Source organism: Peromyscus eremicus, chromosome 5, assembly GCF_949786415.1.
Source record: "Peromyscus eremicus chromosome 5, PerEre_H2_v1, whole genome shotgun sequence".
NCBI lineage: Eukaryota > Metazoa > Chordata > Mammalia > Rodentia > Cricetidae > Peromyscus > Peromyscus eremicus.
The window spans coordinates 87,212,258-87,283,570 of NC_081420.1; the positions used below are offsets into that span (position 1 = coordinate 87,212,258).

A 71,313-nucleotide genomic window follows, 5' to 3' on the forward strand; every position below is an offset into this window, starting at 1 on the left:
GCCTCCCGAGTACTGGGATTAAAGGCGTGTGCCGCCACCGCCCAGCGTGTTGGTGATTTCTTAAGGAGAGAGGAAATAACCGCAAGCTGTCCCCAGGCCAGCCGTCCAAGGTCTCTGCTCTCACTGTGGTAGGCTTCCTCTCCTCCTAGACTCTAACTGGCCACCAGCCCCACCCACCCCCTCCCTGTTGAAGGCCACAGCTGGAAGTGCCCACAGAGAGAAACAAGGTTTTGACGTGCCCCGGTGCGAAAGGCCTCAAGCAAGGATCTAGCCCTTAGGCAAGCACGCGGCACATCTACCATCCTGTTCCAGGCACTGCGTTCTAGGCTTCACCTGTATGGCTCCGACTATGACCTTCCCTGTGAGGCAGCCCTGTGTTTCCTGCAGGTCCCCCACCTGGAGCTTTTCCCTGCAGGCTGGTGGCTTTCAACCTCACTGCACATTGTAATCACTGACGGACCCATCCGCTCCCCTCTTGAATCCAAGAATAGACAGCTGCATTTTTTCAGAAGCCCCTGGGGGCGCCTACGAGTGGCGGAGCTGACTGTAAATATAGCTCACTCCAGACCCACTTAGCAGCTCCTGCACCCATTGTGGAGGTCACACCAAGCAGCCAGGCAAGCCCTTCGCCAGGCAGCCTGCGCTGAAGCTCCTCTGCTCCACTCAGGCCCGAAGCATGGCCAGTGTAGTTCCCGCCCGCCCGCCTCCCTCCCGCTGCAGTAGGCACAACTTTGCAGTAGACCCTGAGCTCAGTAGTCACAGCTCTGCCTGAAACCCACTGTGAGCCTCGACCCAGAGGAAGCACGAGCCCCTGCAGACCAGCACTTCTTCCCAACCTCACCTGACCCCACTGTATCCAGCTGGCCATTGCCTCTGACTTGTCCACTCCAGCTGGGACCTTTGACCCTTCAGCCGAGTCCTCCTAGAGCCTCAGCATTCAAGCCTGAGCTACGGTCAGTGTGACTCAAGCCCTGCCGAACCAGTGGGGTCACCTTGGGTACCCACTGTGACTGCTGTCCTTGGCGTCCCCTCCACCATCCACAGTGACCTGGGTCATCCGCGTCACTTCTATCACCCACTTCGACCTCAGTTGTCGTCAATGTCACCTCCAAAACCCAAGGTGACCTAAGTTGTCAGGGTCACCTCAGGCACTTGTTGTGACCTTGGTCCTCTGTGGCCCCTCCATCACCCACAGCAACCTCATTTGCAGGGGTCATCTGTGTCCCCTGCTCTGACCTTGCTTTCCCACTGCCCTGTTCCTCAAGTCTTTTATCCCCACCACATGTACCAGTTAACAGAGGTGTGAGTCTTTCTTGCCAGCTGCAGCTAATCTACTAACCCGGGTATTTATTTTATTCTTAGCCATCCCACAGCCTCCCCATTTGTGAGTAGGTGCAGCTGTTCCTGGTGTTCAGAACCTGCCTTCTGCTGTCTGAGCTTCCTTTTCCCAAACTCCTCTTCACTTCCTCTCCACTGGCCAGCTCTGGCTTGTGGTGACCTCTCCCGCACAGACTATCCTCTAGCCAGTATGGAGCCAGGATTTCCCCAACCCCTCACTGCCGTAGCTGTATCTGAACTAGAGCCCATAATTAAGATTGCAAGTGCTCATTGATGGACATGAATAAAGATGGGTTGGATGGGATGGGTTGATGGATGGATGGTAGACGAATGAGGTAATGGATGGATGGAAAGATGGTTAGAAGAACAGAAAGATGATAGTTAGATAGATAGATAAATAGATAGACAGACAGACAGACAGGCAATCAGTTGACTCACATAATTCTCAAATCCCACACACCTGAGTAGAAGTTATTGGCTCAGCCCAGTGGTATCCACAAAGCTTGTCATGCCTAGAACTGTGGCCTGTGGAGATGTTTAACAACATCTCAGTTCATGACTCTTGGGTGCCAGTGGGCTGTGGAAGGATGGGCAAAAACTGACCAGCCTCTGATCAGATCCAATGCTTCCCTCACAGATCAAGTTCACTGCTGAGATGTCCCATTGGTCAACTGGAAGCTGCTGGTCTGTGGTGAGGATCCTGAGGGTCCTGCACTGAGGTCCCCTGACCTGAAGAGCTGTAAGAGCCAATGGGAGCACATGGCTGCATCTGTCAGAAAAGGTGAGGGGGAGCCATGGTTTGAATCTGGCTTATCAATCAAGGGTCTATGTCCTGGAAGCTTGGTCCTCAGAGTGTCACTGTGGAAGGTGGCAGGGCCTTTAAGAGGCAGTGTCTTGTTGGAAGTCCTGGGATCATTGGCAGTGCTAACCCAGGAGGAAATGAGATGTTTTATTTGGCATTCTGGCTTCTTCTTGCTATGGTGACTTCGTGTGTGTGTGTGTGTGTGTGTGTGTGTGTGTGTGTGTGTGTGTGCACATGTACATACCACTGAGCCCTCATTATGGCCCATACTGGAGCCAGCACAAGTCCCATGTTCCATGGGTTTTTAGTCTCCAAAAACACAAGCTAAATAACCTCTTTTCCTTTTAAAGCTTTGGGTATTCTGTTGTAGCAACAACCCGGGGATGATACAAGGCAATGCAAATCCCCTTCAAGGGGAGGAAATACAAACCCTCCATGAGATTCTCTAGCTTCTCTCCTTCTTGCCACTTTCTCTGGGGAGGCTGTGATGTGCAGATATTGGGAGAGAACCTGCAGACAGTGGAGAGAACCTGTGGGCAGGAGAGAGAACCTGTGGGCAGTGGAGAGAACCTGTGGGCAGTGGAGAGAACCTGCAGACAGTGGAGAGAACCTTCAGACAGTGGAGAGAACCTGTGGGCAGTGGAGAGAACCTGCAGACAGTGGAGAGAACCTTCAGACAGTGGAGAGAACCTGTGAGCAGTGGAGAGAACCTGCAGACAGTGGAGAGAACCTGTAGACAGTGGAGAGAACCTGCAGACAGTGGAGAGAACCTGCAGACAGTGGAGAGAACCTGCAGACAGTGGAGAGAACCTGCAGACAGTGGAGAGAACCTGCAGACAGTGGAGAGAACCTGCAGACAGTGGAGAGAACCTGCAGACAGTGGAGAGAACCTGTGGCAGTGGAGAGAACCTGCAGACAGTGGAGAGAAACTATGGGCAGTGGAGAGAACCTTCAGACAGTGGAGAGAACCTGTGGCAGTGGAGAGAACCTGCAGACAATGGAGAGAACCTGTGGCAGTGTAGAGAACCTTCAGACAGTGGAGAGAACATGTGGCAGTGGAGAGAACCTGCCGGCCCATTCTTGCCATGGGGATGGAGTTCACCCAGTACGTAAACTCCTGTTGTATTAAACCTTTGAGATCTGTTACTGTGGTGTAGCTTACCCCAAGCTAAGGAACACAAACAACAGCAGCAACAGTTCCATTGCTAGACTCCCTGCCTTGCTCTGGATGCTTTCCATGGATGGCCCCACTCTACTGAGTGAGGAACTCATCAATCAGCCATCTTTTGTTGATTTAGAAAGCAGTTAAAACTATTCTTGCATTGTCTCCTCCTTGCCTCTCTAAGGGGCTCCTTTCTTTCTCCCTCACATACACAGAGCTAGACCTAGAGCTCTTATTTTCAGGCAATCCACTCCTAAGGTGAGAAGGATCTAGCCAATAGGCGGATCTACTGGAGGTCATTTGCATATGTTTGCATTGCAGCTCATCGCCAATCTCCAGTCTCCGCTCCATACTTCCAAAATTCCAAACTCCCAAACTCAAGCCCAACAACAATGCTGAGGAAGACATATCTGAGGCAGAAACATGAAACACAATGACACAGGGACATCAGCAGGCCCTGCCACTAACTGCCAAGGCTAGACTCCTGGGCCTCGGTTTTTCTGTGTGTAAAATGGGGATGATGTGTGTCATGCCCTCCATGTGGCTACCATAAAAATCACCACACACTCTTAGCAATATACAACAGGGATCTAGCTTTTGTGAGTTCCAGAATCTAGAAGTCTGAAGTCAGCTTCCATCCAGCCTGGGCAACTTAGTGAGACCCTGTCTCAAAAGTAAAAGTCACAGAGGGCTGAGCAATGTGCGCCTCTGGGCAGATCTGTGAGGGAGTTTCTAGATTAGCTTTAATTGAGGAGGGATGCCCCACCCTAAATATAGATGACACCCTTCTCTAAGCTGGGGTCTTGGACTGGCCAAAAGGAGACCGTGAGCTGGGCACCAGCATTCATCTCTGCTTCCCGGCTGTGTGTACAGTGTGAGCAGCTGCCTTCTGCTGCTCGGACTCCCCTGCCCTGACCCCCCGCAAGTTTGAGAGACTGCATCCTCAAACTGTGAGCCAAATGTTGGGTATTTCATTGCAGCAAACGTGCCCAATACAGAAGTTAATTCTATTGGATCAAAATCAAGGTGTCAACAAGGTTGGGCTTCCTCTGCAGGCCTGGGGTGAGTCCCTCTTCAGGCTTCTGGTGGCCACTGGCTTGGCTTGGCTGGTGGCCTCTGTGGTCATCATCACCCCTCCTCTCTGTGTGGAGCCTTCTCTCACTAAGCACTTGGCTGGCATCTGGCCCACCCTGGATCACCCCCCACACCCATGTCCTTACTTCAGCAGTACTTGCAAAGATGTTGTCCTGTGTTTGTCTCTGTAAGATGATGCTCCCAGGCTCTGAGGTTAGGGTGAGCTCTCTGAGGGGTCATTGTTGGATCTGGAATATCACTACAGACAGATTGCATTGGGCCTTACACGGGGCACATGATACCCAATTCTAACTGTTTTCATAATGGTATGCTTCTACAGCTTCTACATGGTACCCAAAGTTCTAGACCACAGGGGAGGAAGAAGCCAGGGCCGCCATTGTTGCTATTGCCGTTAGTTCCAAGAGTACAGAAAGCTGAATAATAACTTTCACAGATACTTTGAAATAAATGCACCCCACTGTTTGTCTGCATGGACGTTTCCTCTGCCATGTGGTCACAGACCCCACTTTGGCCACTTCCCTGAAAGGTGTCATCATGGGCCAGAGGAAGTGTGCTTTAGCACGGCCAGGACATGGTCAGTGGGTGTTAAGAGGGGTCAGGAGCCAGGGCTGAGGAGGAGGCACGGAGCCCCTGCTCCTGATGCTTCAGGCCACCTCGAGATACATTACCTCTGGCCAAGGACCTGAACCTTCTGGAGACAGTGTTTGAACTGCAGACAGTGGAATCTGATGTCTGTCCTGTGTGTGACTTCCAGAGAAGCGCCTGGACATGGGAAAGAGGAGGAGGACCTTTGCCTGGGAGCGCTGCAGCTGTTCCACTAGGTCAGGTCAATTTAGAGAGATCTTACTAACACCTCGGAGGCTGGAAGAGGTTAACAATCTCAATAAAATCCCAAGGACAGAGTCAGCACAGGGTCAATAGTAAAAACTGATACCAAGACCTGGGGGATGGCCCACACAGGCATGAGGACTTGAGTTCAAACCCCCAGAACCCACTTAATGCTTGGCAGACGCTGTCGTGTGTGTGTGTGTGTGTGTGTGTGTGTGTGTGTGTGTGTGTGTGTGTGTGTGAAATTCCAGCACTCTTACAGTGACATGGGAAGCTGAGGCAGGGGACTTCCCAGGAGCTCAAGGGCCAGCTAGCCCAGCATACTCCACCTCCAAAGAAAGAGACTCTGACTGACACCTGAGGTTGTCCTCTGACCTCCATCTGTGCACCATGGCAGGTGAGCCCCTTGCGTGCACACACAAATGCACATGAACACACATGCATACCTGCACACACACATATACGCATATCATACACAGAAAATTTTAAAACTTGACGCTGAATCTCTGTGCACTGCCAGCTATGGGATTGTGGAGGATGGACTCTCTGTTCTTCATAGATGCTCCCAGCATCTTCATGGGTGACTGAACCACCTGCCTGAAACTCACCTTCAAATGGGTCAATAAATTCAGCACCGAAAATATAGAAAGCAGACACAGTCCAGGGTCCCAGCAGCTGAAGGTTGGGAGAAGACCGTCTTGGTGTCAGTCTCTGTAAGTGTGAAGTGTCCTTAATAAAAGTCACGAGGCTCAGGAGCAAAGAAAGACAGTGATACACACCAGGAAGTTTGACTGACCCTTACCCAACTCAGTTTGGTGATGTTGGGGAGCATCCTTGGATGAGAGGATCATTCAAGCAAGGGGACCATACCTGGGCATCCAGGCCAGGGGTAGGGCAGGGAGATGGAACAGGAGGGAGAACTGTGTAGAGGAGCCTTCCCAGAGCCACAGCCTGACAAAACGGGACAACAAAGAGGTGGCAACTGTCAGTCACCTGAGGATGAGCCTCAGCTAAGCTAGTGTTGATTGCAGAGGCTATGGATGGCCGGTGAGAACTCAGGTGCAGAGGCGCATAACTGGGTTCTGGAGACCCCAAAGAGTCTCCTCTGTGTTTGGAGGTCTATGATGCGATACTGAAGGATCCGGAGACCTGGACTTAGGAAGGAAAAGAGCAAAGGACACCTGTCCTGCAAGCTCAGGTCACCCCTCAGCTCCCAGTCTCAGTCAGTTAATCACAACCCCTACAAAGTTATTGGCTCAAAAATGGCCATGTGACCCAGTGCTGGCCAGTGAAATACAAGACAGCATCAGCCAGAGGGCTTCTGGGAGGATACCCAGAAGAACTGGTGTCCTCTCTCTGTAGACCATGTCACAGGAGTAGGACACTAGGAACTTCTGCCACCATCCTAGGGCAAGCCAGAAGACACAGGCTATGTCAAAGCTCCAAAGCAGGGATACGGGAAGGACCTGGGACCCAGAGGATGCTCCTGACCATGGAAGTGGCTAGCCTGCAGCCACATTGCTACCTACCCTGTCCACACTCTGCTGGGCTTGTCTTCTGTGACTGGTAGAAGCCCAGAAGATGAGGCCATACAATATCTTTGCCTCACCTAAGCAAGGAGTCCCTTCCCCTAGACAGTGATTCTCAACCTTCCTAACGTTGCAATATTTCCTCATGTTGTGGTGACCACCAACCATAAAATTATTTTGTTGCTACTTCATAACTCTAATCTTGTTACTATTATGAATTGTATGCAGGATATCTGATATGCGACCCTGCGACCCACAGGTGAACACAGCTGTCCTAGAATGATAGCCAGCGTGGGCACAAAGCACAGATTCCCCAACACCAGGAACCTGTCCAGGAAACGCCTCACACAGAGCTGTCACCGGGGACCATCTGCAAACCCTGTGCCGTCTGCCAGCACAACGCACCTGGCAAGACGAGGAACTCATCCCACCCCTTCAAGGTGATTCTAGCCTTTGAGAAGTGCACAGTGGTACCCAGGGCTGGGCACAGCCCCCATCCTCCAATCCAAGCATCTTTCCATGAAAGTCACGGGTTCTTGTTCAAATGTAGTTTCAAGCCCCACTCCTTCCTTTCCAACTAAGGAGACCCCATGTACCCCATGATGCAATCCTGGACACAGGCCTGCCTGTGGGACCCCCCTGACAACACACAGAGGAAAATCAGGTCACAAAGAAAGCCGCCCTCTGCTGGACCAGCTGAGGATCTGAACCACACAGGTCAGTGACAGATGCAAGTTTCCTGTGAAATGGCCTCGGGAGACAGATGCTTTCCAAGTGGTTCAGAACCTCTGCTCTATTGGCCTCCAAAGGCCAGCTGGGACCCAATGGCTTGGGAAGTGAGGGGGTGTCCACAGGGCCTAGAGGACCCAGGACAGGATGAGATTTATGAGCTAGGCACATCATTTGGTCTTGAACCCTGGAGCTCTGAGCAGGAGGCAGCTGGGCACTTGGCTTCTGTTTTCCGCGGACAGGGAGATAGCACTGTTTCCTTTTCCTTGTTTGCTGGAGTACACTGCCAGAGCACAGGGGTCATAGGGAGCCCTGCAGAACCTTCAAAGACCCGGAAGTAGAAGGCCAGCTGCCCTGAGTGTGTTGACTCGCTGCCTTTCCTAGCCCCACACCTCTACTGAGCTTCCCCAGCTCACAGCCAGAAGCCACAAAGGAACAGCTCAGTGTGATGATTAAAGACTTGAATTGCCGGTCAGTGGACTCCAGGCTTCAGAATTGCTTCTGTGCCGGAGTGTCTGCTTCTTTCCAGCTGGGTGACCTTCAGCAAGCGACTTCACCTCTCTGGTCCTTTGTCTTGCCACAAAAATGTGAATGACAACAGAAGGTCCCTTTCGGGACATCTGGTGGGGCTAAGACGATGTGTGCCAAGGACACGGGACCCACCCTGACACACAGACAGTATCCACAAATATGTGTCCATTGCCACTTGGCAGTTTGGAGAGCACTTCCCTGAAGACAAAAGCCTTTGCTCTGGCTAAAAGACAGAATGGACCCACCCTGGAACAGCTCAGCTCACACTGCCCCAGGGGCTGCAGAACCTGAACTCCTTGAGCCAACCTGTGGCCCCAGGCTGGGTTTCGACATTGGTACTCTCTGGCTTGGATCAGTTACTTCATCTCTCTGTTCCCATCTCTCAGTTTCCTCATTTAAGAAGTAAAACCACGCACAGTGTCCAGATCTCCAGGGTCTCCAAGGCCTCGTTGTCAACCTGATGAAACTTTTTGTTCCAGTGACGTCTCTGGTCCTGATAATATTCTGAATGTTTGCTTAAGCCTGTCTAGCACCAGTTCTCAAAGCAGCCTGGGCAGATAAACCACGGAATACCCATTGTACAGATGGGGAAACTGAGGTACGGAGATGGGCATTCCACAAGACAACTCACAATACAAGCGGCACCAATGGCATAGGATTCTAACTCATGTTGGTCAAATTCAACCTTGTACCCTGACCCTCAAAGGTCTGAACCAGCTGAGCCAGCTCAGCTCCTTCGTAAATCACTAGATGTCACCATGGGTCACCTTGGAACATTCGTGATGATGGTGATATAGCAAGACCAGACCCCAGAGTGGATGAGCCCATGTAATCCTGTCCTCACTGGTGTCCTTGTAAGGAGAAGACCAGCTCAACCCTGCTTGAGCATCCATATTCAGCACCGTGTACCTGTGCTGCAGAGGCATCCCAGCTCAGGCTGGGAATGAGCCATCCGGCTTGGAAGACCCACAGAAAAGTCCAGAGAGCACCATCGGATCTGGGTTTGCACATTGCTCCTTCCTCATTCCCCTTTTGAAGCCACACACACACATACACACACACACACACCTGAGTCCCACTGAGTCCCACTGGGGACTCAGGTAACGGTGCTACAATTTGGGTGGCCCAGAGCTGAACAGACTCTCTGGCATGGAGCTGAAACTGTCCTTACCTGGCCCATAAATAGGAGAATAAGGGGTCTGATGACCAGGGGTCATCACTTCAAAATCCCTTCCTGCTGCTCTGCATTGATAACAGTGCCCTGTATTGATAACAATGGCTGTTTATCCTATGAATGGGAATTGGACCTTTCTTTAACAATCCACATAGACTGCCTGCAGCTTGGCACTCTGACTCTAACTCATCTTAACTCCCGGATGACTTGTGGCCACTGCTCCTTTCTCTGGCCTGTCTATCCAAACCTGAACTTGTCATGTTCTGCAGAAAACCTGGGTTCACTGTCCCTGGCTGACACCCATGCTATTCCTGGGTTGACCACCTCATGAGAACCAGCTCTGCCATCAGCTCCAAGCCCTCAGCCACATCATTCCAGAAGTTTAAGATCACCTGGGTGGTGAATTACACCACAGAAACTGGAGCTCCCCTTCCATCTCCCCCTCCCCAGCCCAGGGGCCCTAGCTGCTAAATTCCTCTCAGCGTTAAACTTTAAATGGTCCAGATTTCCGTGTGTTTTCCAGTCATCCACAAAATGTTTGATAGTTTCTTAGGGGATTTTGGGCTCACATATGGGCTGACCTCAGACTCAAGATCCTCCTGCCTCAGCCTTCTGAGTGCTGGGATTATAAGCATGCACCACCACACCTGATTAAAATTATTCTTTACTTCCATAGGATATTTTTAAATGGCCAGCCACCTTGTTAGTGGGGGCAGCAGACAGCCCAATGTTGCTACCACAGCCTTGAGGAGTTCCCTCCCCTCTCAGGAACCTCCACCCAGAGAAAGCTAGAGCTTCAATTTTGCCACAGAAAGAATTTCAGGACGAGCCAGAGAAGCAAAGGCAGTGGGTTTATTGGATGTTTTGCTTTTGTTTTTGTTTTGTTTGTTTTTTTTTGGGGGGGGGTTGTTTTTGGTTTGTTTTTTTTTTTTTTGCTTTTTTTTTGTTTTTTTGGTTTTTTTGTTTTGTTTTGTTTTGTTTTGTTTTTTTGAGACAGGGTTTCTCTGTGTAGCTTTGTGCCTTTCCTGGATCTCACTCTATAGATCAGGTTGGCCTCAAACTCACAGAGATCTGCCTGCCTCTGCCTCCCGAGTGCTGGGATTAAAGGCGTGTGCCACCACCACCACCACCACCACCACCACCACCACCACCACCACCACCACCCTTGGATGTTTTGAAGGAGTCACAGAGAGGGACACCACACTCAATCCGGGTGCAGACTCCTCAAGCAAGAGCAACACTGGGGTGTCTGGACAATGGCTGCACACAGGACCCTGGGGCTTCCTCACTGTGTTCTCCAGGGACTTAATTTACGCTAAGGCATAAAGATTGGGCAAAGCTTAAATAAAGCTGGTTTAATTATCTTTCTTAAAGCATTTCCCTCTTGTGAATGAAGGTGTCTGGTGGTTTTATGAAGTTTGCTATGTCGCCTTAGGGGTGAGAGAACCATGCTGATTCACCAGAACTCAAGGCCCACACATCCTGGCCCTACTAAGTGTAGTTTATCCCTTGCCCTGAACATCTTCGCTGTGTTGACGTTTCTTGACTCACGGCCACCAGCAAAGGCAGATGAGATCCCAGGGTGAGGGGCTTCTTTGCCTTCCCTGGTTTTTCTCCTTTGTTTTCTAGTCTGCCTCAACATCATCGGCCCTGCTCAGGCAGTCTTTCATGCACTAGGCTGGCCGGCAGCCATGCGTCACTGAGGCTAGATGCCTCTGACTGCAGGAATCCGTACCCTGAGCGTGGAGGCTACACAGGCAGAGCTGAGGGCCACGAGGACCATGGGAGTGTCCTGCATGGCAGGGAGCAGTAGTAAATGACATCTGCATTTGTTCAACCCCATGGGATGGTCCACCACCAACACTGCCTGGGTGACAAGGACATGTCCACACGGACTGGGGACCCTAAAGAGTGGAGTGCTCCAAGAAGGATCTGTTCGTGGAGATGCAGTGGGGTCCAGAGTGTACGAGAGCCCTTGTGTCTCTCACTGTCTTACTGTGGTCCCAAACACAGTTTATTTTTAAATTTTCAAAAGAAGACGCAGAACATCATCGCCCAGGTCCCAGGTGTCCCTCCAGGCCCCAGATCCTATCCCTCCGCCTCCTGGCTTTAATTAGCACTAGTGAAAGTGGCCGGTCCCGGGACTGGTTCCTCCTTGGGTAGGGAAGAAGCTAGCAGGTGCCGCACCCTCGCAGACAGATGTGCTCACCATGCGGTCAGGTTTGGGGAAGAAGTGCCTGGAAGCTTGGGTGGTGGTTCCTCCAGGTGTCTTCAGGCACCTGGGAGGTGTCAAGACCCAGCGCTGCGTCCTGCCTGGGACCGACTGAGCTGGAGTGCGAGGGCCAAGCCCGAGTCTCTGCTCTCTGCAGTCCAGCTGCTCATGGCGAGTGGGGCTGTCTCCAGAGGGTCAGGAGAGTGTGGGGTGCCTGACTGTCCTCCCAGCCAACTGTCCCTTGGGTCCCTCCCCACAGTTACTACTTGCTGTGTAATGGTGGGCAAGGCCCCAGCCTCTTGAGCCTCGTTTCTCCAGCTGTGACATGGGAGACAATGCCTTTGACCTTGTGTTACTAATGTTGTGAGGGTCTGAGCCTGGGGTCCAGCAGCCCTAACAACACAGAATCTGAGGGTGGCCCAGACACCCATCTTTAATAGACCCATTAAACAGAGAAAGGAGAAGAGCACGCGGGCAGAGAAAGATTCATTCAGCGTGTCCATAGTGGGAGGAGGTTCAGTGACCCCCACCCCCATAAAGTGTGTATTCAGGATTCTGATGAGTTTCATGTTTCAACAGAGGGCAGAGGTGTGCAGAGATCAGCTGTCCTGGTCCAGGTGTGGCCCTGACCATCGCTGTCTCGGCTCCAGTCTCCCCGACAAGGTGGTCTGACAAGGTCAGAACTGTGTAAAATCTCTTCCTATGAGACAAGCTCCCCCTCTGGCTGGCACCAGGCTTCATTCAGCCTTTTCCTTCCTACGGCATGAGACTTTCCCAGCAAAGGTCTGTGGTCTCCAGAGTCTGATAGACAAAGGGATGGCTCATGCCTGCCAGGATCCCTCTTTACACCCGAAGGGCAGTTATGTTAAATTAAAAGACACACCTAGGCTGGAAAGCATGCAGCATGATAAGCTGTGAGCCTCCAAACATGGCAGCCAACTGTGGGAGCCTTCTACTTGGCAGCCCCTAGCTTGAGTGTTGTGGGATATTTGATCACATTGTGAAACTACAAGACTGTGTTAATAAAATTAGCCTTGGATCAGGGGCCAGAGCCAGTGACTAGTTGACAAGAATTAGCCATAGAGAGTATGGAGGACCTAGGAATACAGATAGAGAAACACACTGGAAGGAATAGATAGGGACTTAGAGATTTGTAGTCTCCTTTGGTTTGGGACAAGTAGAGAGACACTTCTCTTGCTGGGTCTCTAGCCAAAATGGAAGGTCAGCTGGTTGCTTCTCAGCTTCTCTGAACTAGCAGGTTTTCACCCTAACATCTGACTCCTGAGTCTTTATTGGTAAATAGAATGATAGAGACTTAGTTAAAACCTACTTTTGGCAACCTGGTGCGGGTGGGGTGCTGACTGCTGACTTTGGGGGCTGTGGGGTACAGATAGTAGTTAAAATATCAGTAAATTCAGGTGCAGCTGCTAAGCCAACAGAAAAACTACACTTGAGTCCCATAAGTTCTATCCTAGTCACCTAAACAAAGAACACTGCTAACCTCTCCCACCCCCATTACCTCGTGAGAACAGTGACTCCCCCGCTCCTCAGTCCTTGGGAATGAGAGGCATGAAACTGAGTACCAATGCTGTAGAGTCCAGGCTTCAAGCACCAAGAAGAGTACTGATCAGCCAGCACTAAGTGAATACCGAGTATCCAGCACTGAGGGATGTAGCAGTCTAAGCACAGGGACTGAATAGGAGAGGGGCTGCCCACCGCCTTTTTAAATGGCTTCCAGGAGGTGTATTCCCTCCAAGCAAGTCTTCCAGGTTTATAACTGCCTGCTGTTTGTCCTAAGTGGCCTCGGAGACGTTTTTTGTTTATCTGCAACCATCCAGTGAGACAGGAGCCTCTGTTGTCCCACCGTCAGGTTGAGAATTATTAAATGGATGCTTAAGCCACACGGCCCGGGCCAGTGGCTTTAGTAAGAGACTGCCAGTTCAGACCTGAACCACTAAGAACAGGTTTGCCTCCAGGTGCTAGGATCTGAGTCTTTCTAGGTGCTGGAATCTGAGTCCCTCTGGGTGTTAGGGTCTGTGTCATACATAGCAAATGAATCCCAAGAATCTGGGTCACAGGAGAAGTGACAGAGAGCTGGTAGACACCAAGAGTTAGTCCTGTGTGCTAAACAGGCCACCGTCCATCATGATAAGTTCAGTGGTCAGACGAGACAAGCGTTTTCACCAAAGACAAAGATGGACAGTGGCTGAGGAGGGGACGGCTTTCTCTGGAGATGTGACGTTGGAGAAGAGCTTGGCGGAAGTGAAGAGAAAGCTACTTAATGCAGTTAGAGGGACAATAGTGTGAAGGGCCTGAGCCCCGTGTGGTTGCCCGGGGTGAGCAGGTGGGGCTGGAAGTGGACAAGGACCAGGCCACACTGGCCACCCGGCAACTCCAGTCCCTAAGAGAAGAAAAGACCCGCATGTCTGTTCATTCAAAGCGCTGAGAGCCAGCAATGTGCACACAGCCCGAGTGATTCAGTGACTCTCGCTTGCCACTCGCCTAGTGAGTTTGAAGGTGTGCGGCTCTGAGGGCAGTGTGCATGATATACTCCATTAAAAAAGGATCACAGTGTGTGGCTCTGAGGGCAGTGTGCATGATATACTCCATTAAAAAAGGGTCACAGTTCAGATCACAGCCTGGCCCCAGGATGAAGGCGATACAGCTTCTGGGTGGTGGGCAGGCGGGCAGGGAATACTTCTTTGTCTCCCTTTCAGATTTTATATAATGTGTTTCCTTGGCACTGTTTTACAATTTATTTTAAAAAAAAAAACCCGAGGGAAGATGTGTTCCAACCAAGCCGGTGACTGAGAGAGGGGTGGCAGCCCAGTTTGGTTTCCCTTCCTCGTGAGGTGACCTCCCACCTGTGTTTCAGGGTCCCTCACCACTGCTGGCGGAAGCAAGCCAGCCCCAGGAACGGCACACCCACAGGGAGCCTCCTCCAGCTGCACAACCAGGCGCTGCAGCCCCTGGATTCTCCAGAAAAGCCATCTTGACCCACACAGCCTCCTGCCCAAAGTTCACTCAGGTGTTAGCATGGGTGGGGACATGCGTTCCACAGGACTCCGGACAAAATTGCAGCCCAGAGGCACCCTGGTCTTTGCTATCTGAGGCCGTTCGGTTGTTAGAGTACCCGCTAATCCCAGATGGAGCCAGGGGCCTCCTTCCCAGGTCCCTGGAGGCATTTGAGATCTAGTACCAGCCAGAGTCATTGCTTGTTCCCTCTGAGCTAGCCAGGTCCTACCCCCCCCCCACTTGTGAGGATCCCCAAACTCTAGGCCACAGCCGGGGGCAGCCCAGGGCTCCACACCCTACATGAACCTCCCACAGAGCTGACGTTCCCCGGGAGCCTCCCTCAGGCCTTGCTCCCCACCAGCCTCTCCTGCCTTCCAAGCAGGCCGCCTTCCCCACTGAGGTGCTTGTAGGGCCAGCCCAGTGACTACTAACAGTTCTCTGCCACCAGCATGCAAAGGGAGCTGTTCTTTTTGGGGTCCTGGAAACTTGGATTCCCATATCTGAAGGTCAAATGTCTGCTTTGTCTGCTTTCCCAACAGACATGCAACACCCTGGCTCAGGCCTACCACCTTCCTAGAAAGATCCTGGTTCGTTCCCCCAGGACCACCATTTCCCCCTGGAACAGGGCTTTGTGACGGCTGCTGGGATCATCTGAGGGAGGCAGTGCCAGAGAGAGTAAAGGGGAGCCAGGGGGAACCCTTTGAGTTATGTCCCCTGACTAGTCTTGCACCATTGACAAGGAGCAGGGCCACAGAGGCCTGAATGACTCTCGCTGTTCTTGGCCACCATCCTCAGCAGGCCAAATCAACAGTCATGAAATGATGAGCACTTGGGAGGCAGAGGCAGGAGGATCTCTGTGAGTTCGAGGCCAGCCTGGTCTACAGAGGGAGTTCCAGGACAGGCTCCAAAGTTACACAGAGAAACCCTGTCTCAAACCTCCCCCACACACACCCAAAAATGAAAAGAAAATAAATGATGAGGAGCCAAGAAAGCAGATTTATTCCGAGTGTCCATGTTGGGAAGAGGAGCAGAGAGGCCCAGTGACCCCCAAGTCCATCCTTTGGGGTCCTGACAGGAGGTTTCTATTTAAGTAGAGGGCACAAGGTATGCATAGCTAAGTGGTCCTGGCCCAGCTGTGGGACTTCTCACCATCACCGTCTCAGCTCCAGTCTGTCCCACAAGATGGTCTGAAAGGCTACCAGGACTATGTGAAGTCTCTCCCTAGGGTCTATTGTTTCAAGTCCGATAGCCAGAGAGGCGCACAGGTGACTTCAGAATGTCTTCATTTCTGTTGGGACAGATGAAGGAGGAGCTGCCTCACCTAGCCCGTGAGTGAGTTCCATGTCAGCCTTCCAGACTGCAGGCCCTGCCTCAGTTATGGACTCTCTCATCCTTCCAGTGCTGGGCTAAAACACACTGCCTTCAACAGAAAGACCTCACTGAAGACGTTCTAGAATTCCAGCTTGCCCCCAATCACACATTTCACTCTCAGTGTTGGGGAATGAGGTGCCACGGCCTTCACTCCCAAACCACTGCACATGGGCTACAGACAGAGCCAGACCTCCGGCTGTGACAGCTTCCGTCTAAAATGGAAGCCGCATCTCCAGCCATCACCATGGGGGGGGGGGGGGGGCGTCTGGCTTCTAACACCCTCCATGTTCCCAGCTGTCCATGGCTCCACACACAGCTAACCTGAATCAGTGAACAGAAACCTCATGAAGAGGGTGTGGGGTACTTTGTGCAATACCCGTCAGAGAAGGCAGGGAGCTGGGGAGGGCTTCTGCACCTGCCTGGCCACAGGGGTGGATATACAACGCATCCTGGAGATGGGAATTAGAAGTCAGTGAAGACAGAGGCAGAGGAGGGCCCCAGAATCTCCCTAGAGCCCTCACTGGATGTGTGGTCTTAGGCAAGCTGCCCAGCTCTTCTGGGGCTTGGTTTTTCCTTCTGTGAAATGGGAACAGTGAGGAGACCATACACTGGTCCCCTTGAAGACCGTATCTAAACCTGGGACCTGGGACGATGCTCGGGACAGGGTGACGGAGAGTCACAGCAAGTGGGATGAGGTCAGGAACCAGCCAGTTTTGAAATGGGTTGTTCTAAATTACCCAGGGCAAGCACGGGATCTGCTCCAGTTTGGGGAGTGGAAGGAAAAGAGAGAGAGGGGCTTGATGTCAGCGCTCCATGGGTGTCCCTGATCTGGAGAGAATGAGTACCCCTTGAGAAGCTGGGAGAGACGAGACATCGATTGCTCCTGGAACCTTCTGGAAGGACCCAACCCTGCCACACCTTCGTATCAGTTCAGAGATACTCCAGTCTCCAGACCATTAGATGGAGTTACTTAGGTCCATAAACCCTACTGCAATGCTTTCCTGGGTTTGGGGTTTTTTTGTTTCTTAAGTTTTCTTTTCTTCTTCCTGTGTATGGGTATGTTGCCTGCCTGTGTGTATACACACCACATGTGTACTTGGTACTCTTTGAGGCCAGGAAAGTACGTCAGAACTGGAATTACAGATGGTTGTGAGCCACCATGTGGGTGCTAGAAATTGAACCCAGGTCCTCTGCAAGAGCAATGCGTATTCTTGACTGCGGAGCCAGCTCTCCAGACTCTAAGTTCTTTGTATTTTAAAGAATTGTTTTATTTCTTTAACCCTTGGTGGGGGGTGAGTCTGGGTATGAACTCATGCCCTAGGAAGGCTCAGCAGCGCCGGAGCCTCGAGAACAGAGATTCTCAACCTGTGGGTCGAGACCCCGTTGGCAACCTCTATCTCCAAACATATTGATGTTTCGATTCATAACAGTAGCAAATTCACAGTTATGAAGTAGCAATGAAAATAATTTTATGGTTGGGGGTCACCACAACATGAGGAACTGTATCGAAGGGTCGCAGCGTTAGGAAGGTCGAGAACCACTGCTCTAGAGTTACAGGCACGTGAACTGCCACGTGAGTACTGGAAACCAAACTCAGGTCCTCTGCAAGAGCAGTACATGCTCCTAACCATTGAGCCATCTCTCCAACCCCTCTTGATATTTTTAAAGAAATTAGCCAGGAAACCATAATCAGAATATATCGTGTGGGGGTGGGGGAAGAATCTATTCTCAATAAAAGAAAGAAATTAGCCCACAGAAATCAGTAAAGAAAGTAGATTTATTTTCAGTTTTGGCCAAACCAAGTCAGGGGGGTGGAGAAAAAAGTCTAGCACCCCACCACACCTGTGGTCACTTTACAGAAACCGTGAGACAGACTAGAACAGGTGCACATTTAAACTGAGGCAGGTCAACCTGGCCCTTCCCAGGGTAAGGGAGCCTCGGCCCCAGGTTGTCTCAGTTCTCTGATATAGACTGTTTGCTTGATTGATCGATTGGCTGGTTGATTCAAGCCCAGACCAAGGAAAATGAATCTTTAAAATACCCCGTTTTAAAAAAAGAAAAGAAGTCGGGCGGTGGTGGCACATGCCTTTAGTCCAAGCACTTGAGAAGCAGAGACAGATGGATCTCAGAGTTCAAGGCCAGCCTGGTCTACAGAGTGAGTTCCAGGGCAGTTACACAGAGAAACTCTGTCTCAAAAAAACAGAGAGAGAGAGAGAGAGAGAGAGAGAGAGAGAGAGAGAGAGAGAGAGAGAGAGAAGGGTATAAAAGTCTCCAGGTCTGGCAGAATTCTTGGCCTCCGGTCCCTTCCCTTGATGGGTTCACTGTGGATGCCTTCTGGACCTTTCTTTTGCAGGTCAGCCTCAAGCTCCCACCCCTGCCTGTTAAACACACGAAGTTCACAAGTGGCAAAGAGGACCATGTTGCCCTAAGGGAAGAAAGGAACACACGTCTCTCTATAGAGTCTCTCATCTCCTGCTGGAGCATCAGTTAATCAGAACATCCCGGGGCTAGAGAGAAGACTCACCAGTGACGCACACACTGCTCCTGCAGAGGACCTGGGTTTGATTCCCGGCACTTACATGATGGTTCACAACCATCTGTAACTCCCTCTTCTGATCTCTGCAGACTCCTAAATGCACATGGCGTATATACACATATACACATAAATAATTTTTTTAAATAAAAAAAATGAATATTTCCTCTCCTAGGCCATCAAGATGGCTCAGCAAGTAAAGCTGCTTGCCACCAAGCTCAACTCCCTGAGTTCGATCCCCAGGACCCATTGGGTGCAAGGAGAGTACTGACTCCCACAACTTGCCCTCTGACCTCTGCTGATGTGCTGTGGATGTGCATAAGTAAACAAACAAATGTGGTAAGGCTCTCTCCTTTCCTGGGTGCTCCCCACAGATCCACAGTTAATACAGAACCTCGTCCCCCACAGGGGCAACTTTCGTCACCTACAGTAGTGACTTCAGGCTCAGTGACAGCCATCTCCCTACAGTGTCCAGAGTCCCTAGGCACAGCCAGCATGACAGCTCTAAAGACAAGCCTGGAGTGGAAGACTGAGTCAGGCCATGGAGGGATCTCAGAGCCATCGGTTCTGGTCCACTCTAAAAAGCTGTGTGGATCTGAGGACAGGAAACCTGGGCCATCCTCTCAGCACAGGTCAGAACAAAGGCTTTCAACCTGAACTTCCAGTGCATTCCTAAATGTGGGAAGAAATCTTTTGAATGTTAAGGGTTCTGCTCAGTGGTAGAGCACCGGCTTAGCATGTACTAGGTCCTAGGTTCCATGCCCAGCACAAGAGATGGGGGGTGAGGGGTGTCCCAGGTGGCTCCAGAGAGCATCCATTTAGTCTAATTTAGAAAACACACCAACCAAGAGTCTGCAGCTGGCTTGGGTTGTTTAGATAAAGTCATGAGAAGTAGTTGTCACAGTCTGCATACAGGGCGCCAAGCTCCTACCCCTACCCCTGCTGTTTCTGGTGAAGCAAAAGTGAGTTGTTGGGTCTGGAAGTCACCTGTGGGGAAGAACACACAACCCCACGAATACAGTAAAAATGGCCAGAGTCCCTCCACACTCAATGCCTATGTGCTCCCTGCTTTCATGTTGTGCCTGTCATCTTGAGGAGTTCCATGCAGGCATTAACTCTCCATCCTAAGAGGCCCCAGGAGAGGCAGGTCCTGAGGATGCCAGGGCCTTTGGGAGAGGGAACCAGCCACTGAGGGTAGCAATTGCCTAGATAGCCCAGCCTGGGGGGGGGGGCGGAGAAAGCAAGACTCACATCCAGGATCTGGCCTGATATAAAGCCAAGGTCAAGAACCAGCTTCAAGGTCAGTCCAGAATCAAGCCCCAATGTCAGTTACAGGGGTGGGTCCTGAGGTGAAACCTAAAAACCCCAGGCAGGGTGGTGGTTTATCCACGAGGGTCTAATTCTGTCTCCCGTGTGTCCCTTCCCTGGGCACCTGGACCAGCCTTGCCTAGAGGGCCACAGAAACCTCAGCAGCTGTGTTGCAACCTCACGGCTCTGCCATGAAGCCAGGGCTGCCAGACACAGGTGGCCGGGGAGCACCAAGCCCCCCAAAGTGTGGTAAGAAATCCTACCTCAAGCCCTGACACACCCCACACCCCACTGGTAGGTGAGGTGAAATCCTGAAACCAGACCTGCCCCAGGCCAGTTCCCTTTCCAGGGCCATCGAAAACTCAGTGTTTCCTCCAGCAATTCCTTTTGGGGAGTCACTTGTTCCTTAGGGCAGGGTGAGGACGGCTGGATTCAGGAAGTGGCCGGGGGCTTCAGTGTCCAACTTCACCTTTCGCTTTTCTTCTCAGTTAGGCGCGTGAGTAATCTCAGGAGCGGACACTGTGGAACCACCTTAGATGGACAGGATCCCTGAAACCCTGCTCCCATCCGGGGCAGGCATCAAGGTGGGAACCTGAGCCAAACTGAAATTCAGAAGGAGAAGCTGAAATAGAAACAAGAAGAGATGGAGGTGGAGGGGGAGCTGGCTGCACACCCCCGAGAATGACACTCTCCACCCCAGCCAGGGTCTCCTTTGCATGGAAGGGAATGGGTCCTCTGGTTCAAAAAACAGGGCTCTTACCTCAAGGCAAACAGGAGCTCGTTTGTTCTGGAGCCAAATACAAATGACCACGGCCCGGGAATACAGATTTGGGTTTTTATAACAGCAGGAAAAAGAAAGTCCTAAGCCATGGCATCTTTCAAATGCATTAATGGGAACATAAGCGGGGGTGAGGAGTGTGGGGGAGGGGAGTTGGAGGCCAAGTAAGGGAGTCTCCATTCTAGACTTCAGATGCCACCTTATGACATTCTTAGCCTTTGAATTGGTGGGAGCCAGGTTCTGTTTGTACAATCCAAAGAACTTACTTACAAAGATGTTAGGTCACTCACAGAAGTGAGCAAGGATGGCTATTTAGGGGCTGAGACTGCCCAAGATAATTGGCTCTTCTACAACATTGCAGGTCTCCACAGTCATTAAAGCGTTTTTTTAAGATACATACATACATACACATATATATATATATATATATGTGTGTGTGTGTGTGTGTGTGTCTATGCCATCGGCAGTGTCTGAGGAGGTGAGAAGAGAGCATCAGATCACACGGAGTTGGAGTTGCAGGCATTTGTGAGCTGTTGGGAACCCAACTTGAGTCCTCTGCAAACGCTCTTAACCATTCAACCATCTCTCCAGTCCCCATTACTGACCTTTTTTAACTTGTTTTATTCCATGTGCATTGATGTTTTGCCTGCATGTATGTCTGTGTGAGGGTGTTGGATCCTGGAGTTACAGACAGTTGTGAGCTGCCGTATGGGTGCTGGGACCTGAACCTGGGCCCTCTGGAAGAGCATTCAGTACTCCCGACAGCTGAGCCATCTCTCCAGGCCCCATCACTGAAATTTTAATCATTCTCAAATCTGCCTCAAAGAATGTTTAACACGCCAGGTGGTGGTGGTGGTGGTGGTGGTGGCGGCGGCAGCGGCGGCGGCGGCGGCGGCGGCGGCGGCGGCGGCGGCGGCGGCGCACGCCTTTAATCCCAGCACTCAGGAGGGCAGAACCAGGCGGATCTCTGTGAGTTCAAGGCCAGCCTGGGCTATACAGAGCAAGTTCCAGGACAGGCTCCAAAGCTACACAGAGAAACCCTGTCACAAAAAAAAAAAAAAACCAAAAAACCAAAAAACAACAACAACAACAAAAAAAAAACAAACCACAAAACCAAAAACCAAAAAAACAACAACAAAAAAGAATGTTTAACACAGGACAGCTCTTACTTTCCTGGGAACTTCAGTTCACAGACCATAGGCAGAATTCACTCTCAATGACCCTGAGGAGCTGTTCCTTTGGGAGGGACCCTGGGCAGCTGCCTCACACACGTCACTTGCCCTTATTGAGGCTCAGTGGGGCACCAGTAATGCCCACCCCACTAGGTTATAGGTTAACTGTCACATCCATTACATGGTGTTTGGACTTATAAGGACCATGCCCTGAGGAGCACCTGTTTCTATGTCAGGCAGATGGCTGTGTCCAGGACTGAGGTTCACCTCCAGCGACAGGATCTACACTATACTGCATAACGGCTGTCCCAGTTCTAAACTGAATCTGATACCATCGCTGTCCTATTATTCCTCTCTTAAAGACGGGGAAACTGTGGTAGTCAGGCCAAGTGGCCTGCCCAGAATGAACCTAGTCTAGGGCTCGCTGCTCAGAAACCCAAAGAGGTTCCTTTTTAACAGACAGAGACCAGGGGCCTGAGGATGTGGCTCAGTGGTAGAGTGCTTACCTAGCGTGCAAGAAGCCTGAGTTCCACCCCAAGAACAGCATGAACCTGGCACGGTGAAGAACATCTGTAAGCCCAGCACTCAGGAGGAAGCGTGAGAGTCGGGAATTCAAGGTCATCCCTGGCTATGTAGGGAATCTGAGAACAGCCTAGGCTACATGAAGACCCTGTCTAAGGAAGGGAAGGTGGCAGGGCAGGAGGGAGGGAGGCAGAGAGAGACTGAGATGGGCGGAGAGACAGAAAATTTAGAATCAAAGATTCGTCAGGTTCATGTAAAACAAGAAAAAGACACTAAAGTTTAACCCCCATGACCCTGACTGTGGATCTCCAGTGACCCCCTGCACTGTGGGGTCTTGTACAAGGTAGACCCAGTGGCTCACAAAAGAAGAACCGTCTTGTAGGTCTAGTAGCACACAGCCCAGGAGGAAGCTTTGTTGCAGAGCAGTGAAGGGGAAGCCTTGTGGGTGGGAAGGAGCCATGCAGTGAGTGGAAAGGCTCGCCTGTGGGCCGCAGAGGGGTCATTAAAGGCAAAGCCAAGGATGGAGTCAGGCACTAACCCCACACAGCTAGATTCTAGAACATTTTCCCCTTGCTCCCAAGCAGAGCAGGAGTCTGAAGCCTGGAGACCAGCTGGGATGCTGCTCCAACTCCTGTGCTGATGATCTGAGTTTCAATTGCCTGCCCCCTGGGGCTTATGACCACCCCACCACACAGCTCAGCTCCAAGTGCAGGAAGTGGGCTTGGAGCTACTGAGCTGCTGTAGCAGGTCAGATCTGTAGCCAAATGTCTGTATGGAAAGCTGCCTTCTGCCCCCATGTCAATGAACCCCACAGGACATGAGAGCAGCTTGGAATGAACCTAACGACACAGGCTGCCATCTCTGTAGCTGACTTTAGCTAAGACGCAGTAACCAGGCAAGGGCCAGGCTTTGGGTTGGGATGAGACACCAAAAATGAGGTGCTGGGTTCCCAGAGCAGAGAAGTCCTGGCTATTCCCTGGACAGCTGCAAGTTCCTTGCCTCACACATTGCCACTGAAGACACAGGTTTGGATCTTGTCAGCTCAGATTGGTGGTTCTGTGGTGGGAGTGGACGTGGTCATGAGAGGGCATCCAAGTCAATCTGGGATCACAACCTGGGAGATAGCCCAGAAGAGATGGAGACACTCCACCTGGCCAAACCCACAGCATACATCAGGGTGCTAAAGGGGTTGCCTATGAATCTGGAGGCTGATTCTGTTTTTCCACAGTGCCCCCCAATACCAGCTGGATGCCCTATTCCTTCAGCCAATGGCTTTCTCTGGCCACCTGCATCCACCTTGCTACCTGGACAAAGGTCAGCAGTGCGGGGAAATTCATACTAGGGCCAGAATGTAGACATGCTCCCTTCACCTTCACATGAATCTGAGAGACAGGAGTCCCAGATCCTGGCTTACAGAGGAGGAAGCCAGAGCAGCCACTATGGAGCTTCCGCCCACAGCTGGAGCAACAGAAATCGCTCTTCTCCCTCCATCTCAGCCCCACCACACACCACCCAGCAGCACTCACAGCCACAGTTCTGGCCTCTTGAGCATAACGTCTGCTGTAGCCAGCAGCCACCAGCACTTACGGCAGCCACCTCCTTGATATTTGCCCATTTCCAGCCCTCTCTGGGCTCCTCAGCATAGTAAGGCTGTTTGCTTTGAACCATTTTGTGAATGAACTCCATCCCTGCTCTCTGTCCGCCCTTTGTCCTCACTTCAACCATCCTGTTTCAAAGGCTTCTTCCCCTTGGGCCTTGGGCATGCTCTAGTATCCACCCCCCAACACACACACACACACACACACACACACACACACACACACACACACAGGACTCCACTACAGGCCAGGGCTGCTGTTGCTTCCTTCCCACAGCAGGCCCTTCAGTTCACACTTGAGAAAGAGAAAGAAAGAAAGAAGAAAAAGGAGGAAGGAAGGGAGGAATGAAAGCTGTGTTCAAACTTAGCACGAGTTAGCTACCAAGAACACAAGACACGATTTCCTGTGTTTTTTTCTTCTGGTTTTTAAAAGAGTTCCAGAAAAGTTTCCTCTACAAAACTGAGACCGAAATGGTAAAACATGCAAATGTGGTAGCCCTGTCTGAGCCGTCATCCGCACCCCGCACAGGGCAGCCACAGAGACCCCAAAGTGTCCAAGGCCTAAAGAGAGAATTCCAAGTCTGAAGATCTAAAGATCCCTCAGGAGACAGGATCATTCCCTGCAGAATCACCAAGACTGTAACCTCCCAAAGAGCAGGGGCCTCTCTTGACCCTGTGTGCCAGGCCCGTCACTGTGCTTGGCTCAGCAGAGGGGTGGGAGATGATAGGAGAGATGGACAGATGGACAGACGGATGGATGGATGGATGGATGGATGGATGGATGGATAGTGAGTGGGTGGGTAAGTGGGTGGAGATATGGATAAGTAGATGGATGGATGGATGGATGAATGGATAGTGAGTGGGTGGGTAAGAGATGGAGTGGTGGAGATATGGATAAGTAGATGGATGGATGGGTGAGTAAATAGGGGGTGGGTGTGTGAAGAGATGATAGGTAGATGAATAGGTGAGTGAATGGATAGGTGGATGGGTCAATGGATAGGCAATTATGTGGGTGGGTGGGAGGGTGGATGGATGGATGGATGGATGGATGGATGGATGGATGGATGGATGGTTGGATGAATAGGTAAATGTTTAGGTGAGTAGATGGATGGTTGGTTAGATAATGAATGGGTAGATGTTTGGGAGGATAAATCGATGGATGATCAAGTTGATGGATGAATGGATGATCCCATGGGTTAAGTGCTAAGTGAACAGATGAGCAATTGACAGGTGGGTTGATAGGTGGATGGATCTAGTTACAGGAGCACCTGGACCCTTTGTAATCCACCTGGCTCTGGGCTGCAGGCCCTGGAGATACACCAGGGAACACAAACACAAAGAGTCTTGCCCTCCTCAGTGTGCCACAGAGGAGACTCACTAACAAAAGGGAAAAGCCCTATCTATGTGTGGGTGCCCTTGCTCCAGCTCTGTCAGAGTCAAGGAGCTCTTCTACTCTGGAGGGTGGAGGAGAGCTTTTCCCAAGGTGGCTGTTGGCAGTTGAGTCTGAAGGAGGAAGCTGTCAACCAGCCTACCAGGGAAGGAAGCAGATTCCAGGCAGAGGAAGTGGACCAGCCTACCAGGGAAGGAAGCAGATTCCAGGCAGAGGAAGTGGACCAGCCTACCAGGGAAAGGAAGCAGATTCCAGGCAGAGGAAATGGACCAGCCTACCAGAGAAGGAAGCAGATTCCAGGCAGAAGAAAAGGTGGGTGTTGGCCCTGGGATAGCTGGAAGGGGATGTGGATCCTGGGGAAAGTGAAAGGAAGCTAGCATGGCTGGGCCCAGCTGGCAGGAAGGAGATGGTGCTCAGGCAGAGAGCAGGCTAGAGCTCCAGAGTGTCACAGGCCACGTCATTATTGGAGTTTTGGAAAAACTGCTCAAGTTAGCTTGCTGAGAAACACTCTCAAAAACCAGTATGTAGGAGCTGCTGGAGACCCCAGGAACTGGGGGACCTACAGGGCCCTTGGGCTAATACTTGAGGTGTGAGGCTGGCCTAGTTCTGTTCCAGGACACTAGGTTCTGTACCAGTGTCTGGAATAGGCCTGCAAGAGAGCTGGGTGACACCCGACCTCTCCCAGCATGGTGGCCCCTCTGAACCCACCTCCCTTCATATGCCACACCTCCTTCTGCTCTACCGTGCGTGCGTGCGTGCGTGCGTGTGTGTGTGTGTGTGTGTCCACGCGCGCGTGCGGGAGAGTCCCACAACGCAGGAGGCCAAGCAGAGGCAAGAAGGAGTTTCCTGTGTGGTGGCTGAGGATGGAGACACAAGGGCTGGGAGAACCTCCCAGAAGCCCAATGGGTCATTCCCTTATATTTCACTGGCTGTTATCTGGTCACATGACCCTTCAGGAAGACCCACTGTCTCAGAGATGGCCAAGGTCCATAGCTGGGTGAGGATGGGACCCCTCCCCCCCAAAACACACAGAGGAAGACAGCATGCCTGACACAGTCAGGGCTCCATGGCAAGAGACTGGCAGGCACCGGGCGGTGGTGGCACACACCTTTAATCCCAGCACTCGGGAGGCAGAGCCAGGCAGATTTCTGTGAGTTCAAGGCCAGCCTGCTCTACAGAGTGAGATCCAGGACAGGCACCAAAACTACACAGAGAAACCCTGTCTCAAAAACAAAAAAATAAAACAGAGAGAAAGAGAGAGAGAGAGACTGGCTTGCTGCAGACCCACCACCAAGTACAGGATCATCTTTCCAGTATAAGCTGCTCTGTCATTTAAACCCCATCTCTGGGTCCTAGTTTCTCTATCTGAATAAGAAGAGTGATACTCTTGAAATGGGAGGAGATGGGATAGAGGACGCCACCACCTGTCACAGAGTCTTCCTGGTCATGACTGAGGAGACCTGCCCTGGACATCACTGGGGCACGCCCTCGGGATCATGGGGTTGAATCCATCATGCTACAATGGATCACTATCCTCACCGGGTAGTGATCCAGTCCAGAAGACACTCAGGACATTAGGACCCACCTGGACAATGATTTCAAGTAAGCACGTGGGTCTGACTTAACAAAGGAGGTTGACTATATGTTCTAGAACCTTCAGTCATGTCAGAACCCTGGTGGCACACTCTCTCTCACACACATCCATTTCCCTCAACAAACATCTCTGGCCGCCCTGTGGTGAGGGGCAAGTGGCAGGCCATCACAGGAAGCTTCGTCTTTCGGTCACCATGAGCAGGGGGCACTGTTGGCCTCCCTGGCATTTAAAAAGCAGCCTGTGTGAAATGTGGCAAATTGTAAAGACGGCGTCTTCCTCCCACGCACCCAAGGCGATCTGTGTCCGACGGTGTCATTTTATACTTTCCAGCAGCAACCAGCCCTGAGGTCAAGCTTGAGAACTGAGGGTGGGGAGGGGGAGAAATTTCCTGAGAAAGGCCTGCGCTGCCCGCGGTTTTGAGTGGAAACAAGTTCTTGGCCGTGACACCATCATGGTCGGAGCTCACACCCCGAGAAAGGAAACATCACCTCGAACTTGAGAGTGAGGAAGGACCCTGGAATGGAAAGACAGCAACAGGTGTCACCCCGTCCCCAAAACACCTGCCACAGCCAGGCCAGGAACACTGGGAAAGTCTTCCCAAGGAGCCCAGCCTGGGCCACCTGCAGGGCTGGGACCTCAGCAGGACAGAAGAGAGACGCCAGTACGGACAGCTAGGCTGGCAGAAAGGAAGTGGCTTTTTCAGCCGGCTGCCCCAAGGCAGCTGACAGCAAGAAACCTAACCAAGAAAAGTGCAGGGCTATTTTCAACCTTGGGGTTTCCACCCCAGCGTCCCTAAGTACGGGGGGCGGTGTGGCTCCCCCCCCCCCCGTAAGGTCAGGGGGCTGATGAAAGAGAAGCAGCTGTGGGGAAGCTGAGTCTGGAGGAAAGGGGGATGGTACAGCCCACCATGAAATACAGGACCCCTAATCCCCATCCTGGGAGTCCTGGGTGTCTCTTCTGAACATCAAGGTTCTAGGCAACTGTCCTAGGGCTGTGGGACAAATGGCCAGAATAGTGGCTTAAAACAGCACACGCTCGTTCCCTTACAGTCCTCAAGGTCACAAAGTGGGATGGCAGCTCCTTCTAGAACCTTCTGTCTGTTTCCCTGCCATTCTCAGCTTCCAGAGTCCCCTCATTCCTTGGCTCACAGCCTGGCCTCCACCTTCAAGCCATCACACCTGACGAAATCCTGTTCTTGGTGTCGCGTGTCTTCTCTGATCTCTCTGTCCCCTCTCCATAGACTGTGACTCAATGCTGGGACACTGGCCTGTATGGATATTCAAGAAGGATCTCCCATCGTAAGATTCTTGACTTGTTCACAGAGGCCCCAGCAACAGTCACTTTATTCTGGCCTCAGGATCTCTAACCTGCTTTGCTCCACACCTCGCTCCAGACAGAGGCAGGGCATTGTGGAGATCGAGGGACCCCTGCAGGGGCATCTGGGGCAGCTGAGACACTGATTTTCCCCCAAAGCTAGCCAAGGAGCTGCCCTGGGGTTCTCTCCTGTCCCTTTGGGGGTTTGGGCAATTTTTAAGTTTCCTTACTTCAGACCAAAGCAAAGCAGGGGGCATTATAGCCACCAGACCCTCAGTGCAAAGGTGTGACCCATAATGCTTTGAGTTCTGTCCCACTCAGTAACACAGCTCCGAGCCAGGGTCACTCCCAAACTCGGTCCTCCGCTTACCCATGCTGGAGGGACCAGGAGGTCCCTGCTCACTGTCAGCATCCACAAAAGCTGTTCCCTCCCCGTGTCTCACCACAAGTGATCCTAGATGCCCAGATTCTGCCCTTCCTTCACTCTCCTGCCTCTCTCTTTCCATCACACAGGAAAGGCTGACCTAAAGCACACCATTTCAGTGGTCTCCAGGGAAGGTGCTCACAGTGACTCCTCCTACAGGGTGTGCGAGTTCATCTGACTGCTTAAAGAAACCTGTGGAATTGCCTTCATGCTGGCACTGCTTGTTGGGAGAAGGCTGAAATGGGATCTCACACCTCTCAGCGGCTCTGAGCCATCCTCAGGCCCCTCTTCCCGTCACAGGGCTCCGCGTAGATCTCAGGCAATGCGTCAGAGCCTCTCCTATCACCTGCCGTGTGACCATCAGAGCCACCCTACCACACAGGCAGTCGGAAGGCTGAGGAAGGAGGCTTGTCCCAAGTTTGAGGCTAGCCTGGACTACAGACTAAGACCCTTTCTCAAAAGCCAACAAATAAATAATAAAACAGAGTGCTACAGTAGTCCAGGGCAGGAAGCTGGGATCAAGGCAGCCTGGCCCTTAGGCTAGCCGAGATCTGTGTAAGTAACTTCATAAGAGAAGTTTAGTAATTTCATTACTGTTTACAGTTGCAGCTTTCTTAAATGATCACATTAATATCATATACAATTAAATCGATGTCCATAATTAAAGGGAACCATATAATTCTATACATTCATAGATTGCTTTATCATAACTCCTAACAATTGAGTATTAATTATTCCATTATTGTTGGTTTGGTTTCTTGAGACAGTGTTTCACTGTGTAGCCCTGGATGGTCTGGAACTCACCATCCTCCTGCCTCAGCCTCCTGAATGCTTGGATTACAGGACTGCACCACCACACCCCACAAACAATTACGTTACTGACATAGTTGATTGCCACACATACTTGACCATTGGCATTATAGTTCGTTGACAAGAACTTTTTAATATTTATAGTGCAACTATTTAATCACTCAGCTTAATTACAAATGAGTGATAATGGAAATGCACTTTTTTTTTTTTTTTTTTTTTTTGCATTTACTAGGTGGCAGGCCATTTGCTCCTCAGTGTGTGGTACCAAGTCCCTCTTACTGATGAGGAAACCCGGAGTCAGAAACAGGAGCAGTGGGTGGGCTGTGAGTGGGTGGCACCCTAGCCTGTCCTGTGGTCACTCAGTCTCCCCTCACCCTCCACCAGCCCAACCAAGCCCTCCTGCAGCAGGTACACCCTGGCCTTGCCCCACCCTGTTCTGACCTGCTCGTCTCTAGGGTCATTGTCCTATGTGGATGGTACAAGGAAAAAGAGGGCATTTGCTTCCCTGGTGGATCTTGCAGTCATTGGTGAGCTAAACAGCAATGCACAGAATGCACAGAGCCACGTTGACACACGCCAACTTCCTAAGCGGTTTTTGATCCTAAGAGTGGAGGTAGCTGTTCTTTCCCTCAGAGCCAAATACTCTCCATCCAGAGAAAGTCACTTTCCTTTGAGGACCCAAGTCTTGTCCCTGGAGGCCCCAGCCTTCAGAGACTCTTAATTCCCTCCTGTGCTTCAGAGAGGCAGCATCCATTCTTGGCCCATGCGTTAACTCTGAGAGACACAAACTGGGACTGGGTTCACTTTCCACATTCAGAGAAGAGCGGCTTATAAACAAAATTCCTGCTCGGAGCACTCCGGAGCTAATGTGACTCAGTGCAGAAATGCCTGTTGTCCTTTGCTCTGGGGTCAGCTGTCCTCTGGGTCAAGGATCTTGCACAGAGGCTCTTCCCTCTAACAGTGCTCCCAGAAGGCTTCACACCAGCCACGCATGGACCTCTGCCTCCCTTTCCACACCTGTAAGCTGTGACTAACAGGCCTTGTCTCTGAGAGATCCCATGAGAGCAGAGGTAGTATGCACTGCCTCAGAGACAGGATGTGCTAGGCTGCATCCACCCACCTGAGCTGGTAGCCTGTGCCCATCCGCAGTGGGGGCTTTGCTCCCAATTGCTAATGCAATGGTCCCTGGGCTGGATGGGGCATCAGTGAGGGACCATACTGGGCTTTGTGTCCAGTATGAGTATGTGTATGTAAATGGAAGTCATTCCTCATCACTATGACTGGTAACCAGCCCCTGATACTTCCAGATTGGCGCTACCAGTGCAGTCTCCTTCCTCCATGCCCTCCCACACTTCACACAGTCCGGGTTCACTGAAACCTAGACAGGCCTCTGACTGAACAGCATCCATTGCCCACCATGCTCTCCAGTGTCTTCCATCCACCTGTTCCATTCTCCAGGTCTTTCTGCCATTGTTTGGGGGCGGGGGGACGACAAAACAAAACAAAAACTCTAAATCCTTAAAATCTCAGTCCATTATTTCTTTAAAGTTCCTTCTTTAAGAATCCTCAAAGTCATGGTGACTCATGCCTATATTCCCATCACTCAGGAGGCTGAGGCAGGAGGATTGCAATGAGTTCAAAGCCTAGACTACAGAGTCAGATCCTGTCTCAATTTTTTTAATCAAAATTTTAAAAAAATCCTGGAATCTAATGAAAATTATATTTGAGAGTAGTTTTTAAAAAGCAAAGAACAGATATCACTTTTATGAAAGAGTAATTTACTTTAATAAAGGATGAGATCAATACTTTTCAAGTGGATACAAAAATAAATATTTGGATTACATATTTGTGTGTTAGCACTCCCTGAGACAGGAGGTGGGTGACATGTGACACATGGCCAGCAGACAGGCTGTCCTGGCTTTGACCGAGGGGGAGAAGCAAGCCCCGGGTTCTGTTTGCAGGTGTCCCGTACTCTGGCAACAGTATCTGTTGAGCCGGCCCACCTTCACACAGCAGCCATGACGTTCTCCATGGTCTTTGACTTTCTGGTTGTAAGGCGTGGCCTGCCGAGCCCCTCACTGGCTGGGACTGTCTTCCAAACCCTCACGCTTCCCCTACTTCTCAGAACAATAGTCAACAGGTAAAGCTTCCCCTGCCCTTCTCTGTGGAACGCTGGCACATTAGGAGAGACCCAGGATGGTCACAAAGGAGAACGAATCGAGGAGGTCTCTGGAAGGAAGAGGATGCTCCCTACATCCACCTCAGCTTGGCATCTGCACCTGTTATGCCTTGGTAGCCAAACTAAATCCTTGGCAGTGGCTCACTCCTACAGGAAGCGGTTCTGGAGGCATCCCTGTGGCGCCACAGCCAGTGATTTAAATTACTTAGATACTAGAACTAGACCGGACAGCCAGACTGGGGGCACAAACGGGCCTCAGTCACCGAGCCCCGCCCTAAGGTTTCCACCCTGGCTTCTGTTCAACATGTTACAGGTGGACATTCTGCTCTGTGATATGGAAGATAAGTGCCTTTTCTCCGGCACATGGGTGGGCACTTCTAAGCCTAGAGCGCAATTTGGATATTGCTTTTCACTGGGTCTTAGGATTGACTGGGTGTGGAGTGGGACAATGGAAGGATGAGATGTCTATGGGTGGGTCCCCTCCACAGTCCCTGGTCCGACCACGCCCCACATAAACCCCTGCGAGCTCATACAGAGTCATGTGAACCGATGAGCCACAACCAAAATTCATATGAAACTCACAAGCAGTATCTACACTCATATATATATTATCAGCCCATTTTACAGGAAAGGTCCAAAGTGGTTGGCAGTAGGTCATGCAAAAATACAAATATTGTTTAAAAAATGAAAACCACTTAGAAAGGAGACAGCGGTTACCTGGACCATCTCATTACAAAAGTTTCTTTTAAAAAAATGCATCAACTTATTTTCTCAGCCTTCTGGCCAAAAACAAATAGAAAAGGGCTGAACAGTAAAAAGATGGCTTGTGTAGAGGCAAGCACAGGAAGTCATAAATCTCTACCTTTGGCCAAGGAGGACAAAGGAGGCCCTATTGGCACAGACTGATTTAAACTGTCATAGTGACTTCAACATGCAGAAAGAATAACCATTAATGGTAAAGGGGGAAATTCAGGAAACAAACGTTTTAATCACAGCTTCTGGCCACAGCCCCTGCAAGCTTCCGATGTCTGCCTGAGCAGGAGCGTGTCCATGTCTGTGCTTCTGGAGACCCCACGGAGGACACCGCCCACCCTAGTCAGAGGGGTCCACATCCTTTCAGAATCCTCTCAGTCACAGAATCGTGAAGCTTGAGCCTCAGGCGAGGTGGGATGGCCCGGGGAGAGGCTTAGACGGTGATCTGTTGGTTTTCTCTGAAAAAGGGTCTCTGGTGTGAGGCACAGATGTCTGGAAACATCCGGAAGGTCTGGTCTAGCTGGGGCTCCTCCAGGGCGGGCACCAGGGAAGCAGCCCCACAGCTCTTGCCCGCATCCTCCACCAGCTGCCTGGCATACAGCTGCTCCACCTGCGAGGGCCGTGTGCGAAGTCAGAAGAGAGGTGGGAGGAGAACCGGGGGGCCTTCCTCCACCACAGGTCGCCTGAGCCCCTCAGTGACAAGAAGGAGCCAGGCAGACAGCACTTCAGAACATTGCTGAGAGTATTCTCCCAGGACTGCGCCAACCTGGCCAGACAACGCTCAGAATGCCACTGATGGACCACAGTCAAAGGAGGACTTACAAGACTGAAATCTGTCACTTAGACCTTAGGGCCACTGAGCAGGTGGAGATTTTCTAAAGGGGAAGGAAAGGGGAAGGGAGGAAGGGAAATCAGGAGAGAGGGAGGAAGAGGAGGAAAACACAGATGAAGAGACTCCCAACATGGGAAGACAAAACGCAGAGGTGGCAGGAGCCATGTGCGGTCTCGTTCGCCCCCCTCTGCCCTGGTCACACGGGTGGAATTCTCAGTCCTTGCTGTCTCCTCTCTGGGATAAAGTGGCCCCCATTATAAACTATGGTGAGGATGCCTGAGCACAAGACAGAAGCTGCCAGCTCTCACCTGCACCAGAATGAGTTTGGAGCGCAAGGGCGCTGTATCCGGAAACTCCTCCCCGAAGCACAGCACCACCCTGCTATCTGGAAGACGACTCTGGGCGTTGTAGAATTGATGCAGTTCTAGAAGAACACAGAAACCAGTGAGCCTCTGAGCTGTAGTCAGAGTCCAGAGGTGGGCTGCGGAGCTTGGAAGGGAGCCACATGCAGCCCACAGGCTGAGGACTGGACACACTGAATCATGCCACCTCTCTAGGGACCCTGCCAAGGTAAAGGAGCTGAGCTTGGGCTGGCTGAGGCCTTGGACTCTGCATTTCTAAGCAGTTCCCAGGCTAGGGAACAACCACGAGCTTCATTAACTCCACATTCTGAAAGGAAAGGATCCTGCTCTAATGTCCTGCCTACGCAGGGGAAACTGAGGCAAGGGCTCCCCAGGCTACTCAGGGAGAATGTGCAGGTCAAGCTTCAAAGGGTTCCTCAGCTATATACCATTGCCAAAGCCCTCACCCCCCCTGCAAGAGTAAACTGAGTCCGTGATGCAGGTGGCACCGGGTCGTAGGCGGGTGTGAACTCTAAGGCAGGGACAGTGAGGTGATTCAGTACTGACCTCTGAAGAACTTGTTGGTGTCAAAGACTTGCACCACCTCATCCCGCTCCAGCTTGTTGGGCCTGCCCTTGCACACCACCGCATTGCCACTGTAGAACACGCGGCCCTGGCACAGCCGTTTCACAAACACACCCTTATGGTTGCTATGCAGGAGCACACCACGCTCCAGGTGCCCAAACAACTTCCGGGTCACCTGCCTCTGCCGCTCGCTGGGGATGGTGTCAGCTGTAGGGAAGCACACCAGCTCCAGGCCATCGGGCACATACAATTTGGAAAGGCCCGGCTGGCTCAGGGACAGACGGCAGCCCTCGGGGCAGGTGGTGGTAGCCTGGCCCACCGGCTTGCCCCCATAGTAGAAGCTGATCAGCATCTGGGAGAAGGCTGTTGGGGGTGAGAACACAGGGCAGTCAGGGGCCTGGCAGAGGGGAAGCCCCAGGCCCTCTTTCCCAAAGGCTCAGAGTCTATCCCTCCTTCCAAGTGGTGTTTGCTTGTAATCCCAGCAAACACCCTGAGTGACAGAGAAAGGCCAGCCCTGGGGCTGACTGGCCAGCCAGTCTCACCTATTTGGTAAGATCCAAGGCAATGGGAGGTCCTGTCTCAAAAAATAAGATGGACAGTGCCCAAGAAATGATACTTAAGACTGGCCTCTGGCCTACACACATGCACACAACACACATACACACACATGAGCACACACACATGCCTCTGCACACACATGAACACACACACAAACATGCATTCATGCACACACACATATGAAGATGCATTCATATACACAAGCATCTGCACACACATGAACACACACACATGCCTCTGCACACACATGAACACACACACACAAACATGCATTCATGCACACACACATATGAAGATGCATTCATATACACAAGCATCTGCACACACATGAACACACACACACACAAACATGCATTCATGCACACACACACATGAAGATGCATTCATATATAGAGAAGCATCTGCACACACATGAACACACACACATGCCTCTGCACACACATGAACACACACACGTGAGCATACACACACACAATCTAGGGAACTTCACCAAGTTCAAGCCACACAGGTATTGCCTACATAATTTCTCATGAAGCGCCTGGGGCTCTGGTTCCCTTGTCACCCTGGACTCAGTGGCCTCCCTTCGAGACGGGAAGAAACATCACCCGTGTGAACGTCATACTATCATCTTCACAACACACGATGGATGACCTGGGATTCCCTGGATTCGGATCGCAAACCTCTGTAAAATCCTGCACACAACCTGTCCTCCAGAAAGGCCGGGGAGCGCTCTGCCGTGAGGCTGGAAATTTACCAACTCTCTACTTTGCTTTTGTGGACTTTCGTTTGCTTCAGCCTCTGGCTTCCTGTCTAACAGGTGCTGCGGTGTCCTCTTACAGGCAAGGGCGGCAGCATTCCAGATAAACTTACACAGGGAAAAGACAGGACAAATACGATGCAGAGGGCCCAGCAGTCCCTGACTGACAGCCAGCGTGGAGGTGGGGCTCCAGTGATGGGAGCCAGGGAGACCCTGATACTGCAGGAATGAGGAGAACAGCCCAGAGCTATGGGACGCTGGAGATGCTCCATAACTTCTATAAACAGAATTTTCCACCCACAGCAGCCTCATGCGTCCTCAGCTTCTCACCAGTTCAGGCGTCCCTCTGGAGCCACAGAAGCTGATAGCTCCCCAAACCTACGGTGTCCTGGAGCTGTGTGGCCGGCCACCAGCTTCGCCACGGGACGGGCCTGTGTGAGCAGCACACACTGTCGGGGCTAACACGGCTGCACATTTGGAATCCTCAGACCCTTCCATAGGGTCTATCAATCGGAGCGCCCACCACTGTCCACAGACTCTGCTGGCCCCCGCTGCAGTTACCTAGAGTTCTAGAGTCACCTGAATAAACAGTCAGCTGTTTGGGTTCTGCTCATCAAGCTCACATTACGGGAAACTGAGGCCCAGGTCAGCTTGGTCAGCAGTTAAGTGGTAGTTCTAGTGTACCTATTCCTCACACCCTGTACTCTCCACCAGTCATGTGAGTAAACCCTGTGTCTGTATCACTAACAAACTGACACATCCCCTCTGTACCCTGGGACAATTTAGGACTTCATTCTAAGTGAATGGAGCTCCCAGCACTGCATCTGCCTCTCACACTGTGCCCTGTGTTCACACTGCGCCCTGTGCTCACACTGTGCCCTGTGTCTACACTGTACCCTGTGTTCACACTGTGCCCTGTGTTCACACTGTGCCCTGTGCTCACACTGTATCCTGTGCTCACACTGTATCCTGTGCTCACACTGTGCCCTGCGCTCACACTGTGCCCTGCGTTCACACTGTGCCCTGCGTTCACACTGTGCCCTGTGCTCACACTGTGCCCTGCGCTCACACTGTGCCCTGCGCTCACACTGTGCCCTGCGTTCACACTGTGCCCTGCGTTCACACTATGCCCTGCGCTCACACTGTGCCCTGCGTTCACACTGTGCCCTGCGCTCACACTGTAACCTGTGCTCACACTGTGCCCTGTGCTCACACTGTGCCCTGTGTTCACACTGTGCCCTGTGCTCACACTGTGCCCTGTGTTCACACTGTGCCCTGTGCTCACACTGTGCCTTGTGCTCACACTGTGCCCTGTGTTCACACTGTGCCACACTGTGCCCTGTGCTCACACTGTGCCCTGTGTTCACACTGTGCCCTGTGTTCACACTGTGCTCTGCGTTCACACTGTACCCTGCGCTCACACTGTGCCCTGCGTTCACACTGTGCCCTGCGCTCACACTGTGCCCTGCGCTCACACTGTGCCCTGCGTTCACACTGTGCCCTGCGCTCACACTGTGCCCTGCGCTCACACTGTGCCCTGTGCTCACACTGTGCCCTGTGTTCACACTATGCCCTGTGCTCACACTGTGTCCTGTGCTCACACTGTGCCCTGTGTTCACACTGTATCCTGTGCTCACACTGTGCCCTGCGTTCACACTGTGCCCTGTGCTCACACTGTGCCCGGTGTTCACACTGTGCCCTGTGCTCACACTGTGCCCGGTGCTCACACTGTGCCCTGTGCTCACACTGTGCCCTGTGCCCACACTGTACCCTGTGCTCACACTGTGCCCTGTGCTCACACTGTGCCCTGTGTTCACACTGTGCCCTGTGCTCACACTGTGTCCTGTGTTCACACTGTACCCTGTGCTCACACTGTGCCCGGTGCTCACACTGTGTCCTGTGTTCACACTGTACCCTGTGCTCACACTGTGCCCTGTGTCTACACTGTGCCCTGTGCTCACATTGTGCCCTGTGCTCATGCTATGCCCACATTGTGAACTTCACCCTGTTGTCTCAGAGGAATTTTGGAACCAGAAGCCCTTAACACCCCCAGGAACAGCCCCAGGAACAGCAAAATGTCTCAGAGGTATGCAGGCAGGACTGGCTCAGTGACCCCCTGCTATAGCACCTTGAGCTTGGAGAAGGGACAGGTGGGAGGAGCGTGGTGCCAAGCTGCCACACCTCACAAGTGACAAGTGCAGACCCAGAGGAGAAGCAGGTGACCAATGCTCTCCCTGCTGTGATGCAAGTCTTCACCTCCCCCACTGAGATTCTAAGACTCTTAATGCAGCCTAAGCCTGCTTTACATGCATCCACAGAAGACACCAGCAGCTCACCCCACATGGGACCCCAGGCCCCCCATTAATGTCATAAAAATCAGGATCGGCACCATCACCATCAGCATCCCCTTCAGTACGGAATTCCAGCACTGCTTCCTCACAGCTGTGTGACTCAAAGCAAGTGGCTTCACCCCTCTGTGCCTGCTGTTCATCAACAAGCTAGAGAGGGCAACAGCACCAGCTTGGGGGGGTGGGGCTTTGGTGGGACCACATGAGCCAGGGAAACAGGGCAAAATTGGGTCCACAAATAAGTCCCCTGAGACTGTGCACCACAAACCCCGGTCCGCAGGGGTTGCGATAGGTGCTGAGCCAGGTGCTTTGGACCCATCCACACATCAGCCCCCTGCCGTGTGTTCCTGGTCACGGCAGTCCTTTTGCAGGTGAGGAAGTGAGGCTGAAGGGGTGAAGGTACACCAGTCCAGCTGTTCTGTGGGGGAGCCTGGCCTTGCTCCCCACAGCAGGCTGGCTCTGGCTCACTCTGAAATGCTGAGACACGCCGAAAAGCCTCGCTGTTTGATCCATCTATGGAATACACACAGGCTAGGAACACACCGGCAGCCTCGGGAGGGTTGACAGCATGATGGCACTGAGAGAGACTTGGGGACGGACAGCAAATAAAGAGTGGCGGCTCACGCCCTAGCACTCCAGAGCCTGAGGCAAGAGGGTCGTGAGTTCATAACCATCCCAGGCTGCACATTAAGACTGTCTCAAAAAAAAAAAAAATTTAAAAGCCAGACCTCTGGATTTTTCTGATAAATAGGAAGTCCATCCTAGCCTGATCTAAAGGCCCAGAACACTGGTTACCACAGGGAGGCAGCCACCATGGGGCAGACCTCAAGGCCAAGGTTCTCCACAGTGCCACAGTCTCCCCTGCTCCCTACCGTCCCTCCCCACCCACCTCACTCTCTGTCATCTCTGTAGTCAGGAAGTCAGGAGCCCTGGCCTCGGCTTATCTACAGAGACAGGGTGTGTGACCTGGGTTCTGGAAGAGGAGCGTGGGGCGTCTGCTCCCAGCAGTGGCTGGGAACTCCTTGCTTTCCTCATAAATGCTGAGACAGCTCTGCAGGGCTCAAGGACACTTCCTCCTCACAGCCTAACTTTACCTCTCACTCAGATGGCCACAGGTCTGGGCCCGGCCAACATGGCACCCAGAATGCATTGGTCAGCAGACTCCCAGGGCCACAGCCCAGGACTGACAAGGCTAAAGGCCCATGGCCCCAGGCTTCCTGTGAGTGGGTTAAGGAGGCTTGTGAACAGGCTGGGAGGTAAACGCCCTCAGAAACTTGAACAAACTATGGTCTCTATGTACAGACAGCTCTAGAAGGACCCCAACATACAGTCTGGCACTAGATAGAGCATCATTTCCTTTGTATTTTTCTTACTTAGTGAGCATCTGCCTCTGTCCCCATGATGGTCCCCAGGGCACGCTTCTCCCTGAGCTCCACTGGGTCTGTCATGAAACCAGACAACATGGCGGCTCCTGAGAGTGTACAGAGATGCCACCAGCACCACAGCAAGCAGCAGTGAGGATGGGACACCAGGGGCATATCTCCACTCTGGGGCCTATCGGCCTCACCACCCAGGGCCTGTGAAATGGGAACGACCTACCTCCATAACCTAGAGGAGGTTGGGAGTGTGGGTGGGAAAAGAGCCCACAAGAATGTCAGCCTTAACCCTGGCACCCAAAACTGCACCGTGAACACCAGCCACCACCATCATCACCATCACTATTATCACCGTTACTATCAAAACTATTAGCACCAGCACCGCCATTAACATCATCATCATCATCACCATTACCATCAGCACCGTAACCAACAGCATCACCAGTGCCAGTAACATCAGTCTCAGCAGCATGGGAATCACCACCATCTTACCGTCAGAAATATCGACTGTGGGATTAGCTTTTTTTCTGGAAACACCTCTTGCCTTCAGAAACTGAACGTGTGCAGCTAACCTGGCCCCGCAAACTGGTTAATAATTTGCCTTGAGACCGTTTGAAGCTATGTCCTCCATCTGTCACCCTGCTGTGTTCTCTGCCTGTTTAACCTGCCTTTAAGAAAACAATGTAACTGACCTCACTATGCCTTGGATTTCCCATGCAATCAGCTTTTACAACCCAAGCTAAACAATAGCTTTAATCTTAAATTATGTACTCTTCCATTCCTATGCCCCAGAATAGTGTGTGTGTGTGTGTGTGTGTGTGTGTGTGTGTGTGTGTACGTGTACGTGTGTGCTTGTGTGCATGCTGTGGTAATCATTTGCTGAAAGTGGCCAATAGATTAAAAGCAATCTTAAATAAAACAAATATCCCATAAGTGTTAGAAGCAACATGAAGATAAAAATAAATAACATATCTGAAGCTCTAAGTGCTATTCTGGGTCAGCTGGGGTCAGCAAAGTCACTTCTTCCCTTGTAAAACTCTGTTCAAGATCTCTGTTTAAAAAAAAAAAAAAAGAAATCCTCGGTCCTTTCACATACTGTGTTTTCTGTGCCATTAAAGAATCACAGAGCAAAGCACTTTGTCAGGGACAGAGAGACAAAATAACACAGACTACAGACAACAAGACAGTCAGAAGGCACAGGGAGAGAAGTGGAGAATTCAAAGATAGAACATCACCATCAGCATCCGCACCAACACCAACACCATCAGTGTCACCTGCATCATCACCATCAGCATCCACACCAGCACCAACACCATCAGTATCACCTGCATCATCACCATCATCATCTGCACCAGCACCATCAGTATCACCTGCATCATCAGCATCAGCATCACCCGTACAGTGAGCACCATCAGTATCATCACCATGGCCATCAGCATCAGTACCAACCATCACTGTAACTCTCACTATGGGGCTGGAGGTGAGAGGAGGTGAAGGACCCTGTACGAGTGACACTGGCCAGCTGTATCCCTACTAGACAGTGTTAGTGACAGTGCAGCACATGGGGTCCTCACAGCACTTCACGTATGAGAAACTTGATGCTCCAAGAGGCCAGATCCCTCCATCGAGGCCAAGGCAGCAGGGCAGCCTTGACTCTCTTCTGCATTGCTGCCTCTGAAGACCCTCTGGACTGACTATGGCCACCTCAGGGAGATCAGCAAACCTGGGCCACTTGCCTGCTCCCAAACTACACAGAATGAAGAGGGGAGGCAGTCCTCAAAGCCTACCCCCAAGCCACACTTGTCCATAGGACCTCAAGACCCCACCCAGGTCACGAGACTGTTTTCCAAAAGAGCCTGTGCCATGCCCACCCACCCAGAAGAGTCTGGTACCTGAGTGATGTGTGTCATAGGTGGCATACCCAGTCACCAGGGGCAGGCCTGTAGGCGGAGAAAAAAAAAGGTATATTCTCGTCTGGGCTGGTGCTATGAGCAGGGAGTGACCCACGTGTCCCTCGGGTATGGATGGGACCTAATGATGCTGGTGTTGATGCTGATGGGCAGATCTCACTCTGTGTGAGCTCTCAGTCTCACAAACACAGAAACTCATCAGGGTAAAGGGTTTCCTCAGTGCTCTGGGATCCTGCCCTTGTGCCAGCGATCCACAGGACCATGCTTCCTTCCTACTGCAAGAATCTGGCCCAAATGTCACTAGACTATACACATAACCAAGGCTTGTCTCACGTGGGAGCCTGGGATCCCAGGCAGGTTTCCCAAAGGCATCTTTCAACACAGGGCCCCTTGCAAGACACTAACACCCACAGCCTGGAAATGTCACAGGTCTGCAGGGCTAGCTAAGACCTCCTGGCAGCTCCTGTCTTAGCAGAAAAGAGGCAAAGGAGGAAACCAAGGTGTCTATGAGCCATAACATTTGCTCACATGCTGTAGCAGGGGCCCAGGTGAATGACCCTCTTAAGCATCCATGGCCTGGGTGCACCTGCCAGATGCTAACAGAGGTGTGAATCCCTTATTTAACTTTCTAATTCCACTGGGCAGGTACTGGTGTCCCCAATTTATAGATAAGTAAATGGAGGCACCACCAAGACATGCAACTGCCCAGTGTGGTTCCAAGCTATTGCCCTAACTAAGCTCCCTTCTCTCCAGAAGCCCTGGGTCTCTCTGGGTCTGGGAGTGTCCCGAATGTCTGAACAGAACACCAAACCTTATGGTGAGCCAGGAAGGAGAGGCAGGGTGGCTGAGAGCTGTGGCCTCCCCTTGAGTCTTGAGGATGTCGGCAGACTCCTCCTCTCAATTTCCTGGGCATATGGGAGGAGAGTGGCCATGCCTAACTACTTATTGTGGACCAAGACACTTGTGCCTGCCTTCCTGGGAGGCTACAACTTGGCTAACTCGGTTCATGGCTGTGATTTTTCACCTATCTGGACTCAGTAACCTTCCACAGGACATAGAGGCTAACAGTGGCGTGTACCCCCAACCATAACACAAAGCACCTAATGGCTGGCAGTGCTGGTCACCCACACTCACCTGCATTGGGCTGCTGGACCCACCAGTCAGGGAGGACCTGGCTCCTGCCAGCCTCTGGTGGGGATGGGCTCCTTTTAGTCAGACCCATGTATTCATCTACAGAAGGCTAGAGGACCAGGTGACAGAAAATAACAGGTTAAGTCACTGGTCTCCAGCACAGCCCTCCCCCAAGCCCATGTTGGTAAAACCCAACATTAGATACACAACTAAAGCCACCTTTATCTCATGAGACAGAGCCTGGGCTTCGCTTCGCATTCATAAGACCCTAGACTACAAACCCACCAGTAGGGCCGGCAGTCTAACCAGGCTTGCCAAGGCAATGAAAAAGCTCACTGGTCTTTTTGGCAGGGAGACATGACCCAGCTCTGGGGCAACCTGTGGGGTGGCACTGAACCAATCCTACACTGTTTTGAGAACCTCACTCAGAGAGCCACAGGGATCTTGGGAACTCAGTGGTGGACACATCCAACTACGAGAGGTCCTGAAACCTCCTTTACTTGTGACCCTGGTGCAGCATCATAACCATCTACTTGCTCAAGTGAGTTGGCAAAAATTTAAAAAAAAAAAAAAAGTTAGCCAGGCGGTGGTGGCGCACGCCTTTAATCCCAGCACTCGGGAGGCAGAGCCAGGCGGATCTCTGTGAGTTCGAGGCCAGCCTGGGCTACCAAGTGAGTTCCAGGAAAGGCGCAAAGCTATACAGAGAAACCCTGTCTCGAAAAACCAAAAAAAAAAAAAAAAAAAAAAAAGTTATACTGAAAACAGGACAAGGTGGGAGGGATGCAGAACCAAGACCTCCCTGAACATCACAACTTCCCACAGGAGGAGACAGGCCGTGCAGGGCCTGACCAGTACAGGAAGGCTGGCCTGGGGAGGTGGCCTGGGAGCCCCTCACTCTGCCTCTTCAGCCAGGACTGTCACTTCCCTAGAGAGCCTGAGGCTGTCCATGCCTGTGAGGGGTAAAATCGGTGTCTGTCCCTCCCTGGCAGGCATCTGGGAGGCCTCCACTCACCTCCTTGATCAGCTCCTCTATCTCCGAGCGCCCACACTCCATCTCCGTGACATCGCTCATACAGCCGGCCGGCGCCACGCCCAGCTTGCCTATGGGAAAGGGGATGGACACCATGACCCAGGGCAGGCAAGCATTGCAACCTTTCTTAAAATGCTGAATTAAGGAAACAGAGGTGGTCAGCGTCCTCACTGGTTTTGACCAGCAGCTGCTAGAAGGTTTGGGAAAGACTCAGCCGTGCCTTCTCATGGCCTGGTCATCTGATCAGCCAAGTCAAAAGAGAGAAGTGGGTGGTGGGGGTTGTAAACACAAGGCTTTTAAAGGACAGGGACCAGACTTTGGTTCGCTTCTTCCTTCTATCTGAGCCCCGCCTGGTACATTTTATACCAGACGTTTACTGTCTACATATTGAAGATAAGTTTGCTAGTCTGGGTTATTTGAAAACATCCAGAGATTTACTGGAAAATATCCTGGCAGATGGGGAGACAGGTAGCAGGAAATCTTTTTGTCCTCTCCAACTATACATGCGTGTGTCTGCGCACCTCTGCCACGTGGTAAAGTCACACACGTGCCCTTTTTCACAGCCTCCCCCTGCCTCCCAGGGGGGCCAAAGCTTTTATCGGCTAGCATCTGGGTCCAGATGGCTTCTGGCCCACTTTGCACCTCTTCCCTGATCAGAAGTTTGCCTTGGAAGGTTAGCCCCCATGAGAAACAGCATGACAAACTAACCCCCCTGCCAGGCCCCCCACTCCCAGGGGCCTCAGCAGTCTCCCTATTGCTCCATCCAGATGCAGGGCTTCACTTAGAAGCCATTGCTGGAGCAAGCAGAGGACAAGAAGCCCCCCACCCCATCCCACCCACCTGTCCCCCTGCCCCCCCCCCCCCCGAGGCCAACAAATCACTCAAGTTCACAGTACAGTGTACCAGGACAAATACTATGCAAATGCTGTGTTCCTCTGCTCAAGAGCCTGCTGCTCCTTCACCCCCAACGCTGCAGGTGATGGGGCTCCACCCACGCTATAAACAAGCCAGGGTCGTCTACCAAGTCAAGCCTGGCTGATCCTGGGGAGCGGGCCACTGAGAGCAACTTCCCTGTTGCCTCAAATCGCTGTGAAGACCAACAGTCTAGAGCAGGGAGTAACTCCGGCCATTTGACCTTCTTCCAGAGGCAGCACAGAGTGGGCCAGGCCCTGGGAGCCGCGAGGCTTTTCTAAGGAAGGTCACTGTGTAAGTCTTATCACGGTCACCTACTCGGGCTCTGAGTCAGTGAAACCAGGTAGCCACCTGCAGGTGACTAAGCTACAAACGACAGATCATACATCACCGCTGACTGCAGTGGTACCACCTGCACCAGTCAGGCCTCAGTTGGCTCAGCTTCCTCTCTAGGGGATTTTGTTTTGTTTTTGAGACAGGGTCTGACTCGGCAGGCCAGGCTGGCTTTAAGGATGCAATCCTCCTTCCTACCTTGGCCTCCTGAGTCCTGGGATCACACACACACATACCAACACACTTCCTACCCCTAACAGACTAGCTGTATCAGCATACCATATTCTCTGACAGGCTTCGTCACCAAGTCAGTCCCCTGGTGTGTGACACACACTCTGGCACTGGCTCACTATATAGATATTTGACCTGTACTTTTTAAAAAACTGTGTGTCTGCTGTTCGATACCCCCACCAAAGGATGAGAACAAACCCGGAATCTGTGTTCAGCCCTAAGAACTGTGGCAAGGTTTCAGCTCTTACCAGCCTGCCAGCAAGTTTCCAAAGAAAAAGTCACAACTCCACAATATTCTTGGGTCTGTGTGGAGTAGTTGTGAAAACCAAAGCTTTCAAAAACCCTCACAAACTCATGATGGAGATTAAACAGCTCTGATTCTGCACAGGACAGGAGTTTAAAAGGATTCTGAGGTTAGCACTGAGCTCGATACATTCTGATTGATTAGTGATGTCTGGCCAGAGCACAGACAGGCACACTCAGTGCGTGTGGCAGGTTTGGGCTGTCTCTGCTTTCATGCCTTTACAGATGCTTTTAGGATTTTACTGCTGGAAGAGACCTCAGGAATGATGTTATCCCTGGCAGCAGTCACACGCCATGGCCATCAGTGAGGTCACTGCTGCTGTCTTGTCTAACTGGAGAACTTTTCACTCAACCTTATGACCCATGCCTTCCTTGCCCACCCGATCTTCTCCAGCCTCCCCTGTAGAAAATTCTAGAAAACAAGAAGGAATTCTGCATCACATGCTATGCTGCAGCAGAGTCTCACACCTATTCCGGGGAGCTTACACTGAGCTCCAGGGGTTCTGCCGGGCTCCCGCTCTGAGCCATGACCCAGAGTGTTCTGAGCCATGACCCAGGCTAGCCTTCCCTGCCTCTGTGTGGCCACTCCCTCTGCAGGAAGCTGCCACTTGACAGCACATGGCGTGTGAGGTCAGCAGACCAGCTCTCTGGGTCTGCTTACACAAGAGAGAACAACTTTGTTTAGTTAAAGCAGGCACCCGATCCCTGTGGGTGGCATGCCTGCTTCGTGGAGACCAAAGGCTAAACGGGGCAGAAGGGGGAATGTGAGGAAGGGTCCTGGGAGGCTTCCTGACCCCAACAGATAGTTACATTTTTGCTCTTCCTCGGGGACAATTCGGTAAACTTTATACGGCTCGGAAATGTCCAGCTGGGATCGATCAGTCACTTCCTCAAAATCTGGGCTCTTGTTCAAAGCACAGCGTAACCTCGTCTTCCACGTGGCTGGCTCAGCTTTGTCCCCCTCTTTAAACTTCCCTTTAAAAACTGCCCAGGCCTGAAGAAAGAAAGAGAAACACAGTCAACACAGAGGGACCCAGACCACAGAGTTCACCGCGAAGACAGGACCGCAGGGCCTTCTCCCCCCCAGCGACTTTCCTGGCCATCAACTCTTGTTCAAGGTCAGCACTCAATGGGACTTCAGGAAGACCACTTTGTCTGCTGTATCTGAACAGACCAGAGCAACACTCGGCAAAGCCAGAATTTGAACCCAGGCCCCAGGCTCCCCACACCCTAGGGTGCATCTTTGGCAAAGTCCTTCTCTTGCTTGAAGGGCCTGCGGGCCTGAGGTCGTGAAGCTTAAAGAGGAAGGTGTGCATGGCTTCACTAGAATGGTCAAAACAAAGACTTTCTGCTTTTTCAAACAAAGCCCTGAACATAAAAAGGGAACATGTGAAAAAGTCTGAATGTGATCATCACTTTTTTTTTCCTTTCAATAGAAATTTTGTTTTCATTTTTTTTGCATGATTCTAGCCATTTCAAATGTAATGAATTGTTCTCCCTGTTAAGTGTCTTTGCTTTTTATACATACATACGTATATATAGTTTTTTAATAGTTAATTTTTCTGACCTGTCCAAAGCTTATGATCTAAGCAAAGACCAAAAATTCAAAGCAGGGGCTCAGTCAATACAGTGCTTGCCATCAAACATGTTCAAATCTCCAGCACCCACAGAAAAAGTTGGGTATGTGTGCCTGTGATCCCAGCACTAGGGACACGATGACCGAAGGATCCTTAGGGTTCACTGGCAGCCAATCTAGCCTAGTCCATGAGCTCCAGGTTCGGTGAGAGACTGGGTCCAAAGAACTGAGGTGAAAGATGACAGACGGATGGAGACACCCAACATGGCCCTCTGGCTTCCAAAGGCACATGCACAGCTCCAGGGAACACTTAACATTCGAGGCCAGTGCTCTCTGAACTGTTGGCGCCGGATTCTGCGTTTCTGCTCGGCAAGAAGCTGGAAGAACATTCCTACCACTGAGCCTGAGTGGCCACTTCCTCTCTGACATAGTTGCAAACCCACTTTTAGAAATATTTTTTAAGTAGATGGTTTCCAACTCTGGCTTTTATTGTAAACTGCATTGCTGGCCACATACTGACTTGCGGACTGTTGGGAATTCAAAAGCAGAGAAGAACAACCAGCCAGACTAAGTGTGATTTCAGGGTTATGGTAACTGAAAGGTTCTCTCTTTGCCACTGATACTCAGCGTGGTCCCCATGGTGAGGACCATCTTACACACTGTCTAAAGCATTCTCCGGCGATACCTCCCCCTGGATATACAATCCAGAACTTCTGCCCTGGGAGTAAAGACCCCTTCTCTAAATCACTGAGTGAGCCCACACTCCAGTGGCACCTGAGGAGGCACAGATGCCGCAGCAGCGTGCCAGTCAGGGGCACACGATGGAACTGTGGTACCTCAGCAGCACTGCCCCGTTCATTCCCTCATTCTGGGCTCATGCTTCCTCTGTGATGAAGGCCTGGAGGCCCCTACCATCAAATCAGACTTCATGGTCAGGAAGCATTCTGAGACACCACTGAGTACCAGCAGGGGCCTACCCTGAGCCATGTCACATCTGGCCAGAGACCAGCTCTAAAGGACTGTCTTAGCGGCATGGTCTCTTGAGGTCACCCAGAGCTGAAGCTCTAGAGTGGGTCATCCCGGGACCCACGGCTTAAAGTTTCCCTCTGCTGACATTGTATCCTACTGCACTTTAAAAATCAACATCGCGAAAGTACCTCAGCTGATTAGGAGTGCTTGCCTGGCATGCATGAAGCCTTGGCTTCAGTCCTCAACACCACCATATAAACCAAGTATGGTGACCCACACCAATAATCTGAACATTCGGGAGGTAGAGAGAGGCAGGAGGATCGGGAGTTCAAGGTCATCCTCAGCTATATAGCAAGTTTGAGATCAGCCTGAACTATGGAAGTCCCAGACTCAAAATAAAATACAATAAAAATTAACTCCTATTTCTTCCTTCAAGGCCCTCTGTGCATTAGGTAAGTGCTAAGTAGTTAGTTCCATCACCAGTAGGGCCCAGGGAATCTCAGCCCTTGCCTGACTGACGTAAGTTCAGTGTCTTTTTCATTCTCCATCTGTGGTCTACACAGGAAGCAGGCCCCCAGATGCTGGAGCTACAGACCGCACCGGGCTCTCTGGTATAACCCCTCTCCCAGTAGAAAAGCAAGCAAATACCTTTTCCTTAATACCTACATTTTTTTTTCAAAGTTTTTAATAGTCTGAGAATAGCAGGTTTCCTACTTAACCAAAAAGTCCCTAATATGGCTCTCTCTGTCCAAGGCCTCAACACAGGGGAGGTCCCTTCAACAGCCAAGATGCATTTGGCTGATGATGCAGAGATACCCCGCCCCATACAGAACAGCTCGGAAAAGCCCCTCTCTGCTCCATGTCTCCCAGGCTGTCCGCCCCTCCCCACCCCATCCCTCGCCTCCCTATTTGGTGGGTACCCATTTCTCTCCCTCCATTCCTGCCGAGATTGTCTCATTTCAGATTGCCACACAGAGCGACTGCGTAACCAACGGAAACATCGGGAATCTTGCGCATTCTTCTCAATGCTGTTGAAACGGCTTGTTGGTAGTGAAGCACGTTGCATAAGATGCATAAATCTGGGGCTTTATTTCAGGACTCCTGGTTCACTGAAGTAGGGAACTGGCTAAAGAGAGACCTGCTATCTCCTGCAACAAGTGAGACCCCCGGGCCAGCGCTCTGCCCTTTCTCTGGAAGAATCGTGGTGGTCTCTCTGCCAATACCCTGTGCCTCAGATTCAGTGTCAGTGAGAGTCATCACCAGCTCAGTTCAGGGTCCTCATTGGGAAGGGAAGACTGTGCCCCAGAGCACAGCATCCAAGACAGTTTTGGCTGTCACAGTGCTCTGCAGGCCATGCCCCACCCTGGACCACAGTCTTGAGTCAGTTGCTGGTCCTCAGCAGTTCAATCTGCCTTGTGACCCTCATGACCTTCCTCCCCAGCCCCAGCTCCCCAGAACACACAGAACTAAAGGCAGTGGTTTACAACCTGGGCTCTGGGTCAGACCACCAAGGCTGTAGCTGCTCACAAAGTAGAAGTTTGGGCTGACCATGACCTAGGACTCTGAAACTCCCAGAGTGAAATGTAGATGCCTAGGGCCTTAGAAACACCCATAGGTGACTATGACAACCCACAGGGGACTCCTGACCCAGCCTGCCTGCAGAGCTGGCCTGGCCTGGTCCTTAGGGAGAAATTGCCCTACTTCTCAGTCCAATAAAGGGTTAAGACCTTGAGCCCCCTGATCCCAAATGCTGGCTATATCACAAAGGAGTTATGAGACCCTGGAGAAGCCTCGTCTGCTCTCAGTGCCCTGCAGAATGCAGACAGGAGTATCACCTGCCACACAGGATGAGATGAGGAAAAAGAAAAGAACAGTTCAAGCTGACTCTCACCCCAGCTGTCTGGCCTGCCCTCAGTGGTAGCACTCACTCCTCAGAAGGGGGGATATCAAGTGCAGGCTCGGAATGCCCCTCGAACCCTGACCAGAAGCAAGGATGGAAATCTGTCACCCTTTTAGCTAGCCCTGTCATGCCAAGGAGGAGTCACACTTTGAAAGAGAAAAGACTGAAGCCTTCCATAGTACTGTGCAGAGCCTGGCAGTACCTCAAGGCAAAGGGGTGCAGAGCAGGTGGAATGCACACTTGACTTCATGGGGGAACACGCCAGATCCAAGCACTCCTCAGCTAGTGTTTCTCTTAAAATACTGGGTTAATTGTTTAGTCATCAGGACACTCTTAAGTACCTCTAGAGCCAGAGAGAAATCAGAAACCACCGCGTGGGGACGCAGGAGCCTTTACCTTGAAGATAGAAGCATCCACTTCCTGATTGTAATCCTGCTTGCCGGCATGCTTCCAAGGGATACGGAACATAGTCTTCTCGTCATTTTCCCATATCAGCCCCGGGTACATACTGCTGTCAATCTGCTCGATCAGCCACTGCCGGAGCCGACGCCCACCATTCCGGTCACACATCCTTGGAAAGAAACAAATCTTTTAGTATAACAAATGTGGCTTCGTGAGTCACAGTGACCCCAGAACTGACAGGAAGATCAGAGGTCCACACAAAGGTGCTGGCTTAGGAGAAGTCTGGGCCAGTGCCAAGAGAAAACAGTAGTGCCCCATGACCCTAAACCCAAATGAAAACTGAAAGCCTGAGGGACTCAGAACTGCCTGTCCAAAGATGTGCCCCACCCACCACCGCTCTGGCTGTGAGTTCCAGCTCTCCCCTGATATCCCATTCCAGACACTGAGGGCACCTGCTGGGAAGAAGTCGCTCTCAGATGATGCTGTACTTTGCTATGAGCTGCCCACCACTCTGAAAACAAGCTGAACTACTGATGCCCAGGGGACTGCTGTCCCTGGCAGACTTGGACCACAGCACCTCCTGAGAAAGAAAAAGCTACCTCTTACAGGTTGTCCTTTCCTAGCTGGAGTGGTAACAGGAATACAAAACAGGATAGGGTCTTATTCCCACTGGGAATGAGTCAGAGCTGAAGTCATGTTCCAGCTGGGTGACCTTAAAGCCATTTAAACTTGGAGTGTTAGGGATTTAGTCTAGGTGATGTGTGTAAAGTACCTGTATCAGGGCCTGTGCCCTAGAGGACTCCTCCAGTAACACAGATCCTCGGGGACTCTTATGACCAGCCCTAGTCAAGAGCAAAGCCCACTCGGGGGCTCTGTTTCCAGGCCCCACCACCCCAGACACCTAACGACACCCCTGGGCATTCTCACCAGTACTGTCAGGTAGCTTTGCCTGCTGCCTGGGGAAAGAGAACGTTTGTGCCCAGAGACTTGCAGCCAGCATTTACAAGAACAGCCTGGAAATCCCCGAGGCAGTTGGACAGACGCCCACCCCCAAAAACTAGAACACAGCATTTCTAGTCTTCCAATTAAAATGTGACCTCTTCAAGCAGGACAGAAAGAAGTAATCAGCAGTGAAGAAACATGATGTCCCCAAGAACATGGTTACATCTAGAGCCAGCGTGTCCCACAAAGCAAAACGGTAGTCAGGATTGCTGGGAAGAGGCATGCAGGTCAGAAACTGCAGGCCACTGCAAGCGGCAGAGGGTGCAGGAAAGCAGGCCGGTCCTGAAAGAGGGAGGTGAGATCTCTCCAGAGCTGGCTTCAGCTTTGCCACCCAACAGTCCCAGCTGCCACCTGTGGGCTTGGAAGCAGGTGAGGGCCGAAGCGGAGTCGGACTCAGGTTCTGTTTTTGTTTTATTTTTGGAATTTTCATACCCCAAGTCAATCTCCAACTCCCTGGGTAGCCGAAGATGTCCTTGAACTCCTGATCCTCCTGCCTCCACTCCCTCCTTCACAGGGCCGAAACCCAGAGCTTGTGCATGCTAGGCAAGTGCTCTTGCCACCTGGGCCACATCTCAAGCAAAACAGCACTTTGGCTGGGAAACCCTGACCTCAGCAGGGGCTCTCTTCACCTTGGGAAGCCATTTGGTCCTCAGTCTGAGAACCCCCACCAGAAAAGCAGGGGAAGAGAGGATATCTCAAGAAACCCAGAATTCTAAGTGTTTATAAATGATGGGACAGCAAAGAATACCCAAGAAGAGAAATAAAACGCCATCAAGTATCTTCCAAAAGCAAGTAGGGTGCCGGCTCCCGCCACTTGTTCTAGGGAGGAGAGAGGAGCGTCTTCCTGACTTGACAGTATCTTATGTGGGCTGCAAGGATGAATATGGGCAGGAGGGGCGCGACTCAGGATACAACAGAGGGACTGGTGTCTGAGGATATGTCAATGAAAAGCCCTCCCAGCTTCTCCCTTGGAGATGGATTTGTAAACCACAGCTCCTGGCACCTGAAATCTAAAGAGAATTCGCTAGCATGGCTAGAGCTCTTTCCAGAAAAAGAACAGCACTTTCTCATCGGGGCTCCTCGGAGGACCAACACCCCCAAACGGTAAAGACACCTGTCTTAGAGGGTGACAGAGCAAAGAAGTCACCGGAAGGAAAGGTGAACTACAGACCGTGAAAGCTGGGAGGTTAAAATCCTCTAACCCAGCCTCCTCTTCACTCAGAGGAGAAGCTTGGAGGGACAGCCATCCCCTGGGCACAGCACAAACTGTCAGCACTGTCCCCAGCTCCCAGAAGTGATTGTATTCATTCTACAGACAAAAGCCTCAGCTGGGTTCTGGCTCTCAGCACATGGACAATCCCTTCTAATCCCTTTGCAATCACCTCTGAGGTCCTAGGCAGGCAGAGCCTGACCCTCTTCTAACTATGGACAGCAATAATTTATAAACATGCTCACATGATGATAGCTTCCTCTTCTTGATTTTGAGGCAGCAGTCCCCCCTCTGGGCCCAGTCCTGTCTTCAGTTAACCCACAGCCAGAGCAACGTGACCTGGGCCAGGCTCCTCACAAGGCAGGTGATACCAGGCGGCAGAGGCTCATCCAACCCAGATGTCAGCATCTGCACCAGCCATGTGTAGCAGGGCTCACCCCACACCATCTCCTTCATTCCGCCCTGGCCACCACTCTGGCTACCACTAAGCGGAAACCCATCACAGCCATGGCTCTCTGTGGCGCCAAGCTTCCTCAAGTCACTGAATCACTCCCAGATCTTCATGAAGGAGCCCTGCCATAGCTTAAAAAGAACAAACCCAGAATTGTCGTGTAACTGCTCTTATCTTTGGCCTTAAAAGAAAAAAGTGGGGGCTCGGCCTGAAACCCTAACACTCAGGAAGATAAGGCAAGAGAACCACCAGGTTTTCCAGGCGAGCCTGGGCTACAGGGTGAAACCCTATCTCAAAACAAAAATAAGAAATAAAGAAGTGAGCTACCGGAGACAATTTTAAAATTCTAGAACATTTATGGCTAGGTTCTATTAGTTTCTACCCTCGAACCCCTTTCCCCGCTGTGGCTAAGTAACCCTACTCACCAGGAAATGTCTGCCCTACAGCCTGGGGCCAAGCTCACAGCAAACCGGTCCTGGGAGCTTGTGACCCACACGGAACATAACTTTCCTGCCAGGGCCATCTGGGCTATGGCGCAGTCAGAGAAGTCCTGTACCACTGGGCAATCAGACTGCCACTCGTCAGAATCAAAGCCTATAGGTCCCTGGGCGAGCCCACCTGCTTGCTTTGGATAGTTCATTCTTGGTAACCTGACTGCCGCGCGGAGATAGGCAGGTCTTACAATACAGGGGGTCACTATTTCTCTTCATCATGAAGTTGCCCATCAGGTAAATTTCAAGGGGAAAGGGGGTTTGTGGTGGTGGTGGTGGTGGTTGCTGCTTTAAGAAGCAGCCAGTCTTCGGGAGCAGGCACCTGCTAACGTGCTGTACACTCCGTCTGGGAGCAAGTGGGAGAGACACAGCCCCGGCCCGCGCGCCCTCCCCGGCCGCGTCCTACCTGCCGCTGGTTCCCACGCTGCCCGCGCCTCGGCGACCAGCCGCGGGCTACTGGGTCGACGCTCTCGCCCCTTTAAGGACGGGGCGGGGGCGGGGGCGAGGGCGGGTCCAGCACCCGGAGCGACGGTCGAGAGAGCCAATGGCGCGCGGGAGGGGCGCGGGCACCGCCCAATCAGAGCGGCCCGCTGGGTCCGCCTTCTCTGAAGCGCTCGCCTTTCCGAGAAATCACTTCTGCGCGAACCCGCGCCCCATTGAGTCCTTTTTCACTCTTTATCCCGGGGGCGGCGCGGGAGGGGGCTGCCCCAAGGATGGCTTGGGGGGCTGGGGCGTTCGCCCAAGGTCTAGGCGGCTGGTGGTGCGCAGGTCACCCTTGGGGTGTGGCCCAGGTTCCAGGGCGCCCCTGTCTCGAGCACGTGTCGGGGGCGCCCTGGGTGTCACCTGCCCGGGTTGGGGTTGCAGAGCAAAGGCCGGTCCCAGAGCTGCGTGTTGGACGACAGCTACCTTCCACCGGCCCTAGCGAAAGGAGGATGACCACCCGAAACTGCCCTGGGGACCCGAGAAACCAGGGACGTCGCACGCGTTGGGGCCGGAATGCCCCCTAGGAAGGCTCCGCAACATCTTTTCCCTTGTGCTCCAGTGGTGTCCGGAACCGGGCTGGAGCCTGTTCCCAGCCTGAATAGGAGGTGAGGACGTGGAGCCTTAAGTGAGGTAACCGACTTTTATTGCCTGCTGCCAACCACACACCTGTGGCCACGTTTACCGGACTCATTCACCTGACTTTTCAAAGACAGGAAAACGTTGGAACCAGGACAAGAACTTTCAATTGGCCCCCAAATACAAGAAGTGCACGGCTAAGTTTCAAATAAATACGAATTCAAATAAGGACTTTTCCAAACAGAGCCTCCTAACTCTAATTTATCCTGATGAGCATTTTGATATACCCGAAGGGCATTTGTGAGATATAGGTTGCCACTTGTTAATTATCTGATAAATATTGTCCAAAAGTCAAGAGCCAAGTGGAGTTCCCTGGGGCCAAAGAATTTCAAATGAAAACTGCTTTTCAAAGCTCAAATTCTTGAAGAGTAGTGTGGGAGTTATTTTAATGTGTTTTCTGTGGTGAAGGGCAGGTCCAGGAATCAGAGGCCTGCGGAAGATTTCTACAACAGACGCCCATGTGCATTTATACTCACTTCTTTTCCCAAATATGCCGCTTGTGAGCTTATGCAGATTTTCCTACCTACAGACACAAAGCTCAAATGTCCACCCAGCACGCCTGCCTCTTAGCTGCAGGTAGAGAGAGCTAAGGGACGCCAGCCCCAGCGTGTGGTCCCAGGAGCAGGTGTCACTGTGTACATTGCAGGACACCAGTCTAGCCTGCCTGACAACTGTCCAGAAGCCATGTGTGTTCAGGGGGTAGCTGCTGCATAGTCTATTCTTGCTAAATGTTTTCAGAGTCTGAAATATATTCCCTGACAGCCCAGGTTTCCGCTCAGACCTACAAGAACCCAAGCCTACAACGGGCACTAACTCATGCTTTACAGGGTCTTTACAGGTGGAGCCATGAAGGTGGTGTCTCAAGTGAGCCACGTGTAAATTTCCTACATGCCAGAGATTGCCACTCAGGAGAGATTCCGTGTAGGATCCCGCCTGTCAGAGCCTCCAGGGCTACAGAGGGACCTTGGGAGAGGAGGCATAGGCATATATCTCTAGGGGTGGGGCTAGGTCACACCACCACATAGGAGAAAGGCATCTGCTGGGCTTAACTCAGGAGAAGAGCCTCCCAGAATGTTCTGAGAAAGGCCATCACCACCCCCCAGCTCTTCCTCCAGGGGAGGCAGCTGAACATGTTTTCTAGACCCACAGGGCACACCCTCCCAGTGACACCTTCTCACTGTTGCACACAGGTTACCCAGGCCTCCTTTGAGGGTCCTTTACATCACCAAATCTGTCTCCCTTCACACACAGACACACACATGTCTTCTTGTCACCGTCTATGGCCACTGGAACAAACACAGGCACTCTCCACCCAGAGGTGTCAACAGGGCCTCCTGAGCCTTCTGAGGACTCCGGGAAGAATCTGTACCTGGAGGGTCCATCTCCCTTCCAGGGAAATTCTTGGCTCATGGCCTCATTCATCTACAAAGCCAGCAAAGGCCAGGTGAGTCCTCCTCATGTCCAGTCATGTCCCTGGCTCTTCTTTCCAGCCTCTCTGTTCCACTGAGAGCTTTGGGACTGTATTGGGCTCAGCTGAATGATCCAGGATCATTGCCCTAAAGTCAGCTGAGTATCGGCCCCTGGCATCATTCCTGGTTCTGTGGATTTTGACTTGGGCATCCTTGAGGGGCCATTGCTCTGCCCACCACCCCATCCTCCAGACCCAGCTTCAGGCCTTTCTCCTATACCAGCCTCCATAGACCTTAATTTTTAAAAACCCAGATTCTAGCTACAGTGACGTATTTAACAAAGCACATTGAACATCTTTTTACTTATTTATTTTAAATTTGTGTGCATATGTGTGTGTGGAGGGGTGCATTCACACACACTTGTGAAAACAGGTATCAACAGAGTCCAGAAGAGGGCATCAGATCCCCAGGAGCTGGAGTTAGAAACAGTTGTGAACTGCTAGACATGGGTGCTGGGAACCCCATCGGACCTTAGGTGATGGACCTGGGTAGATGAGAACAGCTATGAAGAACACAGTCTGCGGGGGATCAGACATACAGAACAACACGTTCACTAGGGAGCAATGTCCCTGCACCGGAAAGGGGGCTGGCAGAGCTTGCTGCAGCAGGGCGCAGGAGGCTTTGTACTAAATTAAAATTAAGAATGTGTTCATGGGACTGGAGAGATGGCTCAGGGGCAAGAGCACTTGTTTTCAGGAAGACAGTAGGTTTGTTCCCAACCTCCAAGTCAGGCAGCTCATAACTGCTTTCTCCAGCTTCAGGGGATACAACACCCTCTTCTAGCCTCTGAAAGGCATGTGCGCGCGCGCACACACACACACACCATAAATAAAAATAATAGAATGTGAGCTGGCATTCAGAATGAGGGAGGAGACAAAACTGAAGAGGCAATATGTGGTCTAGAAACAGCATCTAAGGCAGAGATGGTAGGGCATGCCTGGCATTCTACCTAAGCCAGAGGTGGTAGGGCAGGCCTGGCTTTCTATCTAAGCCAGAGGTGGTAGGGCATGCCTGGCATTCTATCTTAGCCAGAGGTGATAGGGCAGGCCTGGCATTCTACCTAAGCCAGAGGTGGTAGGGCATGCCTGGCATCCTATCTAAGCTAGAGGTGGTACGGCATGCCTGGCATTCCAGCACTCAGGAAGCCGAGGCAGGAGGATCGGGAGTTCAGCCTGAGCTACACATTGACACTCTGTCTCAAAAAGAAAAAGAAAGGACTTCTACTCAGAACATGTTTTTAAAATTTCCGTGAGTCAGTAAGAAAAAAACAAACTGAGCTTGGATACAGCTCTAGGGTAGAGCCTGTGTTTAACCCAAGCAGGGGCCCTGGGTTCCAGAGCCAGTACCATGAGAGAATGATAACACCCTGTGTTAACCAGGACGTGCTAATCCCTGCACTTCCAAGAAGAATTCCTGTGCTCTGTGGACTTTCTCTCTGGCCAAGTCCCAGAGGCCAGTTCATATCTGAACTCCTTCCTCAGAGCGCTCCCAGCTCAGCAGTGCCTGGACTGTTGCGGTATTAATCACCCTGACTCAAAGGCCTTCTTTGGCATTGGTTGCCGAAGAGTCCGTGGCCATTGTTTCTGTCCCTAGTGAGTCCGTGGCCATTGTTTGTTTCTGTCTCTAGAGCAGTCACTGTGCATCCATGGTCTATTCCCTCCAGCCAGGCAAGAGTTCAGGATTTTTTTTTTTGCATGATTATTTATTTGCATAAAGCTGACCAACTATGGGGTCATTAATGGTCTCAAAATATCTTCGTGAGGAGAGGGACACAAAACAAATGCCAATTTTGAGTTGATCCCTCTTACTGGAGTATCAGCATTAAGTCGGCTTAACTTACTAAGCCCTGAATGCATAGGCTTGTCCTCAGCAAGCAAACAGGGAGAAAGGGCGAGAGGGGGAGGGACAAAAAAAGGAAAAGAGAGAGAAAGAAGTGAGGAAGAAAGGGGAGGAAGGGAGAGGAGGAAATAGGAGAGGAAGAAGAAAAGAAAGGTTTAACAGCCACGGTGCTAAGAACAGCCTAGAACCCTGGTGAAAATGGTCAAAATCGCACAGGTTAAAGCTGGCAGTAAGGGGATGTTGCCCGCTCCCCAGAGTGACTAGAATCATAAAGTGACAGCTCTGGTGCCGGGGAAGATGTGGAGTGATGGACTGTCATTCCTCGCCGGCACTCTGGCAAGCCAGGTGGAACCTCCTCTAAGCCAGGCAAGCCAGCTGCTGGGCACACCCCAGAGCAGTGAGGGCAGGAAGCCTGGCCACAGCTCCATCCACACACCCCAAACTTCAGACCTGAGGGCCAGGCCCAGAGCTCAGCTGGTAAAGCTCTTACCTAGGCCCAAAGCCCTGGATTTAGTCCCCAGCACTGCATAAGCCAGGCAGACTGGCACGTCCCTGTAATCCTAGAACTCAAGAGACAGAGGCAGGAAGATCAGAAGTTCAAGATCTCGCTTAGCTATATTAGTGAGTTCAAGGCCAAGCTTATATATATATAAGACTCTGTCTCAAAAAAAAAAAAAAGTCTTTAGGGGAAACAAAAAAAAAATCACAAGTTTCTCAGATAAGAGTCAGTACAAATACTGCGGTGGTTTGAATAAGAACAGCCCCCGTATATCTGAGTCTTTAGCCACCCAGGAGCAGTTATTTGAAAGGAGTAGAAGGGTTTGGAGGTGTAGCCTTGTTGGAGGAAGTGTGTCACTTCTGGAGGTGGATTTGAGGTTTCAAAAGTCCACCCCAAGCCCAGAGTCCCTCTCTCTCTTTCTGCCTACAGATCAGGATGTAGCTCTCAGCTACTGCTCCAGCATCTACCTGTATGCCACCATGCTTCCTGCCGTGCTGATAAGGGACTAAACCTCTGAAACTGCAACCAAGCCCCAATCAAATGTTTTCTTTTACAAGAGTTGCCTTGGCCACAGTGTCTCGTCACAGCCAGAGAACAGTGACTAGGACACACAGCAAACATCAGCAAACCCACCGTGACACAATCATGTGTTAAGACACTGCGCTGAATAGAACAGGCTGCTCTGTATTCAACCACAGGGTGGACCTCTGACACCGGGCTGAGGGAAGGATGCAGACAGAGACACCAGAGTGACAGACCAGCTCCTGTGAAGGTCAAAAGAGAGCTCCTGTGGCTGGGGGGTGGGGATGAGTGGGAATCGAGACCACTGGACACAGCAGGTTTCTTTCGGATCTAAAAGCCAGAAATAGGAAACACTGGCCATGCTACGCAGAACCGGGGCATTCTGTGTGTCCATCTGAGTGGTGTGGAAGTAGGCGTGTACGTGCACAGAAAAGCCATTCTGTTGTTCACTCCAGTTGACAGGACACAAAAACACAGTGAGGTCCACTGTTGAAGGCACTAGTCAACCAGGGGCAGACTAGTCCTAGGACAGCAATGGAGACTGTGTCCCAGGCTGCAGGTGCAGGGAGGGCTTCGGGTGCCTCACCTGGGAAAGCAAAGAGAACATCAAAGTTTATAGTTAACCCCAAAAGATAAGGAAAGATACATTCATTCTTTCACTGAGCACAGGACCACAGCTTATCAGGGTGTTCAATACCACATGTATGCATTTGTGAGTGCGTGTGTGTGTGTGTGTGTGTGTGTGTGTGTGTGTGTGTGTGTGCGCGCGCGCGTGCGCGCGCCGCATGTACTCATACACAGGTGGAATTTTTTTTTCCATGCTGGAAGCACCTACCAATAAAAGTGGGATTGCTTCACACTGGCTAACTGGGACTTATCGAGGGCCCTAGAAGAAGGTATTCGGAACTGGGGCAAAACTTACCCATGCTGCAGGGAGGACCTTTGCCCTGTTTCCTCAGCCCCAGTTCTCTTTTACTGGATCCATCTGTTCTGTTTGCTCAAGGTGGACTTGGATGATAATTGACTAGTCGATAACATTGCCCCATCTATTTCTTTACTCTTAGAGAGGAAACAAGACAAATCTGATATCCACCTGTGTTTATTTGTAGCCTAAAATTCACAACTGTCAAGGGCATCATTAGTTCATTTATCAGATGCTTATTAAATACCCAAAGTGTGCTAAATGTCATGTTCAGGGCATGCCTGCAAAATGCATCAAAGCGATGAAGAGTTAAGATAAAGGTAGAAGCCAGGCGGTGGTGGTGCATGCCTTTAATCCCAGCACTCGGGAGGCAGAGGCAGGGGGATCTCCATGAGTTCGAGGCCAGCGAATTCCAGGCTGGCCAGGCTGTTACACAGAGAGACTGCAGAGGTGTGGAAGTCACTTGTATTTATTATCAATGGGAGTGCCTAGAACAGTCCAGTAAAGATTAGGTCTCCCAGGTGAAGGGATTGTAAGCACAGGTAAGAAGCATCTGTGCTATTAGGAACTATTGCCAAGAAATACCATTTTACTGAAAATACAGATTTTGCTGGGTATGCTGGTACACACCTAAACCCAGCACTTGGGAAGTGGAGATAGAAGGATCCAGAGTTCAAGGTCATCCTCAACTACTTAGTGAGTTAGAGACCAGTCTGAGCTACATGAGCCCCTGTCTCCAAAAGAATACATATATACATGTATGTGTGTTTAATATAAAACACATAATTGTGTGCTTAAGTTTTAGTATGTATGACTCACACCAGGGTACTTATCATAGGCACAAAAACCCAGGAGGATGGACCTAGCACATTTTGGGTCAGGCCTGGGAACCACATACTCAGAAACTTCAACTAATTCCAAACAATGTATCCCTACTTTTGCACAAGTGACCAGACACACAGCAAATCTACATCTCTAATAGGAAGACAGCTTGGGCACAGGAAAAAGTTAGTGTACCGACAGATAAGTTTCCCACAAAGAGAGTCACAAAGTCTAAGCTTTTCCCAAGAGTACCCTGGAGCTCACCAGATTACTGACACTGTAATTGTTTATGAGCAATCTTTTTTTAAAAATTAAATTACATTTTCATCGGTATTTTTTTGTGTGTGTATGTGTAGGAGGAAGCACATGCCATGGTGTGTGTGGTGTGTGTGTGTGTGTGTGTGTGTGTGTGTGTGTGTGTGTGGTCTGTGTATGTGTGTGTTGTTTGTGTGTTGTGTGTTGTGTATGTACATGTGTGTGTTGTGTGTGTGGATGTGTGTGGTGTGTGTGTGTGTGTGTGTGTGGTGTGTGTGTGGCTGTGTGTGGTGTGTGTGTGTTGTGTGGATGTGTGTGTTGTGCGATGTGTGTGTTGTGTGGATGTGTGTGGGGGGTGTGTGTGTGTGTGTGTGTGTGTGTGTGTGTGTGTGTGTGTGTATTGGCCAGAAAACTACTTGTGCCTCATCTTGTCTTTCCACCATGTGAGTCCTGGGAACGCACTCAGTTGTCAGGCTTGGTGGCAAGCATCTCTACCCGCTGAGCCGGGACATCAGCCCTGCAAGCAGTCTTTGTTCCAGACCTTGTCAGCATGCGGTTGCTTGTGCCCATAAGAACCACTTACCCTGCTCTAAGCCAATCTACTCACTGGTGAGCTGGGCTGAACACCCTTCTTTAAAAGAGACCCGTGCTTCCGAAGGCACCAGCTGCTGTCCCCTGGAAGTGTGCATCTGAGTTTGGTTCAGTTTTGTCTTTTTTGTTGCTTTTCAGGGTTTTAGAGAGTCTGATGTTGTTTGGGGTGGTGTTAGGTGTCAGGGTGGTTGGAGGGGTTTGGTTGTTTGTTTGTTTGTTTGTTTGTTTGTTGAGTGAGGGTCTCTTTATGTAGCCCTGGCTGTTCTGGAGCTATGTAAAGTGGGTTGGACTTGAACTCACAGAGATCCTCCTGTCCCTGCCTCCTGAGTGCTGGGATTAAAGGTGTGTGTCACCACACCTGGCTCAGGGTGTTTTTTGAGACAGGATCACTGCCACTCTGGCTTTAAACTTGTCATACAGTCCAAGCTAGCCTCCATCTTTCAATCCTCCTGCCTCAGACCCCAGTGACACCACACCTGGCAGAAACTCACATTGGAGCAACAGTCAGAGGCAACTTCAGTGTCCCTGTGTCACCTGGAGGAAGAGGCCATGACTCAGCCCATCACCTCCAAGTCTGTGTCCCCAGGTCAACTTTACTGTTGCCTGGTGGGTCTTCAGTGAGTAAGTATGCCAAGGACAGAGCAGACACCCTGAGCGGCAGCTTCTTCTGTGTTCCCTCCATGACTCTCTCTGCACTTATAGGGCTGGCTGCAGTGCAGCTGGGGACTTCTCACCAAAGAGTCCTGCAAGGGAGGATCACAAGGCAGAGAGATATCCAAGTTCAGAGGTTGTGAGGGACCCATGGGCTCTAGAACTCAGTGCAGACAACAGAGAGCTGATGTGCTGAGTAGACTTAAATGCTAATAGCAGCAGCTAAACTCTGTAATTTCCTCTCTCCCTCTCTTGCAAAACATTTGCTTGGGCAGGTTTTTGTTATCCCCATTTGACAGATGGAAAAACTGAGGTTCCGCAGGCTAAAGCCTTTTGCCTTCAAATCCCAAGCTCTCCACTCATCCATCGTGTTCCACTCAGGGGATGCAGGTGCAGCCCAGAGTGCAAAGGTGTAATTCACACCTCTGTTTCCTCTTCTATGAAGTGAAAGCATTGAGCTAGTCAGGTCTCAGGTTTATTTTAGATCTAAAAGCCTCAGCCTGCTCAGGCTTGCTAGCACATAACTATCGTCTCAGCACTCAAGAGTCAGGGGCAGGAGAATTGCAAGTTTGAGGTCTCATCTCAAAACAACAAAATAATGGCTGCAATTTAGTGAAGCCTACGGTTGTATGTAAACATCTACAAACTGAAGAGGAGCCAGCCAGATACCAGGTAGGGAGAGGCTAGGTGCAGGACACGCATGGCTGACGAAGACAAGCTGGTCATTTCCTTCCTGGCAGTCTTCTCGTTCTGTGCTCTTCACTCTTACCCCTGTGACCCGCTCATGCAAATAAATGCATGGTCACTTGGGAGCCTAGAGACATGTTCAAAGGACACCTGCTTCGCCTCTGCTCAGGGACCGCTCAGAAGTCGGGCTTGGGGCAGAGTGAGTGGGTCCACCTGCTGCCGTGAAGCTCCTTTGCTTCTGCTGACTACAGCTCTGGATTTCTCTGGGAACTCGGGGTTAAGAATGATCCCTTCGTAAGACAATTCCCAGGGACTCCTGTTTAGATGTAGGCGGATGGAAACCTGGTGCTTTAGGGGAATTGTGAGCACAGGGAGGTCATGAGCATGCGTGCTGTTCATCAGAGCTAACCTGCCCTTCGCTGGCTGGAATAGGACAGTCGTTCTTCCAAGCTCTGGAGCTCAGATTTCTTTCTCCCCCGAGTTTCTTCTTGGCTCTGATGACCTCGCCATTGTGTGGACTCTGTTATTAACTATTTCAACATACAAGTTTCCACAAACGTCTCCCACAGCTGCTAATTGCTCACTGCACACCTGTCAGGAGCAAGGTCCTTTTGGTTTTCCTGCGGTGACACAACAGTTAGCCTCCTTCAAGGACCTTGAACCTGTTGGGCATGGTGTCACGTACCTGTAATCCCAATATTCCAGAGACTAAGGCAGGAGAATTGCCTCAAGTTCATAGTCAGCCTGGGCTACAGTGACAGACCTTCTCTAAAAAAAAAAAAAAAAAAAAAAAAAAAAAAAAAAAAAAAAAAAAAAGAAAGAAAAAAGAAAACCTACATCATAGAAAGCAGAGTGGGACTCTCATTCCGTGAGTCAAGGGGTAAAGATGATTGTCACCAAGCCTGATGACTTGTGTTTGAACCCACACGACGGAAGGAGAAAACCAATTCCAACAAAAAAAAAGAAACTGGAGACCATATTTGAATGAATCCAGATCAAAAAATTGTGGTGGGGGGGATTTTTTATATTTAAAAAAATATGATTTATTTTCTATCTAATTATGTGTCCCTGTGTGTGTGTGCAGTGCCCAAAGAGGCCATAAGAGGGCAACAGATCTCTCTGGAGCTGGAGTTATAGGTGGTTGCAAGCAGCACAGTGTGTGTGCTGGGAACTGAACCTGGGTCCTCTGAAAAGGCAACAAGCACTCCTAACCACTGACTCATCTCTCCAACCTAAAAAATGATTTTTAAAGAATGAAAATTATGCACCATCACCTATAAACACAGACTTTAAAATCTGTAACAAAATATCAGGAAATCAAGTTGGACACCCAGCTTGTACAGTGACTGAGTTGAGGCTACACTAAGGGTGCAGGAAGCTCTTCTCACAAGAAAACCTGCGACCACAACACAATATGGTAGGTGGCTCACAACTGCTTGTAACTCCAGCACCCTCTTCTGGCTTCTGTGGGTACTACACTTACATGCAGATACACGCAGGTAATTTTAAATAAATTTCTTTTAAAAAGCTTAAGATGAAAGAGCAGCAGGATCGGCTCAGAACCTATCCTACTAGGCATGTGAAGACTCACACATGACAGAGCAGTGCTTGACATCAGCAGAAGAAAGACTGATTAATCAACCATGTACTAGTCATGGGGAGATTCTTAAAGAACAGTTCATACCACACAACAAACACACGGAGAAAGATCTAAGGACAAAAGACAGTGTGCCAAAATCCTTAGGAAAGAACATGGGCCAACAGCTCTAGAACTTCAAAGTAGGAAACACATTCTCAGACAAAAAACACTCAGAGTGGCATAACCCATGAGGGAAATCAGTGACATGTTAAGGCTTCTGTACTATTAAAAAAGAAAAGAGAAAGTAAACAAGACCCTGACCTGGAAGCTATTTCCAACAAATAGTATAAACAGACTATTATCCCAAAAATACAAGGATTCCCACAAGCCAGCAAAACACATCAAACAACTAACTGGACAAGCGTGCAAAGGGTACAGATGAGGTCGGGAGAGACGGCTCAGATGGTAACGGCAACCGCACACAGCCCTCATGACCTGAGTTCAAATCCCAAATGGGGTGTGGGTGACAGAAGAGAATTGACTCCTGAGAAGTGTCACTGCTCCCTAGCTTTGGGTCCTGGACTACAGTAAGAACACGCAAACTGAGCATGCGCACGCATGCATTCATCTCCCCCACCCTTCTTGGCTGTCATGTGACCAGCTGCTTTAAGTTCCTGACCGGTTGGCTTCCCCGCCACGATGCACTGTAACCTGGAACTGTGAGCTGATAGTGCCCCTCTCCCTTGAATTGCTTTTGTCGGGGTACTTCATGAGAGCAACCGGAATGACTAAGATAGCGTGTTTCATTCCTCCGAGGGGGAAGTGGCTAAGTCATGTGATTGCGTGTGTGTGTGTGTGTGTGTGTGTGTGTGTGTGTGTGTGTGTGAGAGAGAGAGAGAGAGAGAGAGAGAGAGAGAGAGAGAGAGAGCGAGAGAGCAGATCTTCCCACCTCAGTTAACATAATCAAGACAGTCCCCCACAGGCCAACCCGCTCTAGATGACCTTCACTAAAATTCTCCTCCCAGGTGATGTGACTTTGTGTCAAACTGATGATTAAAACTGACCATCACATATGTCCACACACAAAAACATACACGGCTCTTCCCAGTAGCTTTTTTCATAATAGTCAAAAAAAAAAAAAAATAGAAACAAACCAGTGCCTAGCAACGGATAAATGAATAAACAAAAATGTAACATAGTCACATGATTGGTTCATACTGACTGTCAACTTGACAGGACCCAGAATTGGCAGGTCTGTGAAGGAGTGTCTAGACTGGGTTACCTGAACAGGGGTGACCCCACCTGACTGTGGGGGCCTGGCCTGGATACACAGAAGGCCAGCTGGACAGCAGCAGTCACTCCTCTGTGAAACCTCTGCAGGTGGCCTGACCTATGGACACACTGATGTGCTACTACTGCCTCCCTGTAGGAGTCCTACTGGCCACCAGGCTGGGTCCCAGCACACTGTTAGGGCAGAAATTGAGGGGCATAAGTGAGGTGTCTTTGAGGGCCATCACAGGGAGCACACAAGGGCAATGTTGGAGGACCGTTAGGAAAGTCACAAGAGCAGTTGAACATGAGGACCATGAAAGGGAGTCACAGGGGCAAGCAGCCCTCACCGACATCAAGGTACGGGATCCTCTTGGAGGCCCGTCTTCCCTGGCTGTCAATAGGGCAAATGAATGCATCATGCCATTCAGAAGATTTTCCTATGGCAGTTGCTCTCCCCGGCTGCGACCCTGGGAGTTTCCAAAGAGGCAGTTCTCTGTCTGGCTCGTGGCATCGCCAGAAACTTCACCCACGGGACCTCTCCCCAGTGCAGGAAATGTCCCCTTTAACACCCCCAATTCTATATGGCTTCAATCTTGCTGTAACAATGAACACTACACAGATTCCACATAGAAAAAAAAAAAAAAAACCTGAAAACTCAATCTCCCTAACAGCCAAGCTTTCCGGGTGTCATGTGGGTCTGCCTTATGACTGCACTAAGACACACGGAGCTGTGCCCTCCAGATGGGGAAATGCCATGGCAGATGGACTGTCAATCAGGGTGAGTTCTAACCAGCAGTTGTGGGTCTGGGATGGAAAACATATATGCAGGATCGTGGTTGTTTATTTTCAGTGACTGTGTCTCTTCGAAAACTTAAGATTGGGCCAGGCATGGTGGTGCGTGTCTGTCATCCCAGCACTTGGGAGGAAGGGGCAGTAGGGTCAGGAGTTAAAGGTTATCCTCAGCCACAATAGGGAGCCTGAGGCTAGCCTAGGCTACATGAGACCATGTCTGAGAAAAACAGAGAGAGAGAGAGAGAGAGAGAGAGAGAGAAATTACGGCGGTGCATCAAACTGAAATCGAGCCTTGCTGTCCCATCACCAAAGCTACATACACAGTCTTCACCCAAGGCTTCCCACTTCTCTATTCTGGTTTTTACTTGAAGAAATTTAAGAATTATGTCATCTGAAAACACTGAGGTCACTGTACCCTCACTCCGCAGACACTATCAGCAAAAGACAAAGACGGAAAAGGAGAAAAGCTCACGGAAGGCCTGTGAGACAGACAGGTGGCCACGCAGCTCGGGGGAGGTGACTGGAAGCTGGTACCTGAGATGGGAGAGAAATAGGCTGTGGGAGCTGAGGGGCCAGCGCCTCCAGCACCATGAGCCATATGGTGAAAGTGGCTTGGAGGCTATAAAGCCCCTGTCTGCTGTGACCCAGCGGTGGCTTCCAGTGTCTCAGGAGAAGTGGCAAGTGTGGAGGCAGGGGGGTCAGACTGGAGACGGGTTCACACAAAACCACCCAGAGGAGCTTTGAAACGTCATCCCCAGCAGCGAGGGATTTTCCTCCCACCGAAGCAGACTTGTGTAAGGGACATGCTGCTATAAGAGAGCTGGGAAAGGTCATGTGGTGGTTGGTGGTATCAGCTTAGCAGCATCTAGAATTACCTGGGAGCTGCCTCTAGTCATGTTCATGGGGGTCATAGGTTTTGTTTTTTTGGGGGTTGGTCTTTTGTTTTATTAAGACAGGGTCTCTATCTAGAGACCTGGCTATTTTGGAACTTGTTACGCAGACCAGGCTAGCCTCGAACTCAGAGATCAGTTTGCGTCTGCCTCCTGAGTGCTGGGATTAAGGTAGGCCCCACCATGGCTGGCTTTGTGGGCATTATCTTGATTGCATCAACTGAGGTGGGAAAACTGTCCTCCTGTGGGCAGAGATTTTTCCTGACTGGGGTCCTGGATCCTATAAATGGAGGAGGCCAGCTAAGGAGCAACATGCATTCATTCCTCTTTGCTTCCTGACTATGGATGTAATGTGGACAACTGCTTCAAGCCCCTGCTGTTGTGACCCCCCTGCCATGATGGACTGTTCCTTGAACTGTGAGCTGAATAAAGCATTTCTTCCATAAGATGCTTCTGCTGGGTACTGTATAAGAGCAACGGGAAAGTCACTAAGACAGATGGCAAACCAGTCCTGCCAGGGGTTGGCTTATACGTAATCCTAAGAGTCAAAAAGACACCTGTCAGTCCTTGCTGTAATCTAATCCTGAAGCTTGGGGGGGGGGAGGGGTTCATCATCTTTCTATTTGCAGTTTTCTGTTTGTAAGTGTGTAAACAAGTTATGGCAGAAGAAGGCATGTGTGGGGGCGAGGAGAAGCCTCGGGAGACAAAATGTTACAAGTGTGAGGACCAGAGATCACATCTCCAGACCCACATAAATGCCATATGGGCACGGTAGCTTGTAATTCGAGCACTCTGAGGAGGAAGATGGGAGATTCCCTGAGCAAGCTGGCGGCGAGCAAGACTAGCTGTATTGGAGAGTTTGTGGTCCCAATTGAGAGACCTTGCCTCTCTATATAAGGTGCAGAGTTATTGAGGGAAACACAAATATCAGTCTTAGGTCTCTGTGTTCCTGCACATGCACAGGTACACACATGCACATATATACACACACATGCACACATACCACACAGAGACACATGCAAAAAGTGGAAAAAAGTGTGAAACAATACCCGTTTTTGGCGACAAAGGTTAGGAATTTTCTAGCGAGTTCATAAGGTTCCCTCAGTCCTCATGGCTCTCAAGCCTACATCACATGTGCAGAGAAAGGCTTTCAGGGAGGTGCACCCTGCCAGATCTGACAGGTGGAGAGCCCACCCCGAGACGTGACTCTACACAGTGATTGAGGGAAAACACTGACATCAGTTAAGACCTTAGGCCTCTGTGTACACACACACACACACACACACACACACACACACACACACACACACACCTGACCAAGACAAGGATGACAAACACACAACAGGAAGTAATCAGGAAGCAAAAGAGCCCTCCTGACCTCATCACTGAGCTGCCTTCCTGGGCACCAAATCTTCCTGCCTTGCCAATATGGCAGCCTCCGGCCTCCTGGTGCAGTGCGGCTGGTGCCAGCTGAGAGGTGCCACAAGGTGCCAGCCGGTACAGTGGACTTCAGAGACTAAATATGAGCAGAAGGAACGGAGAAGGGGGTGTGAGGACAATATCGGGCTGTGAGGTGGGTCACCCTATGTGCCAGGGTTGGTTCGACTGATCTGGCTGGCTAGGAGGGTTCCTGCTTCCTTCCTCCCCGCGGCTCCTTGTGTGTCCCTCTTGAAACGGTGTGCTTGGTGGAGGAGGAAGACCTTCCCGAGAGAGGAGGACAGATCTTCCATCATGGGGCATGGAGAGAGCTGTGCTCCCCTGCTGGAATTTTCAATCTCTCCAGGGTGTAAACTAACAAACAAATTTATGTTAATAAGAGTGGAGACTTGCAGGGGGGGTGAGTGGGTTCTGATACTAAAGTGGGTTTTACCCTTTTGTTTTCGCTTTTTAACAATGGCTTTTGGGAAATGTGCATTTCTGGAAAGCTATGCAGATATTAGTCAGCGCACTAATCTGGGCAGCCACCCTGTGCAGTAGACATTGCTGTGTGCTGAGGGTGAGAAAATGGAGCGCATACAGTCACCCAGAAACAGAGAGGCCTCAGAGTGCAGCGCTGGGTCCTTGGATGCCTAGGGTTCGAGCCCCAGCAACAGCACCGCACCGCACTGCCCACTCGGGTGTCTACGGTCTGCAGAGCCAACGGCTAAAGGGGGAGGCCTCAGTGTTGGAGAAGGGGACTTAATCCGGCACACAGCGAAACCTTCATTCCCACTGCGACTTACCCCAGGCCCCACCCCTACCAAGTCAGGAAACCAGACCTTTCCAATGAGTGACAGTCTGGAGGGAGAGGGTGGCAATTCTGCCCTCTCCCTGGAGTACAGTTGTACTAAGCGACTCCTCTGTGCTCTCCAAAGGGATGTTAGAAGACAGTGAAGGGGTTGGGCTGTGTGAGTGTCTTTGTGTAAGCCTGCACACATGATTAGACAATGAAGCAGAAAATATGCAGGGTGTCTTTACGTCAGTTTTCCAGCATCCCTACAAACACCTCAAAGGAGACCTTGGTAAAGCCAGACCCTCAAGGGCACAGAAAGGCAACAGGATGACAGCCCCTACCCTGAAAGACACAGGACATCCTCAGCACTAGGAGACACTGAGGGAAGCCATGACTTCTCAGGAAGTGGCTTGTCACAAGTGTGACACAGCCCTCCTGGTCACTGTCCCCAAGAAGCCTGGTCACTGTCCCCAAGCAGCTGAGTTCACACGTGTCCAATGTGCCACTCTGAGCTACATGTATGTTCCTTACCTTCATTTTTCCTTGTTTGTTTTTCTGAGACAAGACCTTGATTTGTAGACCAGGCTAGCCCATCCTCTCCCAGCCGAGCATTGAGACTGCCAGCATGTTGCCATATCTGACTGCACTGTTTCTTAGAAAAATATTCATCCATTTGTCATATAATCAAGGTGGTTTTCTGTGTCACATTTACCTTGAATAAAGTTGTCACTTGCCAAGTGAATCACCAAGGGCACGATGACCTGCTGCACATGCCACCTTCCACAGGCCTCCTGAAATGGTTCTTGAGGTGCAGGTCCCAGAGGCTGGGGTGCACTGGTAGGGTATGTCCAGCCTCATGTTTTTCGATCCACTCTGTGTTTGCCTTGAGTAGCAACCTGTGGCTTCTCTTCATTACTTCTCAAAACTCTTGCTTCAAAGATGCTGACTTGGCAGGCACTCGAGCAGGGAGCTGGGCTCCTCTTGCTGATCCCAAGTCAGGCTGAGCATGACCTGGGAGATGGGCTTCCTCTGAGTCACACAAACAAGGGTGACTGTGGGTCACTTATGTTGGGAAGACATCATGCCACGTGACGTTAGCCAAGCAGAAGAGCAAATGCTGGCTGGCTGGGGTGCAGTGCAGCTGATGGGGTGCTCGCCTAGCACACACAGTGTCCTGGGTATGATCCCTAGCACTATGTAAACAAGGCACAGTGATGCATGCCTGGAACCCCAATACAGCAGACTGGGAGCGGGAGGATTACAAGACCAAGTCATCATCCTCTACTTAGGGAGTTAGATCACCTGGGCTACAAGACCTTGTTTAGAAAAAGAAAGAAAGAAGAGAAAACTAAATACTATACCATTGCAATGATTCACATACTGGAAACAGTGAATTCATAAAAATAGGAGAGAAGGGACCGTGGGGGGGGGGGGCTGTGAGGGCTGTGAGAGCTGTGAGAGCTGGGGGGCATGGGAAGGCTGGGGGCACTATGAGGGCTGTGAGGGCTGCGGGGATATTATTTAATGGGGACAGTTTCAGTTAAGTATGATAAAGGGTCCTGGGACATGAGGTGGCACTGGTATAGCAACGTGAGCGTGTGGAACAAGTGCCACGGAACTGAATTAAAACTGGCTGAGATCACACAGCTACGTTAGGCCTATGTTACCAGAAAATTAAAAGCATTTCAGCTACAGAGGGAAATAGATTGTCTATGATATTTAAATGGCAGGCATTAACATCACTGTCCTGAAACACTGAGTCAGCAGCCACCAGGGACCGCAGGACAGGAAAGCAAAACTACTATTTCCTGGAACTTGTGAAAAGCGTCGATAAATTTAGATGTGAAAGTATTTCCTCTCTGTTAGAGAATGGAAGGACAGCACCATCTGTCAAAAGCTCTGAGGATGAAGAGAAGAGCAAGGTCAGGTCCCACGCAGCCCTGTACACTCCCTCTGTGCCCTTATCTTTGCCACTCATTATTTTAGGTCAGCTCCCTAGAAATTGGTTTTACTTTTTATAAAGATAAAATATTAATGTAAGGAACTTCCCCGATGTATAAAGACATACAGAAGCAGAGAATATCTTTCTAGAGAGTCAACTATCCAATATAAATCCTCTGATGATGGTTTTCCAACTCCCTTGCTGTGCTAATGGATGGAGACAGGTAGAATAGATAGGGTGATGAGGGAGAATGAGAGAAAGAATGTGAGAGAGAGATGGGAAGAAAGGAAGAGAGATGATATATAATAAATAGATGATAAATAGACAAATGATGATTGATCGATAAATAGATGGATGGATGGATAGATAGATAGATAGATAGATAGATAGATAGATAGATAGATAGATAGATAGACAGATAGATAATATACTAAAATTTATT

The 71,313-nt window shown here is 50.9% G+C and overlaps 1 protein-coding gene across 2 annotated transcripts; it reads right to left on the reverse strand.

The window, feature by feature from the left end:
• Nucleotides 1–30,989: 30,989 nt before the first annotated feature.
• Nucleotides 30,990–53,293, reverse strand: Irf8 (interferon regulatory factor 8). Of its 2 annotated transcripts, none has more exons than XM_059263906.1 (9): nucleotides 53,215–53,293; nucleotides 49,649–49,823; nucleotides 45,618–45,801; nucleotides 43,011–43,099; nucleotides 42,002–42,107; nucleotides 40,850–40,897; nucleotides 33,901–34,281; nucleotides 33,301–33,416; nucleotides 30,990–32,770 (listed from the first exon to the last, which is right to left on the reverse strand). In XM_059263906.1, the coding sequence occupies exons 2-9, from the start codon at nucleotides 49,820–49,822 to the stop codon at nucleotides 32,594–32,596; spliced, it is 1,275 nt and encodes a 424-aa protein (XP_059119889.1). In that variant the 5' UTR covers nucleotide 49,823; nucleotides 53,215–53,293; the 3' UTR covers nucleotides 30,990–32,593. The 2 variants fall into 2 exon arrangements, with proteins under 2 accessions (XP_059119889.1, XP_059119888.1); XM_059263905.1 differs by lacking the exon at nucleotides 53,215–53,293 and adding an exon at nucleotides 52,112–52,645.
• Between the last annotated feature and the right edge of the window lie 18,020 nt (nucleotides 53,294–71,313).

What these genes read in the sequence shown, in the direction of transcription:
- Irf8 (XM_059263905.1), bottom strand. An exon ending in CCCCGAGGAAGAGCAAAAAT is followed by an intron (nt 43,100 to 45,617) that starts GTAACTATCTGT and finishes CCTTTCCCATAG; the next exon opens with GCAAGCTGGGCGTGGCGCCG. An exon ending in TAGAGGAGCTGATCAAGGAG is followed by an intron (nt 42,108 to 43,010) that starts GTGAGTGGAGGC and finishes CTGGTCCTCTAG; the next exon opens with CCTTCTGTAGATGAATACAT.